We start from the raw sequence: 72,089 nt of genomic DNA, 5'->3' as shown, positions 1-72,089 counted from the left end.
GACTGGTGCACTTCACAAAATAGATGGCATCATGAGAAAGGAAAATGATGTGGATATATTGAAACAACATCCCAAGACATCAGTCAGGAAGTTAAAGCTTGGTTGCAAATGGGTCTTCCAAATGGACAATGACCCCAAGCATACTTACAAAGTTGTGGCAAAACGGCTTAAGGATAACAAAGTCAAGGTATTGGAGTGGCCATCACAAAGCCCTGACCTCAATCCTATAGAAAATTTGTGGGCAGAACTGAAAAAGTGTGTGCGAGCAAGGAGGCCTACAAACCTGACTCAGTTACACCAGCTCTGTCAGGAGGAATGGGCCAAAATTCACCCAACTTATTGTGGGAAGCTTGTGGAAGGCTACCCGAAATGTTTGACCCAAGTTAAACAATTTAAAGGCAATGCTACCAAATACTAATTGAGTGTATGTAAAGTTCTGACCCAGTGGGAATGTGATGAAAGAAATAAAAGCTGAAATAAATCATTCTCTCTACTATTATTCTGACATTTCACATTCTTAAAATAAGGTGGTGATCCTAACTGGGAATTTTTACTTGGATTAAATGTCAGGAATTGTGAAAAACTGAGTTTAAATGTATTTGGCTAAGGTGTATGTTAACTTCTGGCTTCAACTGTATATACAGGGTGTACCGGTGCAGAGTCAATGTGTGGGGGCACAAGTTAGTCATGGTGATTGAGGTAATATGTACATGTAGGTAGAGGTAAAGTGACTATGCATTGATAATAAACAAAGAGTAGCAGCAGTGTAAAGAATGGGTGGGGCGGTTGGGGGGGGGGGGGGGGGGGGGTCAATGCAAATAATCCAGCTAGCAAAGCTGTTAAGAAGCCTTTTGGACCTAGACTTGGCTCTCCGGTACCGTGCGGTAGCATAGAGAAGAGTCTATGACTAGGGTGGCTGGAGTCTTTGGCAATTTTTAGGGCCTTCCTCTGACACTGCCTGGTGTAGAGGTTATGGATGGCAGGAAGCTTGACCCCAGTGATGTACTGGGCTGTACGCACTACCCTCTGTAGAGCCTTGCGGTCAGAGGCCGAGCAGTTTCCATGCCAGGCGGTGATGCAACCAGTCAAGATGCTCTCACTGGTGCAGCTGTAGAACTTTTTGAGGATCTGAGGACCCATGCCAAATCTTTTCAGTCTCCTGAGGGGGAATAGATGTTGTCGTGCCCTCTTCATGACTGTCTTGGTGTGTTTGGACCATGATAGTTCATTGGTGATGTGGACACCAATAAACTTGAAGCTCTCAACCTGTCGATGAGAATGAGGGCGTGCTCGGCCCTCCTTTTCCTGTAGTCCACGATCGTCTCCTTTGTCTTGATCACGTTAAGGGAGAGGTTGTTATCCTGGCACCACACTGCCAGGTTTCTGACCTCCTCCCTATAGGCTGTCTCATCATTGTTGGTGATCAGGCATACCACTGTTGTGTCATCTGCAAACTTAATGATGGTGTTGTGCTTGGCCATGCAGTCATGAGTGAACAGGGAGTACAGGAGGGGACTGAGCACGCACCCCTGAGGGGCCCCCGTGTTGAGGATCAGCGTGGCAGATGTGTTGTTACCTACCCTTACCACCTGGGCGCCGCCTGTCAGGAAGTCCAGGATCCAGTTGCAGAGGGAGTTGTTTAGTCCCAGGGTTCTAAGCATAGTAATGAGCTTTGAGGGCACTATGAGGTTGAACGTTGAGCTGTAGTAAATGAGTAGCATTCTCACGTAGATGTTCCTTTTTTCCAGTTGGGAAAGGGCAGTGTGGAGTGCAAAAGAGATTGTGTCATCTGTGGATCTGTTGGGGCGGTATGCAAATGGTAGTGGGTCTAGGGTTTCTGGGATAATGGTGTTGATGTGAGCCATGACCAGCCTTTCAAAGCACTTTATAGCTACAGACATGAGTGCTACGGGTTGGTTGTCATTTAAGCAGGTTACCTTGGTGTTCTTGAGCACAGGGACTATGGTGGTCTGATTTGAAACATGTTGGTATTACAGACTCTTGTGAGGAACAGGTTGAAAATGTCAGCGAAGACATTTGCCAGTTGGTCAGCGCATGCTCGGAGTACCTGTCCTGGTAATCCGTCTGGCCCTGCAGCCTTGTGAATGTTGATCTGTTTAAAGGTCTTACTCACATCGGCTACGGAGAGCGTGATCACAGTCATCCGGAGCAGCTGGTGCTCTCATACATGCTTCTGTGTTGCTTGCCTTGAAGCGCACATAGAAGTCATTTAGCTCGTCTGGTAGGCTCGTATCACTGGGCAGCTTGCGGCTGTGCTTCCCTTTGTAATCCGTAATAGTTTGCAAGCCCTGCCACATCTGACGAGTGTCGAAGCCAGTGTAGTAGGATTCAATCTTAGTCCTGTATTGACACTTTGCCTGTTTGATGGTTCATCGGAGGGCATAGCAGGATTTCTTAGCGTCCGGGTTAAAGTCCCGCTCCTTGAAAGTGACAGCTCTACCCTTTAGCTCAGGGCGGATGTTGCCTGTAATCCGTGGCTTCTTATTGGGGTATGTACGTACAGTTACTGTGGGGATGACGTCATCGATGCACTGATTGATGAAGCCTGTGACTGATGTGGTATACCCCTCAATGCCATTGGAAGAATCCCAGAGCATGCTGGTAAAATGGATTTAAGTTTCCCTGTATTAAAGTCCCCGGCCACTAGGAGCGCTGCTTCTGGATGAGCATTTTCTTGTTTGCTTATGGCCTTATACAGCTCGAGTGCCGTCTTAGTGCCAGTATCGGTTTGTGGTGGTAAATAGACAGCTATGAAAAATATAGATGAAAACTTTCTTGGTAAATATTGTGGTCTACAGCTCATCATGAGATACTCTACCTCAGGCGAGCAAAACCTCAAGACTTCCTTAATATTCAATTTTGTGCACCAGCTGTTATTGACAAATAGACACAGACCGCCACCCCTTGTCTTACCAGAGGCAGCTGTTCTATCTTGCAGATGGACCAAAAACCCAGCCAGCTGAATGTTATCCATGTCGTCGTTCAGCCACAACTCGGTGAAGCATAAGATATTACAGTTTTTAATGTCCCGTTGGTAGGATAGTCTTGATCGGAGCTCATCCAGTTTATTATCTAATGATTGCACTTGGCTAATAGGACGGATGGTAGAGGCGGATTACCCACTTGCCGTCGGATCCTTACAAGGCACCCCGACCTATGTCGGGGATGACGTCATGCGAATGACAGGGATTCTTCTGTCATTCTTCTTCATGCGAATGACAGGGATTTGGGCCTTGTCCGGTGTCTGAAGTAAATCCTTCGCATTTGACTCGTTAATGAAAAAAATCTTTCTTTGTGGAGAACAATCCACGTCCCGGGTGGCTGACATCTTTGGAAAATGTTACTCCCTTTCTCAGACACCGCCTGGCATGTACGTCCTGGATGGCTGGGAGCTCACCCCCAGTGATGCGCTGGGCCATCCGCACCACCCAATTAGCAAGGAACTGCTAGTCTCAACAGTCTGCTCATGTCAGGCCTGAGTACTGTGTACCGCGTGCAGCAACTGGAGATTGTTTACCGAAGGATGGGGACCATATTATACATTTTTTGGAGCAGTGAGGAGAGGAATTTTGAGATTCTCTGTATTGTACTGCTGCCTTCCATTGAAGGCCGAAATAAACACATCTATACATTAGCAGACATTTGGTTAACACTGCCTGCTAAACAAATTCATGCATTATTCAAGAGTTCATCGGAGGGCAGCTATTTGCTAAGTGATTTGCAGTGCAGGTCACCTGACTCCAAGCAGATGGCGCTGGAGAGTAATGTATTGGGCGGATGCAGACAGTGGACTCCTGTTCCTGTTTGCTGCCTGCCTCGCTGCCCTCTACTCTGGGTAGTTAGGGGAGAAATTATCCATGGTGCACAGATTCCTCTGCTCTGGGGACTAGCTTGGCCAGGCTTCACAGCTCCGCTTACTGTAAACAGGACTGATTTCATCAGCCCACCCTCTCATCCTGTCAACTCCTATTAGAGAGTGTCGAAATAAACACAATCCTAAAAAGCCTAAGATGTAATGCATGTTATCCAGTGGTATAAAGTACTTTAGTAAAAGTACTTAAAAGTACTACTTAAGTTGTTTTTTTTGGGTATCTGTACTTTACCTTACTATTTATATTTATGACTACTTTTACTTTTACTTCACTACATTCCTAAAGAAAATGATGTACTGTTTTCTCAATACATTTTTACCCTGACACCCAAAAGTACTCGTTACATTTTGAATGCTTAGCAGGACAGGAAAATAGTCTAATTCACACACTTATCAAGAGAACATCCCTGGTCATCCCTACTGCCATCCCTACTCACTAAACACTTGCCTCATTTGTAAATTATGTCTGAGTGTTGGAGCGTGCCCCTGGCTATCTGTAAAATTAAAAAACAAGAAAATGGTGCCGTATGGTTTGATTAATACAAGGAATTTGAAATAATGTATACTTTTACTTTTGATACTTAAGTATATTTTAGCAATTACATTTAGTTTTGGTACTTAAGTAGATTTAAAACCCAAATACTTTTGGACTTTTACTCAAGTAGAAGCGTACTGGGCGACTTTCACTTTTACTTGAGTCATTTTCTATTAAGGTATCTTTACTTTTACTCAAGTATGACAATTGGATACTTTTTCCACCACTGATGTTATCTCCCTTGCTGTCTTCTGTCCAGAAACAGGCTATGAATGGGAGGGCTGCCTGTAAATGGACTCACCAGGAGATGACATGTGTTGGTAAAGTAGGGGTATAGCTTTAAAACACTGAAGTGCATTATGGGTACCGTAGTAAGTTTACTTTCGGTTTTGGATGCAATTGTGTGTGTATGGGATGTAACCGAACTATGAGCCATGCTCTTTTTGCTCCGTTAGCCCACTATATTATTTTGTCATACGGACAACCTCAAATGATGTACAAGTTTTAATAAAAGTTAACTACTTCAGTGGAATTCCAGACTAACTCGTCATTAGCAGCGGATAAGATCCCCAAATGTGGGAATTACCCCAGAACATCTGTAAATTGCTCTGGCCCTGGAGCTAGCAAGTGAAGGCTCCCCTGAGCCGTCCCGACTATGGTCTGGAGGCGCGGCAGGAAAGGTAAAATTGGGGTCTTGTCCGGGATTTATTCGCAGAGTACGACCCTGCCTCACACAGGAAGCGGCGCAGGTCCTAATCCAGGCACTTGTCATCTCCCGTCTGGATTACTGCAACTCGCTGTTGGCGGGGCTCCCTGTCTGTGCCATTAAACCCCTACAACTCATCCAGAACGCCACAGCCCGTCTGGTGTTCAACCTTCCCAAGTTCTCTCACGTCACCCCGCTCCTCCGCACACTCCACTGGCTTCCAGTTGAAGCTCGTATCTGCTACAAGACCATGGTGCTTGCCTACGGAGCTGTGAGGGGAACGGCACCTCCGTACCTTCAGGCTCTGATCAGTCCCTACACCCAAAGAAGGGCACTGCATTCATCCACCTCTGGCCTGCTCGCCTCCCTACCTCTGCGGAAGCACAGTTCCCGCTCAGCCCAGTCAAAACTGTTCGTTGCTCTGGCACCCCAATGGTGGAACAAGCTCCCTCACGATGCCAGGACAGCGGAGTCAATCACCACCTTCCAGAGACACCTGAAACCCCACCTCTTTAAGGAATACCTGGGATAGGATTAAGTAATCCTTCTAACCCCCCCCAAAAAAAGATATAGATGTACTATTGTAAAGTGGTTGTTCCACTGGATATCATAAGGTGAATGCACCAATTTGTAAGTCGCTCTGGATAAGAGCGTCTGCTAAATGACGTAAATGTAAATGTAAAATGTATCCAGCCTGCATCGTTGAGTTATTCACATGGAATATCAAAAGAGAAATCAAATAAACATTTTGAATTGGACTTTCGCGAGCTAACGGCAAACAAAGTTAATCATTATTGTCTAAGTAGTGGCTGCTGAGCTAAAGTTGTGAAATGGCGGCTACACACAGGAAATCTGTTATATTGAGAAATAATTAGCCTGAGGATTCGATGTGCTACTCAAACCCATTCATATCGCTAAATACAGTGAATGAAGAAAGCCAATCACAAATCTCATTTGCAGACTGGATGAACAAATTTGATGTTGCAAATGCTAACAGTAACTGCAATCCATTAATGCCAAGTTCAGATGTAGCTAGTATGGCTGACTCATGCCATGAGTCAAAGACGTCTCCTCAACGGCCAAAGAGAGAAACGAATCCATTCAAGTCTCATGTGAAAAACGGAAATGTGGGTGACAGTGGAATCGAATCACAGCTAAGTCACAACCAAAACTATGCCAGCTGGCATGATAGATGCTCACCTAAAAATGCTATCTCTGTAAATGTGTTTTAGCCAACTGCTGAAATGCTGTATACTCCATGCACTAACCCTTTCAACTCTGCCAACCACATACTCTATGCAGCGAGTACCCCTGTAGATGCTGTTTACTCCCATTACCCACACAGGATTCCATCAGTGTGGAGGTCTTCACTAACGCCATGGGAGACGCCGGCATTGTGCAGAAGCTACTGGAGAAGCGTCAAACGCTCATTTGCACGAGCATATGAAGTCGCCCACAGGTACGAAACCACCAAGCGAGCAGCTAACAGTGTTACTCAACTAATGCAGTCTGGTGTGCAGACTACAGAGCGGAGAGCCAGAGCAGCTACCTTACGGGAATGCATCGACCACAGCCAAAATTAAGGCGAGAGTTGGACGACACCACCTGTAGAGTGGAGTCAGAAACCTCCAAAGTCCAGCTTCAAGCCACACAAACCAAAGACTGGTGAGTGCAGAAATACAAATTGGAACAAAATCAGATGCCACAACTGCCAAGGCATTGGCCACATGGGGCACAGAGAAATGTGCTGCCTTGGTGCTGTTATGACACCATTCAACCAGACGTTAAATCTCCACTCCAGCTACCGACTGTGCAGTCTCTGCAGGGCATTGGTCCTGTAAATGTCAAAGTCTTTGGAGAAGTTCATCTTCCAATTCAAGTTGGTACCCGCACAGTGAGTGTCATCTTCATCGTTGTAGATGTGGCGGAGAACACGGAAGCCATCCTCGGTCATCCATTCCTGGAGCAGTCACAGGCACACCTTGATTTCGACAGCCAGAGGATTGTGCTGTTTGGTGAACAGGTGCCCTACTTCAACCTGAAGAACAGACCGAAGGTGCATGTTGTAAGAATAGCACGCACAGCCATTCTTGAATTGGGGTGTGAGTACATTGTGCCGGGGAACGCATACTTCCATGAACCTGTCAGAGGCGACGTGGTGCTAAGCCCAACTAAAGGATTCATTGAGAAGCATTGTCTACTGGTGGCACTGGTTGTGGTTGACTCACAGACCAATAATGAAATCCCCATCAGGCTCTACAACCCAGGAACAGATTCAGTGAAAGTAAAGAAGGGCGCTATCGCCGGATTCCTCCAGGCAGCAGATGTTGTTCAGCACTGATACTTCTTCCATGTCACCCCAAACTAGTCTTGTCTCCCCAGCGGTTCCTGATCACTTACAGTTGGTGTATACTGAAAGCTATACTGTGCAAAGTGCAGACGAACGTTGTGGGCTGACTCCTTAGTGCCTACGGGGATGTCTTCTCTACTGGACCCACTGATCTTGGTTGCACTAGTCTTGTACAGCATGACATTCAGACATTGCCTGGGCTCCCTGTGAAGCAGCACCTGCGGCGGATGGCATTCGAAAAGCAGCTCAATGCAGACCAGCAGATCCAGCAAAGTCTTGAAACTGGAGTAGCCTCTCCAAGCCACAGCAGCTGGGCTTCACCAATAGTCATGGTACGCAAAAAGGACCAGATATACCGTCTATGTGTGGACTACAGCGCTCTAAATGAGCGTAGTGTTAAGAATGCATATCCTCTTCCTCGTATCCAAGACACTCTAGATACCCTGTTGACGGCCAAATGGTTTAGCACTTTGGACTTAGCGTCAGGCTACTGGCAGGTAGAGCTTACTCCCAGGGCCCGTAAGGCGGCCGCTTTCTGCAGCAGGAAGGGCCTCTTTGAGTGGAATGTGATGTCTTTTGGGCTCTGCAACGCACCGGCGACGTTTCAACGTCTAATGGACCGCGTCCTAGCTGGAATGCAATGGGAGACCTGCCTAGTATATGTAGATGACATCATCATCCTGGGAAGGGATGTCACGGAGATGCTCCAACGCCTCGCACAAGTGTTCGATCGGCTACGCCAAGCCAACCTGAAATTGAAACCCTCCAAAACTGTCTCTTCTGCCGACAGGTAACCTACCTTGGACACATCGTTTCCGAACACGGCATTGCCACAGATCACCAGAAAATTCTGAAAGTCCAAGAATGGCGCCAGCTTACCTGCGTTTCAGAAGTCCGTCAGTTCGTCGGCCTGGCCTCGTACTACTGACGATTTGTCAACGATTTTGCTGCTGTTGCCAAGCGCCTTCATGAGCTTACAAAGAAGCATGCTCATTTCCGGTGGACACCAGAGTGCCAAGAGGCGTTCAAAGAATGAAAGAAGCTACTCACCACCGCGTCCGTCTTGGGCTATCCACTCGACAGTGGCAACCTCATCCTCGATACAGATGCCAGCAACTTCGGCATTGGAGGCGTCTTGTCCCAAATGCAGGATGGTGATGAACGCGTACTAGCATAGCGGAAGTGCAGTGTGACTTAGCTGATTATGCTGTGGAAGCTACTTCTCTGGAGCTCTGTTCAATGGGGGTAGGGGAAGACCCCAGCCTACAGCCTGTACTCCCTGGAGCTTCTGGAGCTGCCGTCAACGTGGAGTCGGGTCATCGGGAGAGTGAAGGTATCACATCGGACGTGGAAAAGATTTGCCTCACTAACGCAAGTGACACTGTTCTGTTCCATTGATGGACTACTGAGGAATTATGTCAAGCTCAGATGGCTGACTCTGATATAGGCCCCGTCAAGACATGGCTCGAGGAAGGACAGGAACGCCCATTGTGGGGAGATGTCGCCTTTCGGGCCAGCGACTAAGGCCTATTAGAGCCAGTGGAAGAGACTGTATGTCAAGGACGGCATTCTCTTACAGCGTTTCTACTGTACCGAAGGCGCAGTGTTTTACCCACAGATACTCCTACCTCATGTGTTCCGGATGGACATCATGAAGCAGATGCATGACAGCCCAGTAGGCAGTCACTTTGGCGTAGAACACACACTTGCCCGGCTGCAGACAAGATACTACTGGTACCGAATGAGAGAGGTTGTCACACTATGGTGTCATACATGTACCAGCTGTGCCGCTAATGCCAGACCTCCGAGGAAGCCCCAAGCCCCTATGGGCACTGACCGCGGGAGTAACCATGGAGAGGATCGCCATTGATCTCATGGGCCCCATGAACGAGACAGAATGCTACAATCGCTACATATTGGTGGTTCAAGACTATTTCACAAAGTGGGTGGAAGCCTACCCTCTGCCAAACGATCAAGCCGTGACAGTGGCTGAAGTTCTGACAGTTGAATGGGACACTCCACAGCGATCAAGGCTCTAAATTCGAGTCTGAAGTCTTCCAAAGAATGTGTGAACTGTTAGGAATCTAACAGATGGTCTCACAAACCCTTTCAGACCGCAATCAGATGGGCAAGTCGGAAGATTTAATGCCACTCTGCAGAAGATCTTAGCCATCACCACAGAACATTGTCATTGGGACTGGGACCTCATGATTCCATTCGCCGTGATGGCCTATACTTGTTTACTTCAAATCAAATCAAAGTTTATTTGTCACGTGCGCTGAATACAACAGGTGTAGACCTTACAGTGAAATGCTTACTTACAGGCTCTAAACAATAGTGCAAAAAAAAGGTATTAGGTGAACAATAGGTGGGAAAAGAAATAAAACAACAGTAAAAAGACAGGCTATACACAGTAGCGAGGCAATAAAAGTAGCGAGGCTACATACAGACACCGGGTAGTCAGGCTGATTTGAGGTAGTATGTACATGTAGATATGGTTAAAGTGACTATGCACTTATGATGAACAGAGAGTAGCAGTAGCGTAAAAGAGGGCGCCGACAGAGATGGCCGCCTCGCTTCGCGTTCTTAGGAAACTATGCAGTAATTCTTTTTTTTTAATGTATTATTTCTTACACTGTTACCCCAGGAAATCTTAAGTCTTATTCCATTCAGCCGGGAGGAACTATTGGATATAAGAGCAACGTGAACTTACCAACATTATGACCAGGAATACAACTTTCTTGAAGCGGATCCTCTGTTTGGTCCACCATCCAGAACAATGGATCGGATCCCAGCAGGCCCAAAACAACGGCGCCGCAGAAGGGGCAGACAGAGCGGTCTTCTGGCCAGGCTCCGTAGACGGGCGCACCGCTCCCGAGTATACTACTTGCCAATGTCCAGTCTCTTGACAACAAGGTAGACAAAATCCGAGCAAGGGTTGCCTTCCAGAGAGACATCAGAGATTGTAACATTCTCTGTTTCACGGAAACATGGCTCACTCGGGATACGTTATCTGAGTCGGTACAGCCACCTGGTTTCTTCATGCATCGCGCCGACAGAAAGAAACATCTCTCTGGTAAGAAGAAGGGCGGGGGTGTATGCCTTATGATTAACGAGTCATGTGTGTTCATAACAACATACAAGAACTCAATTCCTTTTGTTCACCTGACCTAGAATTCCTTACAATCAAATGTCGACCGCATTATCTACCAAGAGAATTCTCTTTGATTACAATCACAGTCGTGTATATCCCCCCCCAAGTGGACACCTCGAAGGCCCTGAAAGAACTTCATTGGACTCTCTGTAAACTGGAAACCACATATCCTGAGGCTGCATTTACTGTAGCTGGAGATTTTAACAAGGCTAATCTGAAAACAAGGCTCCCTAAATTTTATCAGCATATCGAATGCGCGACCCGGGCCGGCAAAATCCTGGATCATTGTTACTCTAACTTCCGCGACGCATACAAAGCCCTCCCTCGCCCTCCTTTCGGCAAATCTGACCACAACTATTTTGTTTCTCCCAGCCTATAGACAGAAACTAAAACAGGAAACGCCCATGCTCATGTCTGTTCAACGCTGGTCCAACCAATCTGATTCCACGGTTCAAGATTGCTTCGATCACGTGGACTGGGATATGTTCCGGATAGCGTCGAACAACAACATTGATGTATACGCTGATTCAGTGAGGTAGTTTATTAGCAAGTGCATCAGTGATGTTGTACCCACGGCGAATATTAAAACCTGCCCCAACCAGAAACCGTGGAATGATGGCAGCATTCGCGCAAAACTGAAAGCGCGAACCACTGCTTTTAATCAAGGCAAGGCGCCCGGAAACATGACCGAATACAAACAGTGTAGCTATTCCCTCCACAAGGCAATCAAACAAGCTAAGCGGCAGTATAGAGACAAGGTAGAGTTGCAATTCAACAGCTCAGACATGAGAGGTATGTGGCAGGGTCTACAGTCAATCACGGACTACAAAAAGAAAACCAGCCCTGTCGCGGACCCCGATGTCTTGCTCCCAGACAAACTAAACAACTTCTTTGCCCGCTTTGAGGACAGTACAGTGCCATCGACACGGCCCGCTACTAAAACCTGCAGGCTCTCCTTAACCGCAGCCAAAGTGAGTAAAACGTTTAAACGTGTTAACCCTCGCAAGGCTGCCGGACCAGACGGCATTCCTAGCTGTGTCCTCAGAGCATGCGCAGACCAGGTGGCTGGTGTGTTTACGGACATATTCAATCAATCCCTATCCCAGTCTGCTGTTCCCACATGCTTCAAGAGGGCCACCATTGTTCCTGTTCCCAAGAAAGCTAAGGTAACTGAGCTAAATGACTATCGTCCCGTGGCACTCACTTCCGTCATCATGAAGTGCTTTGAGAGACTAGTCAAGGATCATATCACCTCCACCCTACCTGACACCTTAGACCCACTCCAATTTGCTTACCGCTCCAATAGGTCCACAGACGACGCAATCGCAATCACACTGCACACTGCCCTAGCCCATCTGGACAAGAGGAATACCTACAGTTGAAGTCGAAAGTTTACATACACTTAGGTTGGAATCATTAAAACTCGTTTTTCAACCACTCCACAAATTTCTTGTTAACAAAGTACAGTTTTGGCAAGTCGGTTAGAACATCTACTTTGTGCATGACACAAGTAATTTTTCCAACAATTGTTGACAGACAGATTATTTCACTTATAATTCACTGTATCACAATTCCAGTGGGTCAGAAGTTTACATACACTAAGTTGACTGTGCCTTTAAGAAAATTCCAGAAAATTATGTCATGGCTTTAGAAGCTTCTGATAGACTAATTTACATTTACATTTTTTACATTTTAGTCATTTAGCAGACGCTCTTATCCAGAGCGACTTACAGTAGTGAATGCATACATTTCATACATTTAAAAAAAAAAAATCCCGTACTGGTCCCCCGTGGGAGGTGTACCTGTGGATGTATTTCAAGGCCTAACTTCAAAGTCAGTGCCTGTTTGCTTGACATCATGGGAAAATCAAAAGAAATCAGCCAAGACCTCAGAAAAAAATTGTAGACCTCCACAAGTCTGGTTCATCCTTGGGAGCAATTTCCAAATGCCTGAAGGTACCACGTTCATCTGTACAAACAATAGTACTCAAGTATAAACACCATAGGACCACGCAGCCGTCATACCGCTAAGGAAGGAGACGCCTTCTGTCTCCTAGAGATGAACGTACTTTGGTGCGAAAGGTGCAAATCAATCCCAGAACATGCTGGAGGAATGCTGGAGGAAACAGGTACAAAAGTATCTATATCTACAGTAAAACGAGTCCTATATCGACAAAACCTGAAACGCTGCTCAGCAAGGAAGAAGCCATTGTTGCAAACCGCTATAAAAAAGCCAGACTACGGTTTGCAACTGTACATGGGGACAAAGATTGTACTTTTTGGTGAAATGTCCTCTGGTCTGATGAAACAAAAATAGAACTGTTTAGCCTTAATGACCATTGTTATGTTTGGAGGAAAAAGGGGGACGCTTGCAAGCTGAAGAACACCATCCCAACCGTGAAGCACGGGGGTGGCAGCATCATGTTGTGGGGTTGCTTTGCTGCAGGAGGAACTGGTGTACTTCACAAAATAGATGGCATCATGAGGTAGGAAAATGATGTGGATATATTGAAGCAACATCTCAAGACATCAGTTAGGAAGTTAAAGCTTGGTCACAAAAGGGTCTTCCAAATGGACAATGACCCCAAGCATACTTCCAAAGTTGTGGCAAAATGGCTTAAGGACAACAAAGTCAAGGTATTGGAGTGTCCATCACAAAGCCCTGACCTCAATCCCATAGAAAATTTATGGGCAGAACTGAAAAAGCGTGTGCGAGCAAGGAGGCCTACAAATCTGTCCCAGTTACAACAGCTCTGTCAGGAGGAATGGGCCAAAATTCACCCATTATATTGTGGGAAGCTTGTGGAAGGCTACCTGAAATGTTTGACCCAAGTTAAACACTTTAAAGGCAATGCTACCAAATACTACAACATTTCACATTCTTAAAATAAAGTGGTGATCCTAACTGACCTAAGACAGGGAATTTTTGCTAGGATTAAATGTCAGGAATTGTGAAAAACTGAGTTTAAATGTATTTGGCTAAGGTGTATGTAAATTTCCGACTTCAACTGTATGTAAGAATGCTGTTCATCGGACTACAGCTCAGAATTTAACACCGTAGTACCCTCCAAACTTGTTATTAAGTTTGAGACCCTGGGTCTCGACCCCGCCCTGTGCAACTGGTTCCTGGACTTTCTTACGGGACGCCCCCAGGTGGTGAGAGTAGGAAACATCTCCACCCTGCTGATCCTCAACACTGGGGCCCCACAAGGGTAGGTTCTCAGCCCTCTCCTGTACTCCCTGTTCACCCATGACTGCGTGGCCATGCACGCCTCCAACTCAATCATCAACTTTGCAGACGACACTACAGTTGTAGGCTTGATTACCAACAATGTCGAGACGGCCTACAGGGAGGAGGTGAGGGCCCTCGGAGTGTGGTGTCAGGAAAATAACCTCACTTTCAACATCACAAGCATTTCGCTACACTCGCATTAACATCTGCTAACCATGTGTATGTGACCAATAAAATTTGATTTGATTTAGAGCAACAAAGCACAGCTCAACAGGGTTCACTCCGAACATGATGGTCCTTGGAAGAGAAGTAACAGAACCCATTGCCCTGTGGCAGGTTTGCCACCTCATCATGAGCACGCCAAGACCCCTCCACAGTATGTGGCACATCTACGAGACAGATTGGAACCTGCTTACCAGATTGCAAGGTAAGCGCTTGGTCAGTCTGTGGAGCGTGTCAAAAAGCAGTATGACAAGAATATCGCAAGGACACACTAGAACGCTGGTGACACAGTATAGTACTTAATTAAAGGAACAAGCGGGTGCGGGACAAAGTAAGTTCCTACCATCCTCTGAGGGTCCTTACTTCGTACTGGGACAGCTGGACGACTTGGCTTACCGGATTCAAAAGAGCCCGAGAACAAAGGTGAAGGTTATTCATCATGACAAACTCAAGCCGTACAACTCCCGCACAACTCTAGACAACAGTTGGGTGTTCACACACGCCGAAGCGTGGCAACCTGCAGAGGTCTTGCCACCTGATCTGGATGCAGGCCTCCATGATTCTGATCTGGATCTACCCAACCTGTTCATAGACGAACAAAACAGTGACAATGGTAGTGAGAAGGACGCAGAGCTTGCTTCTGATACCACTTCTTTTGTGAGTGGGTCTGCAGATGGAGTTCAGTCAAGTGAACATGGACTGTTACTCACCCTGCTTTGGATCAGACTCCCACAGGGAGGCCAAAGAGGAACAAAAGACTGGTTAGGTGATTGGGTGTTGATGATGAACTGAATGGTTACATACAAACTGTTCTGGGAGGTAAAAAAATGGCATTTACTTATTGCTGCATTATTGTTGTTAAAAAATGTAAAATAAAATATATAAAATAAACAGACTGAAGTAGGTGGGACTGTAAATTGTGACAGTTTTATATTCTATGCATTGAGACGTGGGCCATTTATGCTTTGGGAACAATTTTATTTTGTATGGGAAGAAAGCCAGGTATTTTTGTAAACGGAAAGTAACATTCTTGAAATAGAACAGTGTTAACCTTTTTACTTTTTCAGGAGAGATAAATTGGGGTCCTGCATTCACACTGGAACTACACAATGTACTGCTAGATACTTGAACCACTGACTTGCCTTTTTCTCTAGGTATCCTCCTCTTAAACCAACAGCCCTTGTATGCTGTTACCCACCGCTCCATGTGCTTTCGGGCAATTAGGGAATATGGACTGTATAGACTATTTGCTCCGTCAAGTGAAGTTATTACTGAACAGGACAAGTTCAGGGAACTTTGTGGACTGAAAAGAAGAAGAAAAAAATTCAAGATCCCAAAGGGGTAACATGTCTAATGTCCATGTAACCGAAATGAAAACCATTGGGTGTTGTGCCTTTGTATGAGTGTTGGAGTGGTGTTAGGTCTAATCACCATCCAGAATGGGAGTAGTGTTGGTAAAGTGGGGGTATAGCTTTAAAACACTGAAGTGCATTATGGGTAACGTAGTAAGTTAACTTTCGGTTTTGGATTCAATTGTGTGGATGTAGCCCGAACTGTGAATCACGCTGTTTTTGCTCCGTTAGCCCACTATATTATTTTGTCATACGGACAACCTCAAATGATGTAAAAGTTTTAATAAAAGCTAACTACTTCAGTGGAATTCCAGACTAACTCGTCATTAGCAGCGGATAAGATCCCCAAATGTGGGAATTACCCCAGAACATCTGTAAGTTGCTCTGGCCCTGGAGCTAGCAAGTGAAGGCTTCCCTGAGCCGTCCCGACTACGGTCTGGAGGCGAGGCAGGAAAGGTAACGCAGGTCTTCCTGTGAAGAGCCAGGTCAGTATTGTGTATTGCAGGCTGAGGAAGCTGAAGGCCCACGGCTTGGAGAGCGCTAGGGAAGGGGCTGTGTTTTGGCCTAACCACTGGAGAGTCAAGCTGTGCACCTGCGTCAGCTGCAAGGTGGACCAGTAAAGATGCTTCTCTCTTGAGATTGTGTGTTTTGCCATGATTTATTCAAAGCACAGTGCAGCCACTGTTGTTTTTAGCTATTTGATGTGGAACAGATTGCTGTAGCTAACCGTTTCATTGGGTTGTATGAGGTAGCAATAGACTTTACGGGCTCTTCAGCACATTGTAGTCTCAGCCCTTTGGATTGGATAAAGGTGGAGAGCTGTTTCCATTGAATATGTGTTGGCATTTCTGCTCAGAGGGCCTGCTGGATGAGTCAGGCATTGTCCTGGCCTGTGAGAACCGAGGCACTATAGAGCAAGGATCTGCTAGTCTCAACAGTCTGCTTATGTCAGGCCAGAGTACTCTGGACAGCATTCAACAACTGGAGATTGTTTAACTTAAGGATGGGGACCATCTTTTTCATTTATTTGTTTGTCAGCTATTAACTGTAGATGTAACCTAACACAGGGTTTATACCATTTGATGAACCTGATTGATGAAAGTAAAATGTTGTTCCTTCTATCTCTGAGTTTATTGAGATGGAGACTGAACTGATGGCTTTCCTACAGCAGATGCTGATGAAGGTGAGGTGAGGTGCTGTATGTTTATTGTTCTCCGAGGACAGAATGTCTGGTGATAGTTCCAGAATATTTCCAATAATTCTGAGAGCACAAACACAGCATAAGAAACCAAAATCTATGAGCAGCAGTCCATACTGCAGGTTACTTGACATGTCAGCACTGAATGATTGAATGTATATAATTGATTTGCTTGGGCCCAAACAGTAGCTGAAAAACAAAACAAGTACTGCAGACTTACTACTTTGGTCGTTCACCTCTAATCCCCATTGAACCACTCCTCCCCTCTCCCTCTCAGGTCATCACAGCAGAAGCCATCCACCAATTCTTTGGGGAGCTGATGAAGAAGAGGCGACAGATGAACAGCTGATGTCATTCTGCCCCACGGTGTCCTGTTGTTAACTTGTGCAATTTTGTAATGTTACTTTGGGTTCATAGCAACAAAGTTCTGTCCACCAAACACCTTCTGCTTGAAATAACAGTGCTGCTATAAAATATGCTGTTACTGAGGTTTATGAAGTTGAAAGTTTTGCCCAAGAAGTTGTTCTCGAATGGTACTCCATGGATTTCAAATGGCATTCCATGTCTTATGAGAAGCTGAAGGACCATGCAAGTAGCATGCTGTTAGCAGGCTTGGAGAGATGCTGATGGAATCTAGTCATTTTAGTCATGGACTTACTGTTATTTGGTCAATTATGTCTAAGTTGTCATTAGAATTTCATAATAATGTGACACCTGATGAGGATGCACTGCCATTCATATTGAAACAGATCAGTATGTGACCATTTAATGGTGTCACTGTCATTCATATTGAAACAGATCAGTATGTGACCATTTAATGTTGTCACTAGCATTCCTGTTAATTAAACATTTGAATAGTTCATCCAGCACACTCCATGACATGATTGGGGCGGCAGGGTAGCCTAGTGGTTAGAGCGTTGGACTTTGCCGGAAGGTTGCAAGTTTGAATCCCCGAGCTGACAAGGTACAAATCTGTCCCTGAACAAGGCAGTTAACCCATTGTTCCTAGGCTGTCATTGAAAGTAAGAATTTGTTCTTAACTGACTTACCTAGTTAAATAAAATTGGGTAAAAAATTATGTGGCTACTTGTCATCCAAATACCAGAAGGTACTTCTTAAAATAAATAAAAACTTGTTACCCCTTTTTCAACTGAATTTCGTGATATCCACTTGGTAGTTACAGTCTTGTCCCATCACTGCAACTCCTGTACGGACTCGGGAGAGACGAAAGGTCGAGAGCCATGCATCCTTCGAAACACGACCCCGTGAAGTCGCACTGCTTCTTGAACCAGAAAGTACTTCTTTGATGCCTAACTCATTGTTATTCTAGGTTGAACTCAATGACTTAACACAGTCTATAATTATATTGAAGCAGTTTATTTCAAAGATGCCCAAGTTCATCACTGTTATGCACCTTTTGAGGTAACAGTAGAAAAATAGAACCAGTGAAACTAAATACAACTTAGTACAGGAATCTACAGAAGTGTTTATATAGATCAAACGAGTACAAAGTACCTGTTCAATTATAAAGTTCTCAACAAATAACCAATCACAGTTCCAGAGGGTTCAATTTCAAAGGTACCAAAAAACCCACTATGTAAACAAATAATTAGCTATATGAGTTTTACGAAGGACTATTTGATGCAGGTTGGTAAGCTTGTAGAAAAGGCTTGCATAGGATATCAGTCACTTCTCCAACAAAAGCCCAGTTTCTGGCAGGGGAAGGCACTGACAGCAAAGAGCAAAAAGAGAATGTGGATGCTTTTTATTCAAAGGGAACACCGTCCTGGAAAATAAAGCAACTAACCAACATGAACATGAGCAATCTGAAGTTTAGAATTTTTTTCCCCAAAGCAAACTGGATGGAAAAATGTTTCTGCCCTGCAACTTCATTACTACATGGCAGAGTGAATATCTACAGATCATCTACATGTTCCTGTGCTAATTTTAAAATCCTGTGCTAGATTTAAAAATGAAATGTATAAAATCTACACAATCGTGGTATTCTCACCAATAACAATATTAAACAATTTCCATAAAACAAAACATTTAAGAACAAAAATCTGAGTCTGATTATTCTTTCTAGGTGAAATGTGGTTCGAAACAACTTCACACTGTAGTCCTCCACAGCTACAAAACAGCTGAATAATTCATCTAAAGCCACTAAGATGTAATAACAAGGATTTCTGTTGTACAGTATATCAAATTATTATTTACAGGCAATGCTCAGGATTTCTGAATGGTAGAATGCAGGTGATGGAGGCCATACAATTTTATTTACTAAAGAATGATTTAGGTGTTCTGGATCCCTTTTGTTCTAAATTCATTTGTTCATATTCCCCCCTGCTCCCATGTGAAATGGATTGTTCCTACAGTGAAATGTTGCCTCTTTATGTATCATGAGTTTGTCATAGGAGAGACAGGTGTGGCTGATCTTACAGGCTCTGATGTGTGCACTTTGGTTTCTGTAGCAACAGGCCCGATAGCTCTCATTCAGTATGCCATAACCTCTGATGGCAGAGAGAGAGAAAGAGCAGGTCCAGGATTGGCCAAAAGGTGGCGTGATGGTGGTCACGGAGTGCATGGGAACAACCAAAATTAACATTAGACAGAGTACATTGGAATGGAGTGTGTGTGTAGAGGGTGTACAGAAGAGTCACACTGACAACTAGGAGAGCCAGTGGTGGCATCACGCTTGTAATGAATCCCGTTTGGTCACTTCAAAATGTGGATTAAGGCTTCTAATTGTTAATTCCATTGAAAGAGCAAGGTGGTTTCAAGCATATTGGCCATAACATTCTATGGTCGGTCACTAGTTAATCATCTCAGAGCCTCGTGTTGATATGTAAATACAGACCTGATTAAAGATGGATACTGAGTCTACAGTACTGATACTGTTTAAACAGTTGCCTGGGAGTACGAAACCACACACACGTTCTGCTGAATACAAACATCTCCTGACTAGCGCGTTCAATCACACACCACTGTACAACAGTTGCCATGGCACCCTTATCTTTCCCAGTGTACCTCAGTCATCAACCTATGCCCTCACCCTCCTGTCTCATTCTGAAAACCCTAGGCTCATGCTTTTGTGAGAATATAAAAGCCAGAGACTGTGCAGAAGCAGCACTGGTGAGTTCTGGACACAAACAATAACCCAGAAGACAACAGCGGTATCCAGAGAGAACAATGACAGCCTCCACAGACCTACTTCCCGTCTGATCCACTTCCTGCCTGATCCGAACCAGCCAGAGCCTAGTACTCATCACCAGGAAGGGGAAATCAAATGTAACCAATCAGGTGAGGTACGTACTGGAGGAATGCTACAAGGAAGAGAGAGGAAATACAAATGAGAGGAGCAAGAAAATACAGACATGTTTTTACATAACTTTATCATGAAGATAACGCTGTTTGGAGCTATGTGCTGGTGTTCAATAGTTTATACTGAGATCCTATGTATATATCTCCCATGGTAAAGTATATGCTGATGACTACAGTCCTGAAGTATATCACATGTCCTCAGCACATATTTCAGCTATATTACACAATTGTTACGATCATAACACATCGTTGTTCTGATCGTAATGATATGATCTTCCTTTCTGACTCCCACATCTAAGAGGTTACAACAAACCTCTGTGTGCAACAAGGCTCAAGGAAAATAGGCAAAACCCCTCCTAAACAGTACTGCTGGAATGATTTTGTAAAACTGCAGCACTGAGGTTGGCTTCAGCAAGCTTCAATTCAACAGTCTGACAGCAACACTACAGTCACTGCTGTTTCTCTAACCTACAGACTGGATGCCGCTTGTCTGTAACAATCAGAGGAGACGTGCGGTGAAGACAGCACTATGTCATAAAGGGAGGGCTGGAGGAGGTGGAATATTTACACACACAATCTATAAATAGAAATCATTAGCCAACCCTTCACACACGCATTAGTGCGCTGCTGTCCATGACAGGAGGTCATTTCCCCCACCTTTCCCTTTCAGACAACTCAACCCCCACTCCTCCCCAGGGGTTAAAGTGCTGACTTCTTGTAAGGGTAGTCAGGCTTGTTAGGCGACCTGCGGTCTCTGTTAGCCTCCTCGCTAACACTATTTATATGAGGCTGCTGGGCCCCTGACCCTGTGGACTCGCCAGTAACCCCCATCTCCTCCTGGGGTTCACTGTGGGCCGACAGCTTCTCCTCATACCCTTCTGGGTTTCCACTAGCGGAGCCCCACAAGTGGCCAAGGCCGTGAGTGAGGTCAGTCTCATTGTTTGATCGTCCTCTGGGGACATGTCCTGCCTTGGCATGGGAACCAGAGGGATTAGCCAGAGCTCCATCCTGCCGCTGGGGGGGCAGGCCCAGCACGTCCAAGCGCAGGGGGTCAGAGCGTGCCTCAGCTGTCCATCCCTGGGTGTCAGACACGTAGGAGGGAGGGAGGCTGCTGGAGGGGCTGTGGCTGTAGAGGTCTGGCCCTGCGAAGGGAGGAGCCAGGGGGTGGCTGGAGGTCGGGGTGGCTGGTCGGCAGGAGAAGTCGTAGAGGTCAGGAAACTCTGCCTGGGCCTCCAGCTTTGGCTCTGGAGCGTGCCTCTTACAGGAGTGAGCGTGGCCATGGCTGAGGCGAGTTGAGGGACAGGGTCCGGGAGGGAGGTGTGGGGTGAGGGTGGGGCCATGAGGGTGAGGGTTGTGACCGTCCCTGTTCCCCATATGGTGCTCCCTCAGGGTCATGACAGAGACGCCCAGAGCGATGTCAGGCATGAACTCCCTCATCACAGGCTCCATGCTCAGCTGGAGAAACAAAAAGAAGCACACAAACACAGCTAGTTAGAGCTATACATGACCACAGCACAATACACTTCTACAGCTACACTGACCAAATGCAATCCACACACACAGCATGACATGTGGACCTTCACCTGTGGTTCTACGAGCAGGGCTCGGCCCATGGCCTGGGGATTGGTGCAGTCTGGAGGTGGAGGCCTGGGGCCAGAGGGGTAGTCTGGGCTACCATGCTTGGCTGAGGCGTGGAGCTGGGTGCGGTTACAGGGGTAGGAGAAGGAGCGGGTGGGGGGTGGGATGGGCACACGGGGCCTCCATGCCCCCTTCAGCTGGGCATGGCTAGGGGTGGCAGGGGGGTGGTATGGGGGTGGAGGGGGAGGCAGCGGGGGGTGAAACCCAGCCAGGCCCTCCAGGTCTGAGAACATGCTGTCCATCGCTGGGCTGCTGTTGACCCGACAACGTCCTGCCTGGCGCAGGGCCAGAACCGGACTCTCGTCTCCAAAACGCTCCTCTGGGAAGAACTTGAAGGGGTTCTGAGAATAAACAAAAGATTTAGCATTGGCATCTAAATGGTCTACAACTACAATGCATACAAGTCATCAGCATAGTACACCAAGTCTCTATCAGTCTATAGCCTGGTTACTTTCTCAGACCTGGTCCTCCCTGTACCCGAGAATGTTTCCCCTCACCTGCAATAGCTCAGTAGCCCCGTCCGCCAGGCCAAACTCCCTCAGTACACGCAGCTGCAGCTCATAGCTGACAGTGGACCCCTCGCCACAGTTGAGGGCGTAGGCCCTCTGCACCTGGTCTGTGTGCCTCAGCTCCTGCAGCCTCCGGATCATCTCCTTCACCACCGCCAGTCTGGGTACTGACAGGACACACACACACACACAGAGGATTAGTGGACCATGTCAATGTTACTAATATGTTATACAAAATGGCTTCCTTATTGACACCAGTCTTCTCCTTTAACCTGGGATCTCATTTGCCACCACGGACGGGACGGTGGTCTGGTTGTTGGCCATCTGCTGATGGTTGATCATGTGACAGCACTGTGGCACGGCGTTGTTGACCATGTAGAGGGTGTCAGGCACGTTGGACATGCGCACCAAACGCAGACGCACCAGATCTGTCTGCTCCACCATCATCTCATCCAGCACAGACTGAGGGGAGAAGGAGACGGGTTAGGAGTCTGTATGACCTCGGCCTGACCCAAACCCTCAGAGATGAGATCGAACAGAGATAACCTGCACTGCTAATCGTCATTAACCCCTCGATGCTGAGTGTCCTACCTTGGCCTCCTCTACATAGGGAGAGAAGAGACGGGGCCGGACGTAGATGCCAGCGTTCTTCTGTCGCAACCAAGAATTGGCCTTGCCCCCATCTGTCGTGGGCAGCATGTCCGAGGGAGGGGTGCTGATCAGACCCCTCTTCGTCTGTGGACGGGAAGAGGAGGGGGGTGATTTAAAGAGAACACAAAAGAACACACCTAGAGGGACAGGTCAGTCAACATGATAGATAGATTGATTGCACTTTACGTATTGGCAGCAGAAACTGTATTGAAGCCAACATATGATGAATCATCCATGACTACTGACCGCGTCAGAGAGGACGTCGCTGTTGGCAGGGAGGATGTGCTCGGTGCGGATGAAGGGCAGCAGCGGGGACAAGATCTCCTTCAGTTCTTCCACATCCAGGTCCCTCCTCTTCACCCCCCGCTTGTTCACACTGTGGGCCGTCCCACTCAGCACGTTGGGCTCTGGGAAAAGAAACCAGACGCAAAAAACACACAGTTCGTAGTTGGACGGCCAACATACACACTACACTCATTATTGTTTTATGATACAGTATTTTCAGTCCGGTTCAGAGCTACACAAAAACAAAATACTGCAATCTACAATTGAGGTGCTTCAGAGTCTCCCATTTTAAGGATAGAACTTGGCTTCTTTTATAGCCCTTTAGAGTGTATTTTCCCAGAGCCATTAGGGGGCCTGCTCTGAGGGCAATTATGGAGTGTATTATCTTACCCCTGTCTGCCATCCTCTTAATAAGCTGCTGCTCGCCCCACTTAACAACGTACTTGAGAATGTCCTGCTCACTCGCCTGTGAAAGGGAGAGAGGAGGGCAGGGGTGCAAGAGAAAAAGATTGTGGGATGGTGATAGGGAAGGAAAAGAGTAAGGACAAGGTTAAACATTGCAGTGAGGATGCTTGCATATGTGGTTGATGGTGTGACATGGTGTAGTTGTGGCTGAGTGTTGTATTTGTCTGGTTGGATTACAGCGTTTCACCTCAGCCGTCCTGTGTGATACCCAGGGAGTTTGGCACAGCAGAGCAGACCAGAGCTCAGCTTCAATTAGTGTCCATCCTTGAAGGCAATGCCTCCAGGGAATGTTCTCACTCTGTCTGTGCTCCAGACTACATGTGTTTGGGTTTGTGTTTATGCATCTGCGTGCGTGTTGCCACTTCACTAAATCATTTTATCAAACCAATCATACCCTAGCTGCCTCGCAGATTTACGTGAAAACTGGATGGTTGAAAATACATAAAAAAGTTTTTTCTTATTTTGTCAGCCATTATAATCAAAGCACTGACTACAAATGAGCCATTTGGACATTCAAATCAAAGCACAGTCTACAAATGAGTAATTTAGACAGGATAACATAATTGGTAAATGCATTCAGTCCAATCACACAGACAGCGGTGGTCACCTGCAGGTAGTCTGACTGGATGGCGGTGAGCAGGTGCTCCTTGCTAAGCTCGTAGAGAACTTCAGAGGTCACGACCTGGCTGAACTCCTCACACAGGAAGTGCAGGGCCTGGCGGTAGACCCACTTGGAGCCGTAAGGCTGAGAGCTCCACTTCAGGATGGGGACCAGAGAGTCCAGGGACAGGCTCTCCACCACGATGTCCTCACAGCCTAGGAGAGGAGACAGGAACACACACCACAGTGGTTAGATACCTCAGTCTAACACTCATATCACCGAGTGAACAGCCTCTTTAATAGCCTGGTTGTCCAGTCAGTTTGTGCTTCAACCAACTCCTCTCTGTGGCTACAGCATGTACAATATGGGCCCAGGCTTCATTTTCTATATCTATTATATGGGAAGTCATACTGTTAGAATGGTGGTAAGAGTTTTAATGGGTGATTTAATTGAACCATAAATATCCCGCAATACAGTCACACAGCGGTCACTTCTGGAGCCATTCAGATGGCTGCAGTAGTTCCCCTCCTATTTACCACCACGGGGAGAACTCCCCTTCCCCTCGGCCCCCTGCACCACAACCCCCTCCCTGCGTTTTCTAAATCAGAGCACAGAACACCTCCCATTCACCACACTAAGTAAACACAGCAGCCAGAGGGAAGAATGCTGCGCAGACACACACATCGTATAAGCACACATGCATGTGTGCACATCCGCACACACAAAAAAAACATGGACAAACGCACACACACTCTCGAGCAACATGCAAACACACACAAATGAATCAAAAATGAATTAAAAGTCGCAGAAGGTTTATGAATTAGGTACCTGATATACTGTAGCTATTTGAACAAATCTGGGGTGAAATGGAATTTCAGAAATGGCTACAGTGGTAGTCATAGTAGCAATTGTAATCGAGATACAAGTAGAATAAACATCAAACAATCAAATTATATTAACGTAGATAGGAAACTAGTACATGTCCACAAGGGCACATCAATAATTTGGCTTTCTTTTTGACAGTCAACACAGTGGAAATGATACCAGGCGGTGTGATGTCAGTGATAGAGCCACACCGTGTGCCTCAGACAGACAGACAGAGATACTAGTCTACTTTATAGTGGCCCCTGCCCAGCCCTGACCCTGCTGCTGCTGGCTCTGTATGGGGCTTGTGGAGCCGAGCAGCCTACCCTGCCCTGGGAATAGCTGGGTTATGAGCTCTAGTACCAGCGCTCCTATGGGACTCTTATCTGTGTGCTGTGTGAGATCTTGGTGTCCACATCACCAACAAACTATTATGGTCCAAACACACCAAGACAGTTGTGAAGAGGGAACAATGATGCCTTTTCACCTTCAGGAGACTGAAAAGATTTGGCATGGGTCCTTAGATCCTCAAAAAGTTATATTGCTGCACCATCGAGAGCATCCTGACTGGTTGCATCACTGCCTGGTATGGCAACTGCTCAGCCTCTGACCGCAAGGCACTACAGAGGGTAGTGTGTACGGCCCAGTAAATCACTGGGGCCAAGCTTCCTGCCATCCAGGACCTCTAAACCAGGCGGCGTCAGAGGAAGGCCATAAAAATGGTCAAAGACTCCAGCCACCCTAGTCATAGACTGTTCTCTCCACTACCGCACAACAGCTTAACAGCTTCTACCTCTAAGCCATAAGACTCCTGAACAGCTAATCAAATGGCTACCCGGACTTTTGCATTGTCCCCACCCCACCCCCATTTTTACGCTGCTGCTACTCTGTTTATTATCCATGCAATCACTTTACCTTTACGTACATGTACATATTACCTCAACTAACCGGTGCCCCCGCACATTGAGTCTGTACCGGTACCCCCCTGTATATAGCCTCCATACTGTTATTTTATTGTTGCTCCTTAATTATTTGTTATTTTTCTATTTTAGTTATTTGTTATTATAATTTTTTTTACTAGTTTATTTTAGTAAATACTTTAACACTTTTTCCCCCTTTTTTTTCAAAACGGCATTGTTGGTTATGTGCTTGTATGTAAGCATTTCACTATAAGGCGCATGTGACAAATACAATTTGATTCGATCTGCTACACTACCTTTCGCCATTGAAACCGCTTTGAAAATGCACTTTGGGAAATTGACTCCTGCCCTCTTGCTTTGGCATTTAAAAGGTTTATTTCCCTTCAACTGTCACACACACTTAAACCTACATGTTCCTACATGTTTGGTCCCTTCCTTTACTTTTATTAGCTAGGCAGAGATTCTAGCAGACCCCCACAGTGTTTTAAATGCAGGATGGAAATCGTTAAGAGAACAGATTAACTTGAAACGTGGACACAGGCATTTTGCCTTTTTATCTCCCATAAACAGCCTAGAATAGGGAATGGATTCCACACTTCTCCCTCCCCCCCTTCCACTCTCTGTATCCCTCAGTTGTCACTTGTAACCATAGCCACCAAGTAAAAATTGGCTATATTGTAAAAATGTATGAAAACAAAAATTAGCTTTTGGTTTTAATTTAAGGTTAGAGATAGGCATAAGGTTAGCAGTGTGGTTAAGGTCAAGATTAGGTTTAAAATCAGATTTTAAGAATAGAAATAGTAGAAATAGGCGGGGTTTAGACATAATTATGACTTTGTGGCTGTGGTAACTAGTAACGACCGTATCCCTCTCATTTTGTCCTTATCTCTGCATATCTCTGCTCGCACTCTGAGCAGGGGTAGACACATAGACAGACACACACACAGACACACACACGTTCCTTTTGAAAGGTAAAGATTCCCAATTGGGGACCAGCAGCACATGAAAGCAGACGGCTCTGTTCTCTATTAGCCCATTACAATTCACAGCACCATTCAGCCTTATAAAGAAAGCTTTGCACTTTTATTATGAGCCGGAGATTAGAATCAGCATTATATGTAATACTAAAGCCATTTCCCCCTTCCTCCTTCCCCTCCTCTCTCCTTCCACGGGTGGCACTATGCATTCACTGGAGCCTAGTAGACTGACAAGAATATCAATACAATGAGTGTTATGGCAACCACATATTTGACACTGCAATAAATGAGGCATTTTGTCTTGCTGTTTTTATTTGGAGCTCTGTGTTTATGGAACACAACATTTCCAGACCAACTTAAACATCAGCCGCACTCAAGACCTGTAAACACTGTGCTGGACTTGAATCGTGTCTAATTACTCAAGGACCTAGCTCTTTGCTGTCTCAAACAAAACAAAAAGGAAGGAGAGACTTAAACAGAATGATTGGCTCTGTCCGACCACCTGAGGTTTAAGTCCAACTTCTAAGTTAACCGATAAGCTGAAGTTCTGCCCAGGAGCAACTGGAAATCCCTCTCTGCTTGGAACACAAGTAGGCCCAAGGGTAACAAAAACACTACTGGACTGATATCTGTGGAGATTCAGTCTCTCTTGGTCCAATTGCATTAGGGTTCACTCACGTCATAGGTCAAGCTCTGCCTGTTAACCAGAGAAATGACTTGATCAGACAGCAATATCACAGACCAAGACTTATCCTTAAAACATAACACAACAGCTGACTGATTCTCCTAATGGAAGGCTGTTAGTCAGACACAGGGCCGAGCAACAGCCTCGTAGATGCAACGCCAAGTTTAGATTTAAATTCAGATCCCATTCACTACCACTCTTAACACTCACATCAGCAAGCAGCTCTGAAGACTAACTGACTAACATTTTTTATTTCCTCCCAAGGTGTGCGGTGGTGTGGTCATTAATCGTATTAATCAATGACTAAAAAACTCACCGAACATGAATTATGATTGTAATGGGCCGTAGGTCTCCACAGATGAGTCATTACTCTCTCTCTCTCTCTCTCTCTCTCTCTCTCTCTCTCTCTCTCTGTGTGTGTGTGTGTGTGTGTGTGTGTGTGTGTGTGTGTGTGTGTGTGTGTGTGTGTGTGTGTGTGTGTGTGTGTGTGTGTAAAGAGAGAGAGGAAATAGAGAGAAAATCTGCATTGTGTGCTGAGCCACTCATTATCATCACTCTCACTGTGCTTGAAAGGCTTTTAATGTCAGTTAAGTGAGAGTGAGTAAAAGAGTGAGTGATCTCCTCTGTCTAGGAGGCAGGTAGCCTGGTGGTTAGAGTATTGGGCCAGTAACTGAAAGGTTGCTGGATTGAATCCCTGAGCTGACAAGGTACAAATCTGTCGTTTTGCCCCTGAGCAAGGCAGTTAACCAACCCACTGTTCCCCGGGTGCTGACGATGTCGTTTAAGGCAGCCCCCCGCACCTCTCTGATTCAGAGGGGTTGGGTTAATTGTGGAAGACACATTTCAGTTGAATGCATTCAGTTGTACAACTAACTAGGTATCCCCTTTTCCCTAATAAGGTTGATAATTGCTGATGGATAAAGAGGCTGTCAGATTGACCCCTACCTCTAGTGAAAGTGTACCCTGGCCTCAACCAGACGGAGAGGAAGCAGTGAAGTTACATAGAGGAGAAGGAAGAGACTGCCAGATGACAGAGCTCCACCTCAGCCCCTGACATCAGCATACCAAGTGTCTCCTGAGATAGCTTGCAGCTACCCAGGTCTCTGACAGGCAGCTGAGGTCACTTAAGGTTTTCACATGGAAATGCAATCATGGGCCTTTCCAGCTCATTTGACACTTGGGTGAGCATGTCTTTTTGCGTGCACGTGCACGTGTGTGTGTGTGTGTGTGTGCAATCATGTGTGTGCATGTTAAAAGGTTAGTGTGTCACTGAGAGGAGGATAACTAAGACAGGAAAGAGAAAGAAAAAAAGGAATATGGAGAGATGAAAAGCAGGGAAGTAAATAGAGGGCTATAGCACAGACAAAATGAGAGGACCTTGATACTCAACATACACCACAGCCATCCCACAGAACATGGGGTTTCATGGGAACTGATGTTGCTTCTCTGTAGGAGAGAGAGAGAGGAGATATAAATACCCTAGAGTAGGGGCTTGGAGTAGGGGGAGGGGAGGTTTGAAGGGATGACAGTTTGCCTGGTGCTAAAGCTGCTTTGGCGACCCTGAGAGTGACAACGCAGGGCGGGGGAAGAGGATCTGGCCAGCTGTGTGTGTGATCCATCTCTTCCACTGTGCCTTCATAACCAGCAAACTGACTGCTCTACTCCACTCCCCCAACCCCTTATCTATTCTCAAGTTTTCCATGTATTAGTGTTGTGTATTATGTGCAGTGACTTCATTTGTGTTCTTTGTGCCCTATGTTCTTTTAACAGTCACTTTGGGATTTACATGAAAAGCTTTATAAAAATGTTATTGTTATTAACATAATGTGTTTGTTGTCTGACAGATTGAGGTTTTAATCATCCCATTGTCTCTGCCTCTATGGCCCAGTAGTTTCCTGCGTGTGATGCTGCTGGTGACAGTAGTGTGACAGAGACCATTTCCACAATACACTAATCCCTAAATGAATGTAAGACAATCGTTATTGAAATAAAAAAAACTACTCATATTACAGAGCGAGCGGTAAAGCGTCATATGACACCATTTTATGCTTTGTAGCACCTACAGATGAAACCTTATAGAGTCTTAAAGGAGATCTGGGTAAGGCCAAAATGTCACAAATGTTCCAACTTCAATTCATTATTTCTTAATTATGTTTTAAGATACAATGTTGTGAAAATCCACCAAAATCATGGTATTTTTTTCTAGTTTCGTGAGGAATCACCCTACACTTTGAGATTTACATAAAACGTTTTAGAAATAAAAATATGTTATTGTTATTAACATTTTGTGTTTGTTGTCTGACAGATTGATGTTTTAATCTTCTCTACGGCCCAGTAGCACATAATTTCCTGTCTGTGATGCTGCTAGTGACAGTAGTGTGACAGAGGCCACTTTCACAATACACTAATCCCTGTGCCTGTGTGATGGAGTGGGTGGGCAATGGCCATAATCAGGGACTTTACTACTGAATCTGTAACACAGGCAAAACCACACCGATCTCCAAGAGAGATGGAATGTAGCTGTTGAAGACAGATGCGCAAATGGAATCTATTCACCCTCAGTCTTCTATATCGATATTTCAAGGCGTATTTTGACGGAGGGGCAAGTTTTTCAAATAATTCAACCTGTCACTCAGCTGTCAGAGAAAGGTGTGAGGGGTCTTTGTTAGCAGCACACCACACATCATCATGACCGCTGCCTAGTGGAGGTGAGAAACAACATACCTCCCATGTGTGACTTAGTACATTTATATTCAACTGAACCTCTCAGTCATGAAGTGAGCAACCCCCCCTCAGGTTTAAAACACCATCTCTCATTGAAATGGGAGGTGACGGTAATAAACTGACAACAGCTCTGCTTTCGTCTCCATCTGACATTCTAGGGAGCTCTGGGGGTCAACTCAGAGTGCTGAGAGTGACAGCAGCCAGAGAGAGGGAGAGCAAAGGAGAGAGGACAGCTGTCTTGTGATAAATAAAGGACTGATGGAGCCCTGACAGCAGCGCTGGCTGGCTCTCTGCTCAGCAGAGCTGTGTATCAATAAGACTGTCTGTCACTGGAGACCTCTACAACCCCCTGCCTGGAGCAATCTGTTACTGGGAGGGAGGGCAGAGAAACAGTCCTGTTTTTTTCCATTTAAACTGGCCTAATGTCTGCAAATGACAAAAACATTACCAAAACAAGCAGGGAATTTGAGATGAGGACATATGGAGAATACAGCCATAGGAATTATAGTAGGGGTGGGGAACATACGGCTCTGGATCTGGGCCACGAGCCCATTCAATCTGGCCTGCGGGAGGTTTGAGAAAAAAAATAGGTACACTATATATACAAACGTATGTGGACTCCCCTCCAAACTGGTCGATTCGGCTATTTCAGCCACACCTGTTGCTGACAGGTGTACAAAATTTAGCACACAGCCATGCAATCTCCATAGACAAACATTGGCAGTAGAATAGCCTTACTGAGGAGCTCAGTGACTTTCAACGTGGCACTATCATAGGATGCCAACTTTCCAACAAGTCAGTTTGTCAAATATCTGCCATGCTAGAGCTGCCCCGGTCAACTGTAAGGAGCAACAACGGCTCAGCCACAAAGTGGTAGGCCACACAAGCTCACAGAACGGGACTGCCGTGTAAAAAGTGTCTGTCCTCGATTGCAACACTCACTACCGAGTTCCAAACTGCCTCTGGAAGCAGCGTCAGCACAATAACTGTTTGTCGGGAGCTTCATGAAATGGGTTTCCATGGCTGAGCAGCTGCACACAAGCCTAAGATTACCATGCGCAATGACAAGCGTCGGCTGGAGTGGTGTAAAGCTCGCTGCCATTGGACTCTGGAGCAGTAGAAACGCGTTCTCTGGAGTGATGAATCACACTTCAACATCTGGCACGCCAACGGACAAATCTGGGTTTGGCAGATGCCAGGAGAACGCTACCAGCCCAAATCCATAGTGCCAACTGTAAAGTTTGGTGGAGGAGAAATAATGGTCTGGGGCTGTTTTTCATGGTTCAGGCTAGGCCCCTTAGTTCCAGTAAAAGGGAATCTTAATGCTACAGCATACAATGACATTCTAGACGATTCTGTGCTTCCAACTTTGTGGCAACAGTTTGGGGAAGGCCCTTTTCTGTTTCAGCATAACAATGCCCCTGTGCACAAAGCAAGGTCCATATAGAAATGGTTTGTCGAGATCGGTGGAAGAACTTGACAGGCATGCGCAGAGCCCTGACCACAACCCCATCGAACACCTTTGGGATGAATTGGAACGCTAACAGCGAGCCAGGCCTAATTGCCCAACCTCACTAATGCTCATGTGGCTGAACGGAAGCAAGTCCCCGCAGCAATGTTCCAACATCTGGTGGAAAGCCTTTCCAGAAGAGTGGAGGATGTTAGAGCAGCAAAGGGGGAACCAACTCCATATTTATGCCCATGATTTTGGAATGAGATGTTCGACGAGCAGGTGTCCACATACTTTTCATCATGTAATATATATATATATATTATATATATATATATATATACATACATATATATATATTATATATATATATATATATATATACATATATATATATACAGCCCTGTACCGTAAAACTTAAATTAAACGCTGAGTCTCAAATAGCTGCCTGTCCCATTTAATAGCTGGGTAATGGCACACATTTCATCAAATAAATGCCAGTTTCAAATAAACGGCATGTCTAAATTAATTGTTTACGAGGCTACCATGAATTATCATTAATTATTTTATGAGGTTTAATGTTTTCGCCAGTAGGAAACTGTTATCCATTATCCACAGCTGAGAAAAACTAGCTAACTGGCAAGCATAAAAACAGTCAACATCTTCGGAGTACAGACCCTAGTTGGACTCGCAGTCCGCATGGTTATATTCGTGGTGTGGGGGGGTTTAGGGTCATGAAATATTGTGTATATGAAGGGCAGGTGGGTGGTGGGTGGGCGGGCGGGCGGGTTGAATAAAAGAGAAAACAATAACTTACAAAATCCATAAATGTATCATTCTTGTGCCATTTATATCTATAGGCTACATTAATGTTTTTCTTTCATTATCTTTTATTAGTGCATAAGCCTAAGCTTTAAGACCTATCTGTACGCGTGCCAAATAGCCTACACGCCAATCTGTACGCGTGCCAAATAGCCTACACGCCAATCTGTACGCGTGCCAAATAGCCTATACGCCAATCTGTACGCGTGCCAAATAGCCTACATGCCAATCTGTACGCGTGCCAAATTGCCTACACGCCAATCTGTACGCGTGCCAAATAGCCTACACGCCAATCTGTACGCGTGCCAAATGGCCTACATGCCAATCTGTACGCGTGCCAAATCGCCTATACGCCAATCTGTACGCGTGCCAAATAGCCTACACGCCAATCTGTACGCGTGCCAAATAGCCTAATGCTTTTGGGGACGGGCAGAAAAAGTCGATACACAGGGGCAATGTCGAAGTTCAATAAGAGAAAATCTGCAAAATGGAGAGTTGAAAATAAAGAGAAGGGACGGCCAGGAAAGTAATGTTTGGGAAAGATTTGGTAAAAGAGGATGATAGTAGTGCCGGCTGTGTTATATGTGATGATTGTGAGGCTCTATACAAATTCCACAGTCACAAGACGGGACTTTAAATAAGCCTATGGCATGTCAAGGGAACTGTAGCCTACTGTTCAGATGGGTTAAATGGAAACTGAAATCTGGACACTGACAGTAGATCTGTAACCTCTCGCAGTCTTAATATTAACTCCTACAGAATTAAACATTTCTTGCAGTAAAATTATAAACCAGATGTAGACAAATTTTGACTTGGGAACAGGAGTGGAGAAATATGATTTCTTTCTTTCAGCATCTTGAGAGAATGTGAATGTGCAGTTAGATACCATCTGTGGGGGTGCTATCTTTATCAGAATCATACAAGCTGATTGTATTTCCACCACATAAAATAGGCATCAAAGCCAAACTGAAATCTGATCAGTTTTCACAGCTTCCTATTTCCTTACAACCGGTCAAACTGATGTCATTTGGACATTTTGCACAGAAAATCTTTCCAGTCTTTTTTTTTGTTATTGCATTTCTCCACGGTCCATAAACGTCTTTGCTCCGTGAAAGAAGCAGAGATGACAGAGACAACTTTACCAATGTCAACTAGATTAAAGCCTTCATTCTATCATTTATGACATTATTCTGGTGAGTAAGGGTTTATTTAGTCTTCTAGGGCAACAGATAATGACAGAGGAGAAGCTGCATGTATCTAATTACAGACATGTTGACTAACAAATAGCCTACAAAAATGTCAGAAATTATATAACAGAAACATATCTAAAGGACCGTCCACACCAAGGACGAGAACCATTTGTAATGCATCAGTGCAACAATGTTATGGCCAAAGTGATCACACCAACGCACTCTCTCTCTCCTTAACGTTCCCTGACAGTTCCTTTGGCCGAGGCCTATTTTACATTCAGCAATTTGCAAGAGCAAGCGTGTTTCTCTACATGAAAAGGCTATTAGGCCTACTATAAAAAAAGCTCAAAATAAATGTCCTATGTCCTTTTGTAGCCTATAGCTTTTCCTGAGATTTCACATGAAGAGGAATATCGGAGTGGCTTGCATAGCCTATAGCCTATTATGCACAGGAACAGCTGGATATGTGTAGCTGAAGTAAGAAGCTAAATATTACCTAGATAATTGTATTTATTTATTTTACCTTTATTTAACTAGGCAAGTCAGTTAAGAACAAATTCTAGTTTTCAATGAAATTCTAGGAACAGTGGGTTAACTTCCTTGTTCAGGGGCAGAATGACAGATTTTTTACCTTGTCAGCTGGGGGATTTGATCTTGCAACCTTTTGGATAGTAGTTCAACACTCTAACCACTAGGCCTACGTTGAGACAATAACATTATTCTACCTAGGCTACAACAACACACTGCAATGAGGAAAGTATTATTGTTATCACGTGAGTACACAATTATTGTCTAGGGCTGTAAACTGCAATGATGTAGGCTAATTTGAATAACTGCTCAAACGTCCTGTTTTGAATGCTTCATGCCAAAAAAACTGCATATGGCCTAGCCCTGATTATGCACCCATGTGGATCAGTTTGGTTCTATTCTCGACAGTTTACAAGTTCCAGAAAGGTACATTAGCAGGCTACTCATATGGTGTACTTTGATCACACCATCGTGTGCTCTCTCTCCTTTAAAACTCCCCTACTTTACATTCAGCAAGCTGAAATCTCTCCTTGATAGGCTAATAGTAAATAAACTGCTTGAATTAAATGTACAACAAGCTATTGTAGTCTAGCTTTTCCTGGGACTCCAAGTGTTAGGAGGAATAGCTGTAGCTGAGAAGCGGTGCGTAACTGCGCAAAGAGAACTGTGAAGACAGACTACCCACTAGGCACAGACGTCAGTTCAACTAATGTGAATTCAACTAACGTGAACTTTAAAAAAAAGTCACCATGTCATTGGATTTAGGTTAAAAGTTAGGTGTAAAAATTACAAAATGCCCTTATGTTGATAACTTTTTGCAAATCCAATCAGTTTTCCACGTTGATTTAATGTCATCACATTGTTTTGGTTGAAATGACTTGGTAACGTCGATTCAACCAGTTTTGCCCAGTTGGTAGAGATGTGTAGCATAAGTTAGAAGTGTATGCAACCCATCATTCATTAGCTAAATATTAGGCCTAATACTGCAGTGAATAGCCTACACCCAATGGATTTACACAGTGAAATAGATATTTTTACATCAGATTATGAAATGACAGGTAGCCTAGGATAGTGTGCTCCCTAGGCTGCGCTCCCAGTCCCTGCAGGCACGCAGTTCGGAAATCTCCCCAATTGATTAAACTTGTTGGGGACAAGAAAATGATGACACCTAGGCTATAACAACACAATGCAATAATGCATTTTATAAATAATTCTATTCTAGGCTGTAAACTACAGTGAATTTGTCCTTTCAATATCTGCTAAAAATCCCTGAGTTTTAAATGCATGTTTCATTCCGAAATAATAATAATCTAGTTTTGGCCTGATTTGGCAACCACTTGGATCAGTAATGGGTATTTTCTCGACAGCTAAGGTACAGAAAGGCACATCATTCTCCCAAGTCGTACTATAATTCATGTGGCCACCAATATGCTCACACATGCCCAGTTATTCAGGCAAGCTTAGCGTGCGCTCTGCCTTCTCTCCTCTCTGAGCAGCCTTACGCACCTAGACCGCTTCAATAGAACGCGTTTTTGATCGGTTGTCAATATTTTATAGTCAAAGGGACAGGGAAAAAATACAAATCACTCTGAAAGTGATACAAACGATACTGTCGTTATCGTTTTCCACTCTTTTTGTAGTTATCGTTGTAGTCTGAACGCTCCTGTTCACTTGAATTTGAACACATTTTATTTTCTGATTCGTTATAGTGACCGTTATTGTTATCGTCCTTGGTATGGACGGCCCTTAAAATCAGACATAAAAAAAGTGCACCCCCGTCAAAAAATCTTTCACTTTCTATATTAGCGGGTTAGGGTCGGTTGCAGGCCTCAGATTTTCACTTTTTCACATATAGTCGAGCGGTTGCGGACGGGTTATTAGCAATTGCGGATGGGTTATTAGCAATTGAGGGCGGGTGTGGGTGAACAAACGGCTGTCTCAAGCACCACTAACAGACCCCCAGAAATCGTCTGATCACCCTCTAGTGGTGAAAGTAAGAACTGCCAAACATGAACAGTCAAAGAGGAGAATAATTATTTTATTTTTTCGTGACAGAATAATAATTATCTCGAGACAGAGGCATACCGAGACAAAATAAACAGGACAGTGTGTAAATGATAAATTAGTGCAGGAAATTAACACATTTATTAAAAGGCTGGAAGCAAATGCTGGAATTAAACAATTAACTATACAAATGAGCAAAAGCTGTGTGCATTAAGGAAATAGGCACCTGGCTCAAATAGAAGCCTGTCTCTAATGTTGTGTTCAGTGATTGAAGCAAATAAACACATGGGCTATTGATTTAAGTTTTATGGTATATCTTCTTGTAAATTATTATTTTGGATAAAAAACATCTAAAACTAGATAGAAATACGTTGAAATTATAATGGCCTGCAAATTGATTTTGATGAACAAATCGGTCCCCCAAAACAATCTGTGCAGCCCTCCACCAAAATTATTTCCTAATCTTGGGTTATAGGGATGGATGGGCATGGATGGATCAATTGAGATAGCTTTTTCAGTTGTGCCAATGCCCAGTCTACATTAAAGCCTTGATGTTGGCACACACTCCTGTCCTGCTAACCTATGATAGATTTCAGCATGCAGAGACGCAGTTATATGAGGATATCCATCCCCAGTCAGACCCATACTGTCACAGAGCTAAGGGCAATATCATATGGACTCCCATGCCATTAAAATAACACTCCTAGCATGACAGATTGACATTCAAATTCATAACGCAGCCCATTTGTTAACCTTAGCAGACCCGATTTAAAAGGATAAAAAGCATCAAAGTATATTCTCACTGGCTGCTACAGGCAGCCTCCCAGACTACCATTCATCCTCATATACTGGACAGATTATAAAGGGATCTGGGATTAACTCAACATGTACCGCCAGGTTGAATGTAAACACCAGCTCTCTACTGAGAACCATTCATTCATGGTTGATACTGTAGCTTACCTTGTGCCAGCATGCTGAACTCAAGGAAGAGGGCGATGTGGTAGAGCTCCATGGCCTCCTCAGTGCAGTTGCTGGCTCCTCCCCTGCCCCCGGCCACCAGGACCTGCACCTCCCCCAGGCTCCCGGCCGAGGGGCTCCCCCTCATCACCAGCCCCAGCTCCACCAAGTCTGTATACATGCAGTGCAGGATGACCTGCACGTACTTTCGCGGGATGATGGACTCATCCAGCACGATGCGTGTGGGTGTCTGGAGTGTGCGCTCAGTCATCTCCTCCCCCGTGCGGATGCGCCGCTGCAGAAGGTTCCGGAAAAAGGGTGAGCGGGCCGAAAGCACGGCCTTGTGGGCCCTCAGGTCCTCATCTGGGGAGCCCAGCCCCCCACCGCCCCCTGTGGCCACGCCCCCTCCAGTCCCCCCACTGCTGTAAGCCTCCACCAGCTCCGCGTCCGAGGAGAAGCTGAGCAGGGCATCATAGTAACACATGTAGTCAAACAGCCCTCTCATGTCTGCCTCCAGGGAGTTGGGCGTGCCAAACTCCTCGCTCAGCTGCACCAGCACGTCCACGTTCTGCAGCCTGGTGTCCTCCGCCCCGCCCACCCCAAACTCCCCCGTGTACAGGTAGTGCAGCAGTGCAGAGAACATGGGCACGTCAATGCCTGCCGTCTCTATGTCCATGAGGACCTCGGCACCGTACCCCGGGGAGGAGGACAGCAGGGTCTTGAAGAACGGACAGCGGGCAGCCAGCACAGCGCGGTGGGCGGGGAAACAGGTGTCCTGGAAGATGAGGTCCAAGTCGGTGCAGTACTTGTGCTGGTAGAGGGCAGACAGGTCACGCTGCAGGCTGGGTGCCTCGGCCCGTGCCAGGCTGGCATGGAAGCTTAGCTCCTTGAGGGAGGATGTGCCCTCGTACTCCTCCACCAGGGCGTTGGCATCACGCACATCCCACCCCGACAGAAGCTCCCGCATCAAGCGGGCATGGTCGGCAGAACGGCTGGACTTACGGCGCTTGATGAACCTCCTCTTGAGGGTGGCCAGGCCCAGGCTCTTCTTCTTCCTGTCATGGGGCTTGTCGTGACCCTGCTCCAGGCTGTACAGCTTGGACTCCCAGCCATAGCCCTGCTGGGAGTATGACGACGTCCCTGCAACACATAACATAACACAGAGGTCAGCTGGTTCAAATGTTGTGGTTGTTTTCTGAAATGGGAAAGAAGTCAGGTCAGGATTTTATTAATATGATACACGAATCTTGTTTTTCCACAGCTGTTTTATAAATGCAGTCAAATCCTCGGGCTTGATATTATTCAGTTTGCCTGTTCTATTCTGAAATCATGACCATATGAAACCCAAGCGGTATTTCCTCCTAGGCTGGTCATTTGACCTGGCAGTCTAGACACTCTCCTCTAACTCCCCCATAGCGTGCTTGGCACTCCCTTGATCTAGTGGCCCAGTCTCATTTCACAGATAATTCAACTGTCTGTGTCAAGGAACAGGCCATCATTGTCAAAATTCCATCAGATGTCATCACAAGCATCAATAAAGTTGACTTTGATTAACGCATGGATGGAATTAGAGGACAACAGCAAGTAGAACATGGACTACAACGTTTTGGATTGTCAGTCTGGGGTAGGAAAGTCCCCCCTCCTCTGTAGTCTTATGGAATACACTTGTCCAGCCATACACAAATGAACTACCCCTAATAGCAGTGATGTTTGGCTGGAGAGAGGGGACTCTTGCGTCAGAGGCAGCACTGCCAAATAGAAAAGTCTCTCTATGGCCTTCCTTCCCTGAACATCCATCACAGTGACCCACATAGCAGTCATTCTAATACTGTGAATCATCCTCCATCTATGCCTGCACAGCAGCGACTTCAGCTTACAACCAACAACCCTTAGAACTGGAAACAACATCAGTTTATTTCTGAAATCTACAGGGCTTTCAGTGTCAATCAAATCTCCCTGAGCTTGGACCTACTGTATGTCTCTAGGACTACGGACAAGAAAGGCGTAACTGGAAAATGAATATAAAAGCCTGGGGTTTTCCTTAAGCAGACATTGATTGAATCCAAAACTGTCTCAAAAAGCCTATAAAATATGAGTAAATTCATAAGCAGCCACTCATAAATGGCCATCAATAAGGCCTAGAAAATGAATGAGGGATTGATGCTTGGAGTCTGAAATGGAAATGAACATAGAGGCAGCGGTGGATGCCTGAGCAGGTCTCTGCCAGAGAGAATAAAACTAATAGAATGCAGCTTGTACACTTCCAACAAACCAGACACGGATGGCTTCAACTTCATAAGTCAAGAAAATAAAGATGACTGACAGAACTCGATTTGTAAAAACTACAGCCTAAATCAGTTGCTGGAACTGAAAAGATCAACTCCAACCAACCCCCCTCCACAATGACTTGCACATTCCTGTATCGCAGTGAAGGCTGCTGAGGGGAGAACGGCCCATAATAATGGCCGGAACGGCGCAAATGGAATGGCATCAAACACCTGGAAACCATGTGATTGATGTATTTGATACCATTCCACAGATTCCGATAGTCATTACCACGAGCCCGTTCTCCCCAATCAAGGTGACACCAACCTCCTGCGCTGTATCATGCATCATATTTTAAGCATATCGTTTATCTATGTTCATATCCTTGCCACGAGGGTCTGTTCTGGACACTGATGATATGTCCCACTGAGGACTTTGAAGATACATACAATATTACGGTAAAGTAAGAACATTGAAACTTACCTATGAAGGTCTGTTGTGTCTGTGTGTTTCCCCCTGTACGAGGCGAGCATGAGTGCGGGTAGCTGGATGCATTAGCACCCATCGTCACTCTTCTTCACTTGTTGTTCCGGGATCTCCGCTCCTGCATCTTCATTCTGCCCAGGAGAAGTGCTTAGTACCTCAGCCGTCGGCTCTCTCTCTCAGGTCCTGGTCCTCTGGAGCCTCTTTAGACACCCAAGCCCAGCCTGCCATGCCTGAGAGGGGGAGAGGAGAGGGAGCAGGGGGGTTAGCCATGGAGTGATTGGATTGTTTTGAGTAACTCTGTTACTGAGTAACGTGCCATGGGGATTAAGGCCTGATGAAATTGGTCTGTTTGAATTGTATTAGTCAATGCATAACCATACATCCTGTTACTTCGACTGATCTCAACCCGCCATTGTTAAAAAATAACAAATATATACAGTATTTTTCAGATAGAGGATGAAAATTCCTTTTGAAAATCATATCATTAACTTCTGTATGTGCTGTATATGTGCAAAGGCTAATATGAAAAATAAAAATGTTGATTTTATGTTATATCTTCATCTCGGGCACTTTCTCTTCCTGCCCCTCACAAAATGTTGACTCGCGCAGGCAATAAATGCAATACAGATGTATGGCGATCTTTGTGGGGAACCAGCCCTGTCCAGCCCACCTCTTTTAAACCAAAAGCCCCGTACAAAGCCCAGCTCAACCCCTCTCTGCAGCCGCAGCCTCAGCATTAGCCCCAAGTTGCCCCTGCAACCAACCTCACTCGATCTGTTAGACATACAGTACCTAGTGAGTCTACAGACCCCTCGCACAGTTGTCACATTTCACTGCCTTAAAACAAAATCTAAAAAGGATTCAATTAGATCTTTTCCCTACAGAGCTATGATCTGCTCCACATTTTCAGTGAAAGAAAAAGTATAGATTTTCTTTAAATTAATAAAAAACAAGGATCGCTTGATTGCGTATGTCTTCACACCCCCAAAGTTAATACTTTGTGGAAGCACATTTGTCAGCAATTAAAGCTGAAAATGAATAAGAGACTACCAACTCTGCACAACTCAAAATTGCTGAAGCTCAGTACATTTGGTTGGGAATCATTTAAGGGCAGCAATATTTAAACCTTTTCACTGATTTTCAACCAGCTTTAAGTCAGGACTGAGACTGGACCCCTCAGGAACGCTCAACAACTCTTGGACATTCTGGTCTTTGGCATTAAAATGTGTGTAATTGTCTCACTGAAAAATAAAAACTCTCATCCAGGGTTAGGTATTCAGAAGACTAAGGCAGGTTTTCCTCTAACCTTTTACCTGGGCTTTGCTCCTTTCATAGTTATTTTAATAAATAAATAAATAAATTACTGCCTAATGTGAGAGAACCGACATGTAACTAGCTAGCTAGGTAAAGTAAACTCACCCCATTCCGTACAAATGTGCGCAACCGTGACATTCAAACGAGGCTGCAAAGAAAACTAATGGGACTGTAGCGACTGTGTTGACTTCAAAATCTGGGGTGTGAACTAAGTTTCTATTCAAGCGTTGATCGACATGGTAATGGCTCTATAGTATTGGAGAAAAGTTGAAAACAACTGACCCTCTGTTACATCGTGACATGTCATGCCGTAACGTACAGCACGTGTAAAGCAACTATTTCTCTCTTACAATCTCTCTCCACCAGGTGTAGCCCTTCTCTCATCGTTTAAAAACAAGAAACGGACAGTGACGGGGGTAATGGGGGATACCTTGTCAATGTTTACTTCTGAAGATCACTTTAGCACCGCCCTAAAAACCCGATTCAAATTCGACACAAACCTTCAAATAGGTATGTAATGACACATTATATAAACTCTTTATAGTGTTTTATTTACATTTTAGAGGCGATAAATTGGACAGATCAAGTGAAAGAAATACGTTTTCCCACACGACATCTCTCCTTCTCGCTATCAAGCATTAGTTTCGCTTCCCCAACCATCATTTTTAAAAAGACCCAGCGGCGCTCATTGTCTTCTTGAATTATGCAGAAACCGGCAGCGTGGAGGTCATGTTATTGATTTTGTTGGAAAGGGGAGAAATTGTGCTTTACAATGGTATTGACATTACAATTGATCTGAAAGTATTATGTTTTTGGGGCGCTAAAATAAGGTCAATTGTACGGACCAAGGCGATGTACAAAAGTGAGTGAGTTTACGTTAAACAATGAACCATGATCCCAACTCATGACGTTACTACCCTGCATGAATCTGCAGGTAGCTAACCAACCAGGTTTAATGTTAGCTAGCTAACATACGAATAATAATACAATACACGTAACGTTAGCTAGTGAGCCAGCTAACTAACGTTAGCTAGTTAGCTAACAATACACTTTAACTTGAAATGACTGTCAAAATTAGAAATGTGTAATATCTGAAAATATAGCTAGCTAGACTATCTTACCCATATACATCATGGATGGACGCCTCTCGATGTCACGAATGCCATGGTTGCCCTTAGTGTGAAGATGTAATCTGGAGACAGGTGTTTTCTCCATCTCCTTAGCTATCATACTCTAATTCCACTGATTAAAAAACTCGGTCCTCCAGAATGTGGAGAGCAACACTAATGCAGTTCTACTACGCAAAAAAAAAAATTTGTGCTTCGAACTCATCTCACGGCATGTCCAGCCCACTCATTATCTCAGCCAATCATGGCTAGTGGGAAGGTTGCGGTCGTTTTCTGTGGCTAAACCAACCAGTCTCGTAATTTAACAATTTGATTCGTATTTACAGATGGCATACAAGTCTGTTATTAAGGCACGTACAAGTTCACATGTTCCAGAAGGCATTTCTGCCAAAAAACGCATTTTGATTTGAAAAGAAAGGTTACATACAAATGGCTGTCCTGTGAAGTAGTGACCCGCGACATATGCCTAGTTTCCTGAAACGAATCACACATTTCTAAAAAACAGTTTTTGCTTTCTCATTATGGGGTATAGTGTGTAGATTGATGAGGGAAAAAAACAATTGAATTATTTTTAGAATGAGGCTGTAACGTAACAAAATATGGAAAATGTTAAGGGGTCTGAATACTTTCTGGCGTCATTGTGTATGTTGCCCTAAGAGTTGTGCAAAGTTGGTAGAATCTTATTCAAAACTATTTACAGCTGTAATTGCTGACAAAGCTGCTTCCACCAAGTATTAACTCTGGGGTGTGAAGACATTACCATTCATTTTAAGCATTTCTATACTTTTTCTTTCACTTTGAAAATGTGGAGCAGGTTGTGTAGATATGGAGGAAAAAAATCTAATTGAATCCCTTTTTAGATGTAATTTTAAGGCAGCAAAATGACAACTGTGCAAGAGGTGTGTAGACTTTCGCTAGGCACTGTAGCTCCTCCATTGACCAAACCTGGACCTAACCCTACTTTGAACTGTGGTTGACAGCAGTTTGAGATCTGAAATATGAAGTAAACCATCTGCAAGTCTTTATGTCTGTTGGCAAGTACAAGTCACGGTGGTCTGCTACTGGTCTGCTACTGTCAGTTTTCAAACAATAAATGGGGATTTCCATAGAAAAGGACCAATTAGCACCAATATGTGGAGCATGGCCGGTCCTTGCTGTTCTGCCGCCCTAGGCGAGACCAAAAGATGCAGCCCCCTCACAAAACTACAATAGTCCCCCAGTAAGCAAAATGACATTGAAAAGACGTCTAAAATACGTATTTTCCAGACTTTGAGTTACGATTAAATTAACGTTCTGAATGAAAGGTGAAAATATATTTTCCGGATGTTTAAAATACATATTTTCAAGGATGTTGAAGAGGCATCTTTTCTGGACATTGAAGAATACGTATTTTCCAGACGATGAAAATATGTATTTTCTGGATGTTGAAATCAAGCTAATTTTTGGTTCTGAATTCAAAAGAAGTAATTTAAGAATGTGTCAGGAGTTCACCTAGGGGTCATGATTGGGGATGTACCAAATTATGTATTACAATAATTGATTATGCTTATGTTGTATTAATAGAAGGAGTGGGGTTATAAGACCCCTCCCTCTTTACATTTATAGGGTCCTAGACTACAGATGAACAATATATACTGCTCAAAAAAATAAAGGGAACACTTAAACAACACAATGTAACTCCAAGTCAATCACACTTCTGTGAAATCAAACTGTCCACTTAGGAAGCAACACTGATTGACAATAAATTTCACATGCTGTTGTGCAAATGGAATAGACAACAGGTGGAAATTATAGGCAATTAGCAAGACACCCCCAATAAAGGAGTGGTTCTGCAGGTGGTAACCACAGACCACTCTGAGTTCCTATGCTTCCTGGCTGATGTTTTGGTCACTTTTGAATGCTGGCGGTGCTTTCACTCTAGTGGTAGCATGAGAAGGAGTCTACAACCCACACAAGTGGCTCAGGTAGTGCAGCTCATCCAGGATGGCACATCAATGCGAGCTGTGGCAAGAAGGTTTGCTGTGTCTGTCAGCGTAGTGTCCAGAGCATGGAGGCGCTACCAGGAGACAGGCCAGTACATCAGGAGACGTGGAGGAGGCCGTAGGAGGGCAACAACCCAGCAGCAGGACCGCTACCTCCGCCTTTGTGCAAGGAGGAGCAGGAGGAGCACTGCCAGAGCCCTGCAAAATGACCTCCAGCAGGCCACAAATGTGCATGTGTCTGCTTAAATGGTCAGAAACAGACTCCATGAGGGTGGTATGAGGGCCCGACGTCCACAGGTGGGGGTTGTGCTTACAGCCCAACACCTTGCAGGACGTTTGGCATTTGCCAGAGAACACCAAGATTGGTAAATTCGCCACTGGCGCCCTGTGCTCTTCACAGATGAAAGCAGGTTCACACTGAGCATATGTGACAGACGTGACAGTCTGGAGACGCCGTGGAGAACGTCCTGCTGCCTGCAACATCCTCCAGCATGACCGGTTTGGTGGTGGGTCAGTCATGGTGTGGGGTGGCATTTCTTTGGGGGGCCGCACAGCCCTCCATGTGCTCGCCAGAGGTAGCCTGACTGCCATCAGGTACCGAGATGAGATCCTCAGACCCCTTGTGAGACCATATGCTGGTGCGGTTGACCCTGGGTTCCTCCTAATGCAAGACAATGCTAGACCTCATGTGGCTGGAGTGTGTCAGCAGTTCCTGCAAGAGGAAGGCATTGATGCTATGGACTGGCCCGCCCGTTCCCCAGACCTGAATCCAATTGAGCACATCTGGGACATCATGTCTCGCTCCATCCACCAACGCCACGTTGCACCACCGACTGTCCAGGAGTTGGCGGATGCTTTAGTCCAGGTCTGGGAGGAGATCCCTCAGGAGACCATCCGCCACCTCATCAGGAGCATACCCAGGCGTTGTAGGGAGGTCATACAGGCACGTGGAGGCCACACACACTACTGAGCCTCATTTTGACTTGTTTTAAGGACATTACATCAAAGTTGGATCAGCCTGTAGTGTGGTTTTCCACTTTAATTTTGAGTGTGACTCCAAATCCAGACCTCCATGGGTTGATAAATTGGATTTCCATTGATTATTTTTGTGTGATTTTGTTGTTAGCACATTCAACTATGTAAAGAAAAAAGTATTTAATAAGATTATTTCATTCATTCAGATCTAGGATGTGTTATTTTAGTGTTCCCTTTATTTTTTTGAGCAGTGTATATACATTATGAGGTTTTAATATTGTTCCACAGTTGTTTTCTATTTCTCTCTCTCTCTGCCTCTTATAAAGAGACCCCTCTGAGAAATGTGTGACTGAGACAGAACTCTGCAGGGGAGTGTAGGAGATAAGAGTATTCAGACATTCCATTATAAATCAACTTGGACATTTACTGCTAAGCTTTTAGATATCACACTAAAAGCCTTGTTTATATAGCTGTGTAGGCATGGCGTTGGTCGCATGAGTAAAAGATAATGACGTAGGCAGTGACATCACTTCGGGTTTGATAAAATAACATGGGACCTTTTCTTTGATTCAGAACTTACTCGGAAACATGCGTGCTATGTTCCTGATTGTCAACTTCTGTCTGCAATTGCATTAATAAAGGTTTTGAATGATTTAAATAAAGATATTGTCATAATGCCAATGAGCCAATGATTGACAAGGCACAAGGAGGAACGAACCCCAACAAATGCTCAACTATGTGGTAAGCCTACTGTTTGTAAAACACCAAAAAAAGATGTCCGGTCCAGACAGGAACAAAAAAAGACGTTGGCTCGTGCTTACTGGGGTATAGCCTACCATGTTGGCCCCAATGGAATTGTATGAATGCCCATCCATGTGCTAAGCCCACCGTTTGTAAAGCCCACCGTTTGTACATTGGCTTTATTAACCCTGATTCCCATGACTAATCAATTTGGCCATTTAAGCTCTGAATATCAGCTACCCAACTTTATCAGGAGTTATCATGAGCCTATTCGCAATGTGTTTACACAGCAGGATTTTTTAAAATAGATTTTTTATTGAACCTTTATTTAACTATGCAGAAGTATTTATTTTTCGTTATGAACAGCTGATCATGACAATGGGGTGAAACTTCTGGACAAAAGTTGTGATTGTCCCTTCCATATTGTCCATTTTACTTTGACCTGTCCTGTTTTTAGGATATATTGTTTGTTAACATGACAGCGCATTTTATATTTGATTAAGCACCATTTAGGTTAGGCTATTTGATTGGAGAAACCTGCATGATGTAAAAAGCATCCATCTCACTACATTGTCAAACATTTTATCTCCAGATTGTTGTAACGCCCTGGCCATAGAGAGAGGTTTTTTGTTCTTTATTTTGGTTAGGCCAGGGTGTTCCACCTAAGAGGGCGACGCCAGAGCGGCCCGCCTGTCCGGAGCCGCCAGAGCGGCCCGCCTGTCCGGAGCCGCCAGAGCGGCCCGCCTGTCCGGAGCCGCCAGAGGGGCCCGCCTGTCCGGAGCCGCCAGAGGGGCCCGCCTGTCCGGAGCCGCCAGAGTCGCCCGCCTGTCCGGATCTGCCAGAGTGGCCCGCCTGTCCGGATCCGCCAGAGTGGCCCGCCTGTCCGGATCCGCCAGAGTGGCCCGCCTGTCCGGATCCGCCAGAGTGGCCCGCCTGTCCGAATCTGCCAGAGTGGCCCGCCGGGCGAAGCCATCGCCGCCCGCCAGCCGGGCGCAGCCAGGGTCGTCCGCCAGCCGGGCGCAGTCAGGGTCGCCCACCAGACCTTCGGCGCGGCCAGGTGTGCCACCTAAGAGGGCGACGCCAAGGGTGGGGCAGAGGCCACGTCCCTCACCTGAGCCGCTGCCGTAAGAAGGCCCACCCGGACCCTCCCCTTCAGTGTCAGGTTTTGCGGCCAGAGTTCGCACCTTGGGGGGGGAGGGGGTACTGTAACACCCTGGCCATAGAGAGGGGTTTTTTGTTCTTTATTTTGGTTAGGCCAGGGTGTTACATTGGGTGGGCGTTCTATGTTCTTTTTGTAGGTTTTTTGTATTTCTTTGTTTTGGGCCGTGTGTGGCTCCCAATCAGGCACAGCTGAAGTTCGTTGTTGTTGTTGATTGGGAGTCACACATAAGGAGCAGGTTTTTCCTTTGGGTTTTTGTGAGGGATTGTTTTCTGTTTTGTTCATTTGGGACCAGACAGGACTGTTTGCCGTCGTTGCTATCGAGTGTTTTGTTTGTAGTGGTTCATTTTTATTAAATATCAAGATAAACACACAACCTCCGCTGCATCTTGGTTTTCTTCCGACGACAGCCGTTACAATTGTAGGCTACAGAAAAGGCCACATACTCTTTTTACCATATCCTATACCTGCTACACCTAAAAAAATCATATGCCACTGGTTGAGAGAAATTGTCATTGTTTTTGGGCAGAATTGTGAGGGTTTATGTGTTGTTGTTGGAGGTGCGTCTTGGACAGTTTAGCTCAGAAAATGCCGCCCTCGTCAATCTGCCGCCTTTAGCGGCCGCCTAATCCTGCCTTTAAGAGTCTATATTTTGGGGGGGAAAATGCATAGATACATTTTTCAACAATTTTCCATCTTAACCTCTCTAGGCTAGGCGGGACGAATTCGTCCCACCTACGTAACAGCCACTGCCAGCCTGTGGCGCGATTTTCAAAACCTTAAAAATCCTATTACTTCAATTTCTCAAACATATGACTATTTTACAGCCATTTAAAGATAAGACTCTCGTTAATCTAACCACACTGTCCGATTTCAAAAAGGCTTTACAACGAAAGCAAAACATTAGATTATGTCAGCAGAGTACCAAGCCAGAAATAATCAGACACCCATTTTTCAAGCCAGCATATAATGTCACCAAAACCCAGAAGACAGCTAAATGCAGCACTCACCTTTGATGATCTTCATCAGATGACAACCCTAGGACATTATGTTATACAATACATGCATGTTTTGTTCAATCAAGTTCATATTTATATCAAAAACCAGCTTTTTACATTAGCATGTGACGTTCAGAACTAGCATACCCCCCGCAAACTTCCGGGGAATTCGCTAACATTTTACTAAATTACTCACGATAAACGTTCACAAAAAGCATAACAATTATTTTAAGAATTATAGATACAGACCTCCTCTATGCACTCGATATGTCCGATTTTAAAATAGCTTTTTGGTGAAAGCACATTTTGCAATATTCTAAGTACATAGCACAGGCATCATGGGCTCGCTATTTAGACACCCGGCAAGTTTAGCACTCACCATAATCATATTTACTATTATAAAAATGTCATTACCTTTTGTTGTCTTCGTCAGAATGCACACCCAGGACAGCTACTTCAATAACAAATGTTGGTTTGGTCCAAAATAATCCATCGTTATATCCGAATAGCGGCGTTTTGTTCGTGCGTTCCAGACACTATCCGAAATAGTAAAGAAGTGTCACGCGCTTGGCGCAATTCCTGACAATAAAATTCAAAGTATTCCATTACCGTACGTCGAAGCATGTCAACCGCTGTTTAAAATCAATTTTTACGTCATTTTTCTCGTAGAAAAGCGATAATATTCCGACAGGGAATCTCCTTTTCGGCAAACAGAGGAAAAAATCCCAAAGGCGGGGGCGGTCGGGGTCACGCGCATAAGCTAGTGTCTCTTGATGGGCCACTTGAGAAAGGCGATAATGTGTTTCAGCCTGGGGCTGGAATGACGACATTCTGTTTTTTCCCGGGCTCTGAGAGCCTATGGAAGACGTGGGAAGTGTCACGTTAGAGCAGAGATCCTTAGTAAATGATAGAGATGGAAAACAAGTTCAACAAATGGTCAGACAGGCCACTTCCTGTAAAGGAATCTCTCAGGTTTTGACCTGCCATTTGAGTTCTGTTATACTCACAGACACCATTCAAACAGTTTTAGAAAATTTAGGGTGTTTTCTATCCATATGTAATAAGTATATGCATATTCTAGTTACTGAGTAGGAGTGGTAACCAGATTAAATCGGGTATGTTTTTTATCCTGCCGTGTCAATGCTGCCCCCTAGCCCTAACAGGTTAACTTTTTGGTGACAGGGGGGTTAGTATTCGGAAATTCAGATGATTAACGTGCCCAAATTAAACTGCCTGCTACTCGGGCCCAGAAGGTAGGATATGCATATTATTAGTAGATTTTGATAGAAAACACTCTGAAGTTTCTAAAACTGTTTGAATGATGTCTGTGAGTATAACAGAACTTATATGGCAGGCAAAAATCTGAGACAAATCCAACCAGGAAGTGTGGAAATCTGAGGTTTGTAGTTTTTCAAGTGATTCCCTATCCAGTATACAGTGTCTGTGGGGTCATTTTGCACTTCCTAAGGCTTCCACTAGATGTCAACAGTCTTTAGAATGTTGTTTCATGCTTCTACTGTGAATGGGGAGAGAATAAGAGGTCCTGGAGTCAGATGACTGAGAGAATGACATGAGTTCAGTGGCGCGCACTCCCGTGAGAGTTAGCTGTGTTCCTTTTCATTTCTGAAGACATTGGAATTGTCCGGTTGGAATATTACTGAAGATTTATGATAAAAACATCCTAAAGATTGACGCTATACATCGTTTGACATGTTTCTCCGAACGTAAATAGAACTTTCTTTTACTTTTCGTCGTGACATTTTTTGCGCACGCTTCCTGCATTTGGAGTAGTGGACTAAACGTGCGAACAAAAAGGAGGTATTTGGACATAAATTATGGACTTTATCGAACAAAACAAACATTTATTGTGGAACTGGGATTCCTGGGAGTGCATTCTGATGAAGATCATCAAAGGTAAGTGAATATTTATAATGCTATTTCTGATTTTAGTTGACTCCAAAATGGCGGGTATCTGTATTGCTGGTTGTTGTTGTCTGAGCGCTGTACTCAGATTATTGCAAAGTGTGCTTTCGCTGTAAAGTTTTTTTGAAATCTGACACAGCGTTTGCATTAAGGAGAAGTGTATCTATAATTCTTTGAATAACAGTTTAATATTTTATCAACGTTTATGATGAGTATTTCTGTAAATTGATGTGCTCATTCACCGGAGGTTTTGGGAGGCAAAACATTTCTGAACATTACACGCCAATGTAAAATGGAGTTTTTGGATATAAATATTGTCACGACTTCTGCCGAAGTCGATGCCCCTCCTTGTTCGAGTGGTGCTCGGCGGTCGACGTCACCGGTCTTCTAGCCATCACTGATCCATTTTTCATTATCCATTGGTTTTGTCTTGTCTTCACAAACACCTGTTTCCAATCCCATTCATAACCTGTTGTGTATTTAACCCTCTGTTTCCCCTCATGTCCTTGTCCGAGATTGTTTGTATGTTATTTTGTGTCGTGTATTTTTGTAGTAGTGAGCTACGGGTATTGTTGACCATGTTATTTTATGGACATTTTGGTTTTGGAGTTCATTGTTTGTTTATTATTTTATTAAAACAATTCCAGTGATACTAAGTTGGTTTCTCCTGCGCCTGACTTCCCTGCCACCTACACACACGGCGTTGACAAATATGAACTTTATCGAGCAAAACATACATGTATTGTGTAACATGAAGTCCTATGAGTTCCATCTGATGAAGCTCGTCAAAGGTTAGTGATTAATTTTAGCTGTATTTCTGGTTTTTGTGACGCCTCTCCTTGCTTGGAAAATGGCTGTGTGGTTTATCTTGTCTCGGTGCTGTCCTAACATAATCTAATGTTATGCTTTCGCCGTAAAGCCTTTTTGAAATCGGACAATGTGGTTGGATTAACGAGAAGTATATCTTTAAAATGGCATATAATAGTTGTATGTTTGAGAAATTTGAATTATTCAATTTTTGTTGTTTTGAATTTGCCGCCCTGCTATTTCACTGGCTGTTGAATAGTGTGTCCCGCATTTCCCAGAGAGGTTAAAAATTCGGCATAAGTAAAATCTTGGGTTTATGTTGACGTAAACACCCCTGCCAACTAATATAAACACTTATATTTAGTTTTGGAGAAGTTGTTAACCTCTCTAGGGTATGTGGGACGCTAGCATCCCACCTGGCCATCATCCAGTGAAATTGCAGAGCGCCAAATTCAAAAACAGAAATACTCATAATAAAAATTCATAAAAACATACAAGTGTTATACATCGGCTTAAAGATTAACTTCTTGTTAATCCAACCGTTGTGTCAGATTTCAAAAAGGCTTTACGGCGAAAGCATACCATGCAATTATCTGAGGACAGCGCCCAGCACACAAAACATTACAAACAGTTACCAGCCAAGTAGAGGAGTCACAGAAGTCAGAAATAGCAATACAATTAATCACTTACCTTTAATGATCTTCATATGGTTGCACTCACGAGACTCCCAGTTACACAATAAATGTTTGTTTTGTTCGATGAAGTCCCTCTTTATATAAAAAAAACTCAGTTTTGTTGGCGCATTTTGTTCAGTAATCCATTGGCTCAAAGGCAGTCACAACAGGCAGACGAAAAATCTAAAAAGTATCAGCAAAGTTCGTAGAAACATGTCAAATAGTTTCATCAATATAAAAGAAACACAAGAAAGGTGCGCTCTCGGTCACGCGCAGAAAACAGCTCTGGGGCCTTCCCAGGGTCCACTCACTCAGAGTGGTCTTTCCCTCATTTTTCAGAATACAAGCCTGAAACAATTTCTAAAAACTGTTGACATCTAGTGGAAGCCATAGGAAGTGCAATCTGAGTCCTAAATCATGGGACAAACATAAGAAAATCCCACTTCCTGGATGGATTTGTCTCAGGTATTTGCCTGCCATATCAGTTCTGTTATACTCAGACATTACTTTAACCTGTTGGGGATAGGGGGCAGTATTTGCACGGCCGGATAAAAAACGTACCCGATTTAATCTGGTTACTACTCCTGCCCAGTAACTAGAATATGCATATAATTATTGGCTTTGGATAGAAAACACCCTAAAGTTTCTAAAACTGTTTGAATGGTGTCTGTGAGTATAACAGAACTCATATGGCAGGCAAAAACCTGAGAAGATTCCTTACAGGAAGTGGCCTGTCTGACCATTCCTTGAGCTTCTTGACTCTGTTTATTGAAGACTGAGGATCTTTGCTGTAACGTGACACTTCCTACGGCTCCCATAGGCTCTCAGAAGGCGGGAAAAAGCTGAATGATGTAATTCCAGCCCCAGGCTGAAACACATTAGCGCTTTTGGCAAGTGCTCTATCAGAGGACAATGGGCTGAGGCGCATGCACGAGTCGACCCCATGTTTTTATTTTCTTTCGTCTTTGAACCTAAACACAGATTCCCGGTCGGAATATTATCGCTTTTTTTACGAGAAAAATGGCATAAAAAGGGATTTTAAACAGCGGTTGACATGCTTCGAAGTACGGTAATGGAATATTTAGAATTTCTTTGTCACGAAATGCGTCGTGCGCGTCACCCTTCTTTACCATTCGGATAGTGTCTTGAACGCACGAACAAAACAGAGGATATTTGAACATAACTATGGATTATTTTGAACCAAACCAACATTTGTTATTGAAGTAGAAGTCCTGGGAGTGCATTCTGACAAAGACAGCAAAGGTAATAACATTTTTCTTATAGTAAATCTGATTTTGATGAGTGCTAAACTTGGTGGGTGTCTAAATAGCTAGCCCTGTGATGCCGGGCTATCTACTGAGAATATTGCAAAATGTGCTTTCACCGAAAAGCTATTTTAAAATCGGACATAGCGAGTGCATAGAGGAGTTCTGTATATATAATTCTTAAAATAATTGTTAGGTTTTTTGTGAACGTTTATCGTGAGTAATTTAGTAAATTCACCGGAAGTTTGCGGGGGGTATGCTAGTTCTGAACGTCACATGCTAATGTAAAAATCTGGTTTTTGATATAAATATGAACTTGATTGAACAAAACATGCATGTATTGTATAACATAATGTCCTAGGGTTGTCATCTGATGAAGATCATCAAAGGTTAGTGCTGCATTTAGCTGTGGTTTGGGTTTATGTGACATTATATGCTAGCTTGAAAAATGGGTGTCTGATTATTTCTGTCTGGGTACTCTGCTGACATAATCTAATGTTTTGCTTTCGTTGTAAAGCCTTTTTGAAATCGGACAGTGTGGTTAGATAAAGGAGAGTCTTGTCTTTAAAATGGTGTAAAATAGTCATATGTTTGAGAAATTGAAGTAATAGCATTTCTAAGGTATTTGAATAACGCGCCACGGGATTCAACTGGCTGTTGAGTAGGTGGGACGATTTCGTCCCGCCGACCCTAGAGAGGTTAACAGTTTTGGAAACTTTAGTGTTTTCTACACAAATCTTCCAATTATATGCATATCCTAGCTTCTGGGCCTGAGTAACAGGCTTTGGGCACGCTTTTCATCCATATGTCAAAATACTGCCCCCTACCCTAGAGAAGTTTTAACCTTCTGCAAGAGGAGGGAGGATAATGAAAGTTTAAGTAATGGTAAATGTACCAATTATTTAGTGATTTTACTGATTTGAATTTTGTTTATCAATTATTAGGGGGTTAAAACTCGTGAACCAAAAAATCTGTAACAGAATTACTGCAACTGAAATAGCTACAATGGGAAATCATAGTGATCAATAGTGATAAACCACAGTTGGTTCACCTGCTACTGTCCTCCCTTTCACTTGCATACTCTTATTTTCAGCTCATAACGGTTTTTATTTGTCTTTCTGTTGTCTAGTGGAAAAACCCTCCCTCTCCTCCCCCCTCCCTCTCTCTGCCTCTCGCTCTCAATCTTAAGTTAATGTCACCTCGCCCAGCTCTTACTGACACCTACCCAGGTGCCACCTCTCTTTCCATTTACTGTAACCAGCATCTACACCCACTGAGTACCGACCGACATCGGGCATCCATGGACGTTGAAAAGTAGTTGAAATTTGGTCTGTCCACCTTGGCTGTTATGTTAACGTCCAAAAATGGACCGGACAAAATCCGAACCTATCATAGACGTACATTACCGGTCAAAAGTTTTAGAACATCTACTCATTCAAAGGTTTTTCTTTATTTGTACTATTTTCTACATTGTAGAATAATAGTGAAGACATCAAAACTATGAAATAACACATATGGAATCATGTAGTAACCAAAAAAGTGTTAAACAAATTATTCAAAGTAGCCACCTTTAGCCTTGATGACAGCTTTGCACACTCTTGGCAGTCTCTCATCCAGCTTCATGAGGAAGTCCCCTGGAATGCATTTCAATTAACAGGTGTCCCTTGTTAAAAGTTACTTTGTGGAATTTCTTTCCTTCTTAATGTGTTTGAGCCAATCAGTTGTGTTGTGACAAGGTAGGGGGATATACAGAAGATAGCCCTATTGGTAAAAGACCAAGTCCATATTTTGGCAAGAACAGCTCAAATAAGCAAAGCGAAACAACAGTCCATCATTACTTTAAGACATGAAGGTCAGTCAATTCAGAACATTTCAAGAACTTTGAAAGATTCTTCAAGTGCAGTCACCAAACCGTCAAGCACTATGATGAAACTGGCTCTTATGAGGACCGCCACAGGAATGGAAGACCCAGAGTTACCTTTGCTGCAGAGGATAAGTTCATTACAGTTACCAGCCTCAGAAATTGCAGCCCGAATAAATGCTTCACAGAGTTCAAGTAAAAGACAAATCTCAACATCAACTGTTCAGAGGAGACTACGTGAATCAGGCTTTCATGGTCGAATTACTGCAAAGAAACCACTACTAAAGGACACCAATAAGAAGAAGAGACTTGCTTGGGCCAAGAAACACGAGCAATGGACATTAGACCGGTGGAAATCTGTCCTTTGGTCTGGAGTCCAAATTGGAGATTTTTGGTTCCAACTGCAGTGTCCTTGTGAGACGCAGTGTGGGTGAATGGATGATCTCCACATGTGTATTTCCCACTGTAAAGCATGATGGAGGTGTTATGGTGTGGGGGTGCTTTGCTGGTGACACTGTCAGTGATTTATTTAGAATTCAAGGCACACTTGACCAGCATGGCTACCACAGCATTCTGCAGTGATACACCATCCCATCTGGTTTGGGCTTAGTGGGACTATCATTTGTTTTTCAACAGGACAATTACCCAACACACCTCCAGACTGTGTAAGGGCTATTTCACCAAAAAGGAGAGCGATGATGGAGTGCTGCATCAGATGACCTTGCCTCCACAATCCCCCGACCTCAACCAAATTGAGATGGTTTGGGATGAGACGGACCACCGAGTGACTGAAAGCTGCCAACAAGTGCTCAGCATATGTGGGAACTCCTTCAAGACTGTTGGAAAAGCATTCCAGGTGAAGCTGGTTGAGAGAATGCCAAGAGTGTGCAAAGCTGTCATCAAGGCAAAGGGTGGCTATTTGAAGAATCTCAAATATAAAATATATTTGAACACTTTTTTTGGTTACTACATGATTCCATATTTGTTATTCCATAGTTTTGATGTCTTCACTATTATTTTACAATGTAGAAAATAGTCAAAATAAAGAAAAACCCTTGAATGAGAACGGTGTTCTTAAACTTTTGACTGTTAGTGTATGATTCACAAGTTTGGATAGTACAGTACAGTACTGTACAGTGAGTAGAGCACAGTAGAGTACAATAGAGTACAGTACAGTACTACAGTGAAGAAAAGTAGTGTATAGTTCAGTAGTCTATGCTGTACTGTACTGTGATGCCCAAACTTGTGAAACATCAGGAGAATAATTATGCAGCGACTGGGAGACCCATGAGGCAGCGCACAATTGGCCCAGAGTTGTCCGGTTAGGGGAGGGTTTGGCCGGCCGGAATGTCCTTGTCCCATCGCGCTCTAGCGACTCCTGTGGTGGGCCGGGTCCATGCATGCTTACAGTCGGCAGTTGTACGGTGTTTCCTCCGACACATTGGTGCGGCTGGCTTCCGGGTTAAGCGAGCAGCGGTGCAAGCTTGGCAGGGTCGTGTTTTGGAAGACACAAGGCTCTCGACCTTGGCCTCTACCGAGTCCATACGGGAGTTGCAGTGATGGGACAAGACTGTAACTACCAATTGGATATCACGAAATTGGGGAGAAAAAAGGGTAAAAAACACCAAAAAATATATATAATAAGAAACATAAAGTAAAAATAGCTAACACCCAGTTATTTCTGCAGACATCTTTGAATCTTAATTCAGAGCAGATATTTAAGAGTTTTTGTAATTACGTTACCAAAGTTACTGTAATTACATTACCAAAGTTTGCATCTGCACAGTTCTTCTACTGAATTAGTTTTTGTACATGTTTCTGTGGAAATTGTTAATAGAGTTGTATGGTTTGTTAAACTTTGAAATCAAATGTTTTTTGTTTGGCATACATTTTAAAGTGAATAAACTGAGTCAAAGTGTAATTCCGTTTCAATGGAATTGCCCTAATACATCACATAAGTTACATTGCCTATAGCAAAACAATGTTTGATACAAAACTAAAGATTATATAACCATCAACAACCCCATCTCCCCAAAACCAACAAAGACACACACACAGTCTAGCAGCTCCTGACCCTCTGGGAGGCTGGCGGGGAATTCCAATGTGATGGGAGATCTGCTTTATCTCAGAAGGCAGTTTTTTCTCCCGCACACTAATAAATCACTGTGTCTGCTCCCATTGAGCACCACTTTAACCAGCCTCCCAGGGGCTCCCAGAAAAACCACACACTCTTAATCAATACACACAATGGTAAACCAAACATCCACACTGCAATACACTAAAACCTAATAAAACTGTGCCAGGCTTAAGAGGGATTTGTGTAGAGAATTTGAATAACCAGGATGAAGAGAAAACCCCTGAGATGTGCCGTCTTGTTTGCAGACAAGAGCCCTCTGAGGGGCAGGATAGACGTAGAGTAAACAATACATCCCTTAACGCCAGCTAAACAATACACCCCCCCCCCCACCACCATACACAGCTAGAGCCCAAACAACAATCAACTGCAAGAACCACAATTACCACATATTCAACTAGGATCCTGGAAGCACATCTTAATGTTTGTAAAACAACTATTTTCTTGAGACCTGGACACTCAGTGTCTCCTCAGCTTCCTAAGTCTAACCCACACGCACTATTTCTCGCTGATGTTGAACGGGAAGAAGGACGTCTGGGGCTGTGGGGGAGGGAGACAGCTGGGCTGGAGCAGGGTGTTGGGACTGGGACTGGGATGGGCCTGTGGTGGGTTTGGGGAGGGGAGTGGCAAGGATAGCTGGGCTATGTGTCACTAATGAGAGGTGACAGGGGAAAGGCTAGCCTACACGCCACCGCACTCCCCATCCCCCATTTTTCCTTCTGTAGCTCGCAAACACACACCACACACATATCTCACCAGAGTGGGTTGGGTCTCTGTATTTAAATCAGAAATTTACAGGGCAGACCGAGTACCTCAGCCTCCCACAGCACATTACCATACAAAACGCCAGGCAGGAATAGGATCAATGCATTATTCAAATTACAGTGAAGTCACTTTATCAATCATTTATATGGATTTCTTCCTCTGAAATCGCAGAAAGACAAAAGAGGAGATTCAAATCAAATCAAATATTTTTTGGGGGGGGTCACATACACATATTTAGCAGATGTTATTGCGGGTGTAGCGAAATGCTTGTGTTCCTAGCTCTAACAGTGCAGTAGTATCTAACAATTCACAACAATACACACAAATCTAAAAGTAAAAGAATGGAATTAAGAAATATATAAATATTAGATTGAGCAATATCGGAGAGGCATTGACGAAAATACAGTAGAATAGAATACAGTATATACATATGAGATGAGTAAAGTAGTATGTAAAGATTATTTAAACATGATTAAAGTGACTAGTGTTCCATTATTAAAGTGGCCAGTGATTCCAAGTCTATGTACATAGGGCAGCAGCCTCTAAGGTGCAGGGTTGCGTAACTCGGTGGAAGCCGGCTAGTGATGGCTATTTAACAGTCTGATGGTCTTGAGATAAAAGCTGTTTTCCAGTCTCTTGTCCCAGCGTTGATGGACCTGTTGATGCACCTGACCTTGCCTTCTGGATGGTAGCGGGGTGAACAGGCTGTGGCTCGGGTGGTTGATGTCCTTGATGATCTTTTTGGCCTTCCTGTGACATCGGGTGCTGTAGGTGTCCTGGAGGGCAGGTCATTTGCCCCCAGTGATACATTTGGAAGACCGCACCACACTCTGGAGAGCCCTGCGGTTGAGGGCGGTGCAGTCGCCGTACCAGGTGGTGGTACAGCCCGACAGGATGCTCTCAATTGTGCATCTGTAAAGGTTTGAGAGGGTTTTAGGGGCCAAGCCAAATTTCTTCAGCCTCCTGAGGTTGAAGAGGTGCTATTGCTATTGCACCTTCTTCACCACACTGTCTGTGTGGGTGGACCATTTCAAATCGTCAGTGATGTGTACACCGAGGAACTTGAAGTTTTCCAAATTCTCTACTGCGGTCCCGTCGATGTGGATAGGGGCGTGCTCCCTCTGCTATTTCCTGAAGTCCACAATCAGCTCCTTTGTTTTGTTGACATTGAGTAAGAGGTTATTTTCCTGGCACCACTCTCCCAGGGCCCTCACCTCCTCCCTGTAGGCTGTCTCGTCGTTGTTGGTAATCAAGCCTACTACTGTTGTGTCGTCTGCAAACTTGATGATTGAGTTGGAGACGTACGTGGCCACGCAGATGGGTGAACCGGCATTACAGGAGGGGGCTGAGCACGCACCCTTGTGGGGCCCCTGTGTTGAGGATCAGTGAAGTGGAGATTTTGTTTCCTACCTTCACTACCTGGGGGCGGCCCGTCAGGAAGTCCAGGACCCAGTTCCACAGGGCGGTGTTCATACCCAGGGCCTCAATCTTAATGATGATCTTGGAGGGTACTATGGTGTTGAATGCTAAGCTATACTCAATGAACAGCATTCTTACATAGGTATTCCTCTTGTCCAGATGGGATAGGTTAGTTCAGTTACCTTTGCTTTCTTGGGTACAGGAACAATGGTGGACATATTGAAGCAAGTGGGGACAGCAGACTGGGATAGGGAGAGATTGAATATTTCCGTAAACACTCCAGCCAGCTGGTCTGCGCATGCTCTGAGGACACGGCAAGGGATGCCGTCTGGGCCGGCAGCTTTGCAAGGGTTAACACGCTTTAATGTCTTACTCATATCGGGCACGGAGAAGAAGAGCCCACAGTCCTTGGTAGCGGGCTGCGTCGGTGGCACTGTGTTATCCTCAAAGCGGGCGAAGAAGGTGTTTAGCTTGTCCGGAAGCAAGACGTCGTGTCCGCGAAGTGGCTGGTTTTCACTTTGTAGTCCCTGCCACATACGTCTCGTGTCTGGGCGATGTCTAGGTCCTATTCATATCCTCCTAAAATTTCAGCTCTCCCAAAACCCTCCTGTTCAACCTTTATCAGATCATTGACAGTGACTGTCATCTCACACCACAGTACAGCTCACACATGCACACAGCCATGAATTTGCATAAGGTAGACAGTAACAATTGGGATAACTTGACCTACTAAGTGTTCTATAGTTAAAGCAGAGGCCAAATGCCGATTCGACTACTGTTTATGCAATGCCCCAGATAGTCTAGAGTTGCAGATTGGTCTAGTTCTTCATATGGTTACTGTGCCAATTAGTTCTACAAACCAAAAGGCACTGCGCATTGAGATTTTTTCATTGAATCAGTGTTCTTCACACACACATGCATAAACACTCCACACGCTTGGATATGTCAAAGACATGTGTGTGCTGGTGACCTCACCTGACCCATACAGAATTTGCACTGAATAAAATTGAGGATTAAATCACTTAATATATTCCTGTTTTGAAAGAGCTTCAAAATCTCTTCAGGACCAATCAACATGCCATTGACACAAAGAAAGAAAGCAGATGACAAACACCAGCAGTAGAAAAATACATACATTTACTGCATTGTAAGGTACCCAGTAACACATTTTATCCTCATTAAAAAGTGTCAAAGACAAGGTTCTCTTTCAGCACCATATCAAATTTATGCTAGGTTATATTATTTTCCCTGCCATCAATAAAACTATTCTAGAAGCCGGTCATCAGGCTGCTGATTATCCCACACACCTGTCACCATCGTCTCGCACACCTGTCACCATCGTCTCGCACACCTGTCACCATCGTCTCACGCACCTGCGCCTCATGACACTCACCTGGACTCCATCACCTCCTTGATTATCTTCCCTATATCTGTCACTCCCCTTGGTTCTTTCCTCAGGTGTTATTGACTCTGTTTTCATGTCGGTGAGTTGTTTGTGTTTCGTGTTCATTGTATATTTTATTTATTAAAACACTCACTCCTTGAACTTGCTTCCAGACTCTCAGCGCACTCGTTACAAAAACACCAAAGCCTTGAATTGATAGTACACTATAACAGGCTATTGCCTTTAGCGCTCCATAACCCACAGGGATTGTCTCTTAACCTCTATGGGCTAGGTGGGATGCTTGCGTCCCACCTACTCAACAGCCAGTGTAATCCCGTGGCGCGATATTCAAATACTTCAAAAAAACTTAAATTTTTCAAACATATGACTATTTTACACCATTTTAAAGACAAGACTCTCGTTAATCTAACCACACTGTCCGATTTCAAAAAGGCTTTACAACGAAAGCAAAACATTAGATTATGTCAGCAGAGTACCCAGCCAGAAATAATCAGACACCCATTTTTCAAGCTAGCATATAATGTCACATAAACCCAAACCACAGCTAAATGCAGCACTAACCTTTGATGATCTTCATCAGATGACAACTCTAGGACATTATGTTATACAATACATGCATGTTTTGTTCAATCAAGTTCATATTTATATCAAAAACCAGCTTTTTACATTAGCATGCGACTAGCATGTGACTAGCATTCCCACCGAACACTGCCGGTGAATTTACTAAATTACTCACGATAAACGTTCACAAAAAAACCTAACAATTATTTTAAGAATTATAGATACAGAACTCCTCTATGCACTTGATATGTCCGATTTTAAAATAGCTTTTCGGTGAAAGCACATTTTGCAATATTCTCAGTAGATAGCCCGGCATCACAGGGCTAGCTATTTAGACACCCAGCAAGTTTAGCACTCACCAAAGTCAGATTTACTATAAGAAAAATGTTATTACCTTTGCTGTTCTTCGTCAGAATGCACTCCCAGGACTTCTACTTCAATAATAAATGTTGGTTTGGTCCCAAATAATCCATTGTTATATCCAAATAGTGGCGTTTTGTTCGTACGTTCAAGACACTATCCGAAAGGGTAAATAAGGGTGACGAGCATGGCGCATTTCGTGACAAAAAAAATCTAAATATTCCATTACTGTACTTCGAAGCATGTCAACCGCTGTTTAAAATCAATTTTTATGTTATTTTTCTCGTAAAAAAGCGATAATATTCCGACCGGGAATCTGCGTTTAGGTAAAAAGAGGAAAGAAAATAAAGCACGGAGTCGACTCGTGCCCGCGCCTAAGCCCATTGTCCTCTGATCGGCCACTTGCCAAACGCGATAATGTGTTTCAGCCAGAGGCTGCCTCGATATCATTCAGCTTTTTCCCGGGCTCTGAGAGCCTATGGGAGCCGTAGGAAGTGTCACGTTACAGCAAAGATCCTCAGTCTTCAATAAAAAGAGCCAAGATGAACAACAACTTGTCAGACAGGCCACTTCCTGTACAGAATCTTCTCAGGTTTTTGCCTGCCATATGAGTTCTGTTATACTCACAGACACCATTCAAACAGTTTTAGAAACTTTAGGGTGTTTTCTATCCAAAGCCAATAATTATATGCATATTCTAGTTACTGGGCAGGAGTAGTAACCAGATTAAATCGGGTACGTTTTTTATCCGGCCGTGTCAATACTGCCCCCTAGCCCTAACAGGTTAATTTACTTACAATGAAGATGTAGAAGAAGGCTATTGATTTCTAGGGTCTTCTCTAATCATTTAAGGTGCCCTACCAGGTCATTGCTCGAACATCCAATTAGCATTATCTTAGAGCAATGTTGTCCCAAGTTATTGTCAAAAAAGTCAGGACGTGTGGCTCCCTGAGCTGGAAATGGAGGTTTGGGACACCAAACCTCAGAAGAGAAACTCTGTACTGGTCTTCTACCAACACATCTCAGCTGATTGTTGACTAGGAGAGTGCTGGGGGAATAACAAGTAGGCTCTCTCTGCGTCATTCTCGTTGAGAGCTTTGCTTTACTACTGTGCTAACTAATGAGCCGGACTCTAACTTCACAGCATCATATCAGGCAGGATGGCAGACAGTCCAAATCCCCACTCCCCAGGCCAGCTGCGGAGCATGTACTAAAACAGCTGGTTCACCATCAGTAGATCAGCTGTCTGCTCCAGGAGAATGAGCAAGTGGTTTCACCATTGACACTTCTGCTGAGTTCAGACTTGACACACACCTGTGGTGTGTTTACGGACATATTCAATCGTTCCCTATCCCAGTCTGTTGTCCTCACATGCTTCAAGACAGCTACCATTGTTCCTGTACCCAAGAAGGCAAAGATAATTGGACAAAATGACTACTGCCCCATAGCACTCACTTCTGTCATCATGAAGTGCTTCGAGAGACTAGTCAAGGATCATATCATCACCTCCACTTTACCGGCCACACTAGACCCACTTCAGTTTGCATACCGACCCAACAGGTCCATAGACAACGCAATCGCCATCACACTGCACTATCCCATCTGGACAAAAGCAATACCTATGTAAGAATGCTGTTCATTGACTACAGCTCAGCATTCAACACCGTAGTACCCTCCAAGGTAATCATCAAGCTGGAGGCCCTGGGTCTTAACCCCGCCCTGTGCAATTGAGTCCTGGACTTTCTGACGGTAGGAAACAACATCACCACTTCGCTGACCCTCAACACTGGGGTCCTCACAGACACCATTCAAACAGTTTTAGAAACTTTAGGGTGTTTTCTATCCAAATCAAACAATTATAAGCATATTCTAGTTTCTGGGCAGTAGTAATAACCAGATTAAATCGAGTACGTTTTTTATCCGGATGTGAAAATACTGCCCCCTACCCTAGAGAGGTTAACATTGAAGGTTGTGCAATGTAACAGGAATATTTTGACTTAGGGATGCCACCCTTTAGATAAAATACGTAATGGTTCCGTATTTCACTGAAAGAATAAACGTTTTGTTTTCGAGATTATAGTTTCCGGATTCGACCATATTAATAATGACCTAAGGCTCGTATTTCTGTGTGTTTATTATATTATAATTAAGTCTATGATTTGATATTTGATAGAGCAGTCTGACTGAGCGGTGGTAGGCACCAGCAGGCTCGTAAGCATTCATTCAAACAGCACTTTCGTGTGTTTTGCCAGCAGCCCTTCGCAATTCTTCAAGCATTGCGCTGTTTATGACTTCAAGCCTATCAACTCCCAAGATTAGGCTGGTGTAACCGATGTGAAATGGCTAGCTAGTTAGCCGGGTGCACGCTAATAGCGTTTCAAACGTCACTCGCTCTGAGACTTGGAGTAGTTGTTCCCCTTGCTCTGCATGGGTAATGCTGCTTCGAGGGTGGCTGTTGTCGATGTGTTCCTGGTTTGAGCCCAGGTAGGAGCGAGGAGAGGGACGGAAGCTATACTGTTACACTGGCAATACTAAAGTGCCTATAAGAACATCCAATAGTCAAAGGTATATGAAATACAAATCGTATAGAGAGAAATAGTCCTATAATTCCTATAATAACTACAACCTAAAACTTCTTACCTGGGAATATTGAAGACTCATGTTAAAAGGAACCACCAGCTTTCATATGTTCTCATGTTCTGAGCAAGGAACTTAAACGTTAGCTTTTTTACCTGGCACATATTCCACTTTTACTTTCTTTTGTTAAATCATCCCCCGTTTGGCGAAGTCGGCTGTCTTTGTTAGGAAGAAATAGTCTTCACAGTTCGCAACGACCCAGGCAGCCCAAACTGCTGCATAAACCCTGACTCTGTTTGCAAGAGAAGTGACACATTTTCCCTAGTTAAAAGAAATTCATGTTAGCAGGCAATATTAACTAAATATGCAGGTTTAAAAATATATACTTGTGTATTGATTTTAAGAAAGGCATTGATGTTTATGGTTGGAGCAACGTGTACCTAAGCGATTATATGCAACGCAGGACAGGCTAGATAAACTAGTAATATCATCAACCATGTGTAGTTAACTAGTGATTATGATTGATTGATTTTTTTTATAAGATAAGTTTAATGCTAGCTAGCAACTTACCTTGGCTTCTTACTGCATTCGTGTAACAGGCAGGCTCCTCGTGGAGTGCAATGTAAAGCAGGTGGTTAGAGCGTTGGACTAGTTAACCGTAAGGTTGCAAGATTGAATCCCCGAGCTGACAAGGTAAAAATATGTCGTTCTGCCCCTGAACAAGGCAGTTAACCCACCGTTCCTAGGCCGTCATTGAAAATAAGAATGTGTTCTTAAATAAAGGTGAAATAAATGTAAAAAAATATATAATAATAATCTAATCAGATGCCTGTGTGAGACATTGTGACGCAACTCAATAACATACTGGTGGATTTCACACTCCATAGGGTCCTCCTATACACGAAACATCCTAAAGCAGACAAGTAAACACTCTGCTACCTGAGATAAGCCCAAAAACTACATTCAAGTTGCCATAGAAGAAAATAGGTTATTCAAATGGCGTTACTGTTGGAGTCAAATGTAAGTTTAATACATTGATCTGCCAACGTGAAAAAAAAATACATTTGAATGTTTGACGTTGACGAAATTGGGACACCACTCATTGCAACGCCGCGTCCTTCACTTCAACAGTAAAGAGGCGATGTATAGGCTAGCAATAAATAACAACGTTTCACTTTTTATTGAATAATAGTAGAGGCCTTTCTTTTTATTGTTTTGTATGCACAATTTAACAAGAGGTGTTCTAGTTAAGGGAATAGCATACGCATCAGACCGTTCTGTGTCGCTGCAACTTTGCCTACAAAACGGCTACATAACAAGCCAGAAGAATGCAGTTGAAAGGCTTTGTTAGTAAACTATCATAATCCATTAGCTATACGGAGCTATTGTTGCCTTGCTGACAGCAGTTCGATTATTCCTGCTAAAACCTTCGCATGCCCATTCCTCGTGTTGAATAGGTTCGGCTGAATCGGAAATTAATCACAGTAAAAGTGGCCATTAAAGCAAACAAGTTCAGTGCAAAAACGCTAAGAAACATTTCGGTAGCCTGTTAGCCACGTTCATAACCCTGTAATTACATGTCGGTTGGTACGTCCGCTTTGACTAGTGCGCGGAGACTTGACAAGTTTTGTAAATGTTCATTAATAATATAGGTCGTTGATTGAATAGTTTGAGATGTCATACCTTGAGCAGACTTCAATATGCTCGAGCCTTCCTTTCCTTCTCTTCTTACAGAAATTATTCTTCCTTTCAAGTTGATTCCCGACTCAAGTTATGATAATTCCTTTTAGAATTTTTTTGGTCAACGGCACAAATCCCCTTTGTAACACCGAGCATCACGCATAGATCGACGCCATATCCAACGAGAGAATGCAGTATGTGCCTTTAGATCCACTTTGCCTCGACTTCTCAACAAATTGCATGTTTTTTTGGGAGAAAATAAACTCAAGACGTGACCCTTTGCTTGGATTTGTTTTCCTGAGAAAAAAAAAACATCCTTGCGCGGCGCTTGGTTGGGTGGGTGGTGTGGCCTATCCGGAGGCTGTTTGCTGACTGGTTCAAATCTGTAATGAGTCGGGAATTGTCAGCTTGCGAGCGCCGTCTAGCTGTATGTGCGAGCAATATAGGTAGGTCATATAATAGGCCTCCAGTACTCATGAAATATTTAAAGTGCAGTTTATGAGTATTTAAAAGCCACAGTCTGGAAAATTGTAAACAATCAAAGAGTGGGTTACCAACATGTTAATAATGGAGCAAATGCATGCAATGACAGCTATACATGCAGTTTCACTGGATTTCTCTCTTATAGGCCTATTTGTAGACAGGGAATTGCATTCCATGAGAGCAACAATGAGCTACCATGAAGACCCCACAGTGTGCATACATACACCTGCGTCTTCTCTAGGGATTTCAGATTCTTTACCGACTGACACCTGTGCAGTTGCCGTGTGAAGATTGTAGATCAGAACCTTTTAAACAATCAAACAAGCCTAAGTAATTCAATAATATGCTATATACCTAATACATTATTTACTTGTGTGTTTTGTCTTATGTCTATTCTTTCAAAATAAGTGGCTAGGCCACAATGATAGTTGATTGCACTTAATGGTCTTCAGTGTGGAATTTACAGTCATCACTGAAGTACCACTATCCTCCAACTGAGGGCGACCGGTCACATAAAATTCATCCTGACATTGGATTCTGACTTATCCAGAGAAAGAGTATTCGGCTTCTGTAAATATTTTCAAAATGATACTTCTTTTATAAAGGAAAATGTGCATTCTTCCCGATTGCTTAAGTTAATTTCTTATCAAAAAAGCCTAGGTGATTAAAATATGACATTTTTACAATGATTATCATGTGGTTGGCACAGGCCATCAGTTCCTAAATCCATTCTCTTCTGCACTCTTCTATTCATGCTGACATCCTATAACATTTCCTGAATGACAATATGAATGTGCATTTAGAGCAATACAATCTGGTCAAATGTGTTGTTATGGGTGTCACATGTCTGAGTTTGTATGCACAAACTGTATTGTAGCACATGCCCTGAGAATAGCGCTTTCTAACTTGAGTGCATCATATCTAGATCTTTAGATAAGTATGTTTACAGTTACCAGGCTGTATGTTTACTCTTTAAGAGTCTCATAATGACGAACATATGTTTCAGTAATACCCACAACCTCCTGGTTCCTAGCGACCTATGACACATGACACAGCTTGCTGTTATTTTTGTTGTGTTGACCTTATGTCTTCCCATGTAATCAGATTATACATTACAAATGTGATATGGTCATTCTGCACTAGGTAAATATTCATGTAGAATTCATCAACTGTGAACCATTGCCATAGTGGGCTGCAGTCAGTGTTTATTTTCTCAAGGTGTCAAGCAAGCAGGCTTCATTTTAAGGTGAAACATTTCATTGGATTTTTTTCGATACCATTTGATTGCAATTAAACCAAATTATATAAAACCAGTCCACAATATGATTGCATGTATAGTATGTTTTTTGGACTATGGTGAGTTTTTTAGTCTGGGCCCTGTCATAGTGACTCCTCACTTTGGAGGATGATGATGATGGGAAGGCTTGATAAAGGCCCAGTGTCTTTCTGATTCTATCACACAGGATGTGCTGCTGGAAAGTGTTTGTGTTACTAAGATGTTACTAAGAAAGGGTCTGTTGTCCAGAAGCTGAGAGAACCTGACGTTAGCCACATAGGACTAAGTAGAGCGATGTTTGCTCTTTTTAGGGGACTTACTGGGTTCCTTGTTCGAACAAATGCGGTTCTGCTGGACCACAGATCAAATATCTACAGCAAGCCACCAAAGGACAAGATTGGGCCTGGTGTAGGAACCAAAGCTTCGCATGTCTCTGTCTAACCTTTTATATATATAAAAGGTCATCTTATTACCAAAAAAACATTGTTTTGGAAGTGTCTCTTTTGGCATTTATTTCGTTATGTCAATGTTAAGAATTTATTTAGATCTTTTTCATACTTTTTTTGTTGTTGTCTGCAAATATTTTAAAGTGCATGGTACACTATATTACCATCCAATGTCAGAATTGTAGGGTCAGGCAGGTTTAGGCAAAGCTCATAGGAATTTAATTCAAAGAAAGCTAACTTTTACAAGTTGTTGCCCACTGAACTCCTAAAATTACACAAACATCACACAAGAAACTACAACATAACAACAAAGTTTCAGTCTCAGGCAGCCATATCTGTAACATATCACTTTACATTCTCTAATGTGGTGAATTCAAGTGAGGTGGGTTTTCCAGCCGAGAGAGAAATATGTTTTATTTATTTGTTATTTATAAGTTAGTAGAGCCAAGCTTTCCCCTCGGAAAAGAGATATGATGACTGAGATGTGAGACAGAGCCCAATGTTGGTCCAGCTGTCCGCTCTGCTCTCCTCAGGGACTTCCACAGGGTTTTTAACGGATAATTTATGGGTGTTTTGCTATGAAGTCTACAGTGCCAGGGGAGGATGCTATGGAGGCAGGGGGATGGAGACTGTGCTAGGGAGACAACGATATATTATCATCAGAGCCAAGGTTCATGAGCCTCTGGGGGGAAGGTCAATTGGTCCGCCCAGCTGTAAACCTACAGCTTGAGGGGAAGTTGGTTTCTATGAGAGAAAGAGAGAGAGTGAGAGAGAGGGAGAGAGGGAATGAGAGAGAGAGATGTCCTGAACAAGGTAATTACAGTATTATTACACTGTAGCCTAGCAGTTAGCACTTTGGGCCAGTTAGCGCTTTGGGCCAGTAAAACCGAAAGGTTTCTAGTTCGAATCCCCAAGCCGACAAGGTGAAACATCTGTAGATGTGCCCTTGAGCAAGGCACTTAACCCCAATTGCTTTAGGGTCACCAATGATAATGGCAGACCCTGTGTCACGTCCTGACCATAGAAAGATGTTATTTTCTATGGTAGAGTAGGTCAGAGCGTGACAGGTTTTTTCTTCTTCTATGTTTTCTATTTCTATGTTTTGGTTCTAGTTTTGTATTTCTATGTTGGGGTTTTGTTTGGGATGATCTCCAATTAGAGGCAGCTGGTCCTCGTTGTCTCTAATTGGAGATCATACTTAAGTAGGGGTTTTTCCACCTGGGTTTTGTGGGTGATTAATTTTGAGTTGTGTATGTTTCACCTCTGTGTCACGGTTTGTTGTTTTTGTCTTTCAGTTTATTTATGTATTGCATAGTTTCACAGTGTAAATAAAAATGTGGAACGACACACACGCTGCACCTTGGTCCTCTCATTCCTACGACAACCGTGACACCCTGGCCATGACCCCACTCGCAGAGGGTGTCTCAGGGAGAATTGGGATATGCAAAAAACATATTTCCAATTTACACATATTATATTATTAATACACGCTTGTACATGTGTGAAATAGGACAAATATAAGCACCCATCAAATTACACTAAACAAAAATATAAAACGCAACAAGTAAAGTGTTGGTACCATGTTTCATGAGCTGAAATAAAAGATCCCTGTAATGTTCCATATGCACAAAAATCTTGTTTCTCTCAAAAAATGTATTTTACATCCCTGTTATTGAGCATTTCTCCTTTGCCAAGATAATCCATCCACCTGACAGGTGTGGCATATCAAGAAGCTGATTAAAGAGCATGATCATTACACAAATGCACCTTGTCCTGGGGACTATAAAAGGCCACTCTAAAATGTGCAGTTTTGTCTCACAACACAATGCCACAGATGCCTAAAATTTTGAGGGAGCGTGCAATTGGCATGATGACTGCAGGAATGTTCACCAGAGCTGTTGGAAGCAAATGTAATGTTAATTTCTCTAGCATAAGCTTCCTCCAACGTCGTTTTAGAGAATTTGTTAGTTAGTCCAACCCGCCTCACAACCGCAGACCATGTGTGTAGCGTCGTGTGGGCGAGCGGTTTGCTGATGTCAATGTTGTGAGCAAAGTGCCCCATTGTGGCGGTGGGGTTATGGTATGGGCAGGCATAAACTATGGACAACGAACACAATTACATTTTATCGATTGGCAATTTGAATGCACAATAATACGCGACGTGATCAGGCCCATTTTTTTAAGGTATCTGTAACCAACAGAAGCATATCTGTATTTCCGGTCATGTGAAATCCATAGATTAAGGCCTAATGAATTTATTTCAATTGACTAATTCCCTCATATGAACTGTAACTCAGTGAAGTCGTTGAAATTGTTACATGTTGCGTTTATATTTTTGCTCAATATATTATTATTATTATTACAAGACTAAGGCGTTACATTCAGGTGGTGCCTGTTGACCGTTTGATTCAGTATTTGCACAGCAATGTTTTACATGCTAAATATGTATGTGATCTCGATGTTTCCCTCACAGCAGTGTTTTACATGCAAAACATGTATGTGATCTCCTTGTTTCCCTCACAGCAATGTTTTACATGCAAAATATGTATGTGATCTCCTTGTTTCCCTCACAGCAATCTCGCTTCACAATGTCAGTGTTTGCGTTCACTCTCCTAGTCCCGGCTGGATGGATCATGCACCGTATCCCAGTTTACCGCCAGAGACCCCTCCAGAACACTGACTCGGCTCCACCAAAATGCATAAAAGGACATCACTGAAACATCACCGAGCCACAAAAACTCTGCCTAAATGTAGCTGATCTTAATAATGTATAATGTGAATTAATGTATAAACAGTTAAACTAAATCGTAATCATTTACCAGGTGGATGGTATAATGTTTAATATTTGTAATTTATTTTGTTTCTAAAGAGGTTGAATAATGAAATGTAGTATTTTTGTCTTGATGGCATTGCATTGTTGCTCGTCTTCATTGCAAGACACTAAACATTGTTTCAGCAGACTGACACCCGGCCCACTCAGTTTTCACCTCCAAAATTTCAATCTGCATGTGCCTTCAGTTGAATGAGTGATTTTTGAGATCTTCTAGTGGAACTACAGAATCAGGAACCAGTGAGTCCACTCAGAACCAGGCTCCAGACACAGGATGTTGCTACTTTATCAGCTGGAGATGGAAAGGGGAATACTCTAATCCTGGTTCTTGGCAAACACTGAGATCTGTTGAGAAGTATAGTTAAGGTTGTAGTGTCTATTCTCTTTGCCTCAGAACTGAAATTCTTCTTTCTTTTAGCTGGGGTGAACTGGGAATAATTCTAATTGATTCCTGTAAAGAAAAGAAAACCATTCCAGATATACAGTTCCAGTAAAACGTTTGGACACACATACTCATTCAAGGGTTTTTCTTTATTTTTACTATTTTCTACATTGTAGAATAATACTGAAGACATGAAATCTATGAAATAATACATATGGAATCATGTAGTAAGCAAAAAATAAAGTATTAATCAAATCAAAACATATGTGTCATATTCGTGAATGTAGGAGGCAGGGAAGTCAGGCGCAGGAGAAACCAAGTTGGTTAATATGGAGTATTTAATAAAAAACAAACTCCATAACCAAAGTACAAAATAAACTGGGTAAAAAATACCCGTCGCACACCGAAACACAAATCCACGTAAAATAACATACAAACAATCACCGACAAGGACATGAGGGGAAACAGAGGGTTAAATACACAAGCAATTAATGGGATTGGAAACAGGTTTGATGGAAGACAAGACAAAACCAATGGATAATGAAAAACTGATCAATGATGGCTAGAAGACCGGTGACGTCGACCGCCGAGCACCACCCGTGCAAGGAGGGGCATCGACTTCGGCAGAAGTTGTGACGTACCCCCCCCCCCCCGACGCGCGGCTCCAGCAGCGTGTCGACACCGGCCTCGGGGGCGACCCGGAGGACGAGGTGCAGGGCGATCCGGATGGAGACGATGGAACTCTCGCAGCAGGGAAGGATCTAACACATCCTCCACCGGAACCCAGCATCTCTCCTCCGGACCGTACCCCTCCCAATTCACGAGGTACTGAAGGCCCCTCGCCCGACGTCTCGAATCCAGGATGGATCAAACGGAGTACGCCGGGGCCCCCTCAATGTCCAGAGGGGGCGGAGGAACCTCCCGCAACTCATTCTCCTGGAGCGGACCAGCCACCACCGGCCT

General features: G+C 43.9%; 1 protein-coding gene and 1 long non-coding RNA gene across 2 annotated transcripts; one reads left to right on the top strand and one right to left on the bottom strand.

The window, feature by feature from the left end:
- Positions 1 to 15,124: 15,124 nt before the first annotated feature.
- LOC106610999 (uncharacterized) lies at positions 15,125 to 17,784 on the top strand. The gene is made up of 2 exons (XR_001330036.3): positions 15,125 to 16,625; positions 16,918 to 17,784. It is a non-coding gene; the product is annotated as an uncharacterized LOC106610999 (long non-coding RNA).
- A 217-nt stretch (positions 17,785 to 18,001) lies between these two features.
- LOC106610998 (BTB/POZ domain-containing protein 7) lies at positions 18,002 to 66,079 on the bottom strand. The gene is made up of 11 exons (XM_082955672.1): positions 65,713 to 66,079; positions 39,980 to 40,212; positions 37,235 to 38,371; positions 24,117 to 24,325; positions 23,435 to 23,510; positions 23,006 to 23,166; positions 22,700 to 22,843; positions 22,381 to 22,570; positions 22,097 to 22,275; positions 21,545 to 21,940; positions 18,002 to 21,416 (listed from the first exon to the last, which is right to left on the bottom strand). The coding sequence occupies exons 2-11, from the start codon at positions 40,059 to 40,061 to the stop codon at positions 20,661 to 20,663; spliced, it is 3,330 nt and encodes a 1,109-aa protein (XP_082811798.1). The 5' UTR covers positions 40,062 to 40,212; positions 65,713 to 66,079; the 3' UTR covers positions 18,002 to 20,660.
- Positions 66,080 to 72,089: the final 6,010 nt, after the last annotated feature.

The sequence above is a fragment of the Salmo salar genome, chromosome 09 (assembly GCF_965601325.2).
Source record: "Salmo salar chromosome 09, fSalSal1, whole genome shotgun sequence".
Classification (NCBI taxonomy): Eukaryota; Metazoa; Chordata; class Actinopteri; order Salmoniformes; family Salmonidae; genus Salmo; species Salmo salar.
This window is presented reverse-complemented; position numbering and strand designations above follow the sequence as displayed.

Excerpts from the sequence above, each read along its gene's own strand:
- LOC106610998 (XM_082955672.1), bottom strand. The coding sequence starts at position 40,061 with ATGGGTGCTAATGCATCCAGCTACCCGCACTCATGCTCGCCTCGTACA. Across the intron at positions 24,326-37,234 it reads GTTCAGCATGCTGGCACAAG|GCTGTGAGGACATCGTGGTG; the intron begins GTAAGCTACAGT and ends CTCCTCTCCTAG. Across the intron at positions 21,941-22,096 it reads GGGCTACTGAGCTATTGCAG|AACCCCTTCAAGTTCTTCCC; the intron begins GTGAGGGGAAAC and ends GTTTATTCTCAG.